Source organism: Glycine soja, chromosome 6 (assembly GCF_004193775.1).
Source record: "Glycine soja cultivar W05 chromosome 6, ASM419377v2, whole genome shotgun sequence".
Classification (NCBI taxonomy): Eukaryota; Viridiplantae; Streptophyta; class Magnoliopsida; order Fabales; family Fabaceae; genus Glycine; species Glycine soja.
In genome coordinates this window covers 41457501-41518907 of record NC_041007.1, presented here as the reverse complement: position 1 = coordinate 41518907, position 61407 = coordinate 41457501, and the positions used below count along the sequence as shown (strand labels likewise).

The window sequence follows — 61407 nt, the reverse complement described above, 5'->3', positions numbered from 1 at the left end:
ATAGTTGTTTATATCTTTAATAACAATCAGAGGAGAAATGAGACAATCACATGTGATCAAAGTTGTACTACTATCTTGACTTTTCTTTGACAAAAATTGTATTATTCTTGACTTTTCTTTGGCAACTTGGTGGTAATAAAATTGAATTTCATCAAATGTCCCATAAACATTTTTCTTGCTTTAATTCACATTGTCTTCATAAAGAGAATTTGAATACAATTATGAAGAGTTAACTCTCGTCGTTGAATTGATGTGCAATCTTACCCTCGTCATTGAAAATTTCATCCGAAATGTGTATCAAATGCCGCATGAGAAGCCCACCTTCTGCAGATGAACCAATTCTGTTTAGTCAATTAGCAGTCCCTCACCCTTGCTCAGTTGCCGGAAGAGAGGGAGAAGGAGTATGAGATTATAGAGAGAGAAAAATGCAGTTTTTGTTAGTTTATTTTAATTTATTAACTAATAATTATTTTTAAAGTGTTTTAATGCACTGGCAACCTTTTATTGGCTGTATCTAACACGTCAGTTTTAGGACAGTGTGTAGGCAAGACTTTCTGCACTCTTATATGAGGAGTGTAAAAAAAATGATTTTAATGAAAAGAATACATGTACAATTAGAGTAAACTTATGGAGAAATTTATGTAATTTGTTCATTACTTTAGTATTAATATTTTTTTATGTTAAATTAGGATGAAAAAAAAGGTTTGAAAAGTAACGAAGAATATAAAAAAAAGGATTTTTATTATTTTTATAAAAAAGATATGTTTATTAATAAAATATAAAAAACTAAAGGTGGTGTACTTGCTAAATTGATAAGTGTAATAACAAATTTACATTCTCTAAAACCTTTTGATGTTGGAAACCAAACTGATTAGTCCATTTTTTTAAAATTTGTTGCGAATTTTTAACTCTAATATTTTTTAAAAAAAATATTTTTCTAGGTCTTTGATGAGTTGGATTGGACATTGAATAGGTTAACATAAAGTACAATCAAAATTTGTCCCGAGCCAAAAATATAACATTTAAATTTTATAAGAACAAAAAATATGTATTTTTAATTGTACGAAAAGATGGTTTATCATGACAATTTTTGTCATTAAAAACTCATCACTAGATATATATAATAACAAAATTTTGATTAGTCATATATCATTATCATTACTAATATGTGAGTCATTATTATTATTATCAAAAAATTTAGTTACAGTTGATTACTATTTTTAATTACTAATAATTTTATCGTTGAATTATTTTTTAATTAACATGATATTACACACATAATATTTTTTAAATATTAAAATGAATCCCACTTAAATAAATACATGTTAATTCAGATAATTAAAATATAAAATAAAAATATAAATAATTCATTACATGTTCAATACCACACTTAAACATAATAATATAATATCCAACTATACTCTAAATCTAAAACATTATACATTAAATCACACTAACAATTTTGTTTATTATTTATTTAATTTAAAATCCTTATTATTCTATATCCTACTAACCTCTCTCTCCTGCCAAAATAAACTACTTATCTATTTTCAATTAAAAAATCTCCTTTGCTTTCTTTATCCGGTTTTCCTTCATATTGACACTCCCTCCATCTACTCCCCCTTCTCGTTTCTCCTTCACACAAACAGAAGAACAATGTGCTGTGTGTGAGTTTCGTTTGGCCTCTGCCAATTTCATCTTCTTCTTCACTGGCATTGACCAAGATAAAGCAGGATCCTGCTGGTATCAATTACTGTAACAACATTTACTTACATTCAATTTATTTTTAGCATCATTTTATTAATTTGTTTAAAGTAAAGTTGTCCACTTCAATGTAATTTTAGGAAAATTTCCGCTATCTATTCAAAACTCAATGTATGGATCAAAGCTTTTCATTAATGCTAATGCTAATTTGGCAGTTTAGTTTCATGTGATACCAATGGTGCTTTATTTCCATCTACTGTTTAATTTAAGCCAATGCTAATCTGACAGTGTCACTTGTGATGTATTAATTACATGCAAACATGCTTGAAGCTTATCTTCAAATTGAAATAATGCAGGCCATGTGAAATTTTTGTTTTCCTTCCTTTTTGGTATGCCATTGGTAGTTCCTTTTCATGTTTGAATTTTCCTAAAATACTCAAATGTTGTATTTTGATATTTGAATTAACTGGCAGGTGTTCTTTTTGTTCCCTTTGCTATTTGAACCTTGGATCTAGACAATTATGTTTTTTTTATTATGGTTAAGGACTTAAGGTCTTAAGGATCATATATTAGCAGGGCCACTCTTTTTATAACTGGTTGGCGAATCCTCTAGCATACTTACCTTGAGATGCTTCTGTTGCATTTAATATGGTGTTGGATTTTATGATATCTGTTTTATAAACTTTTACAAATACTTTTTGCGGGAAGGGGTTGTCCTCTAGCAGAAGAAGTTATTCTCTATTCATTGGCTAAAAATTCAAATTACATACACTGATGTCTATAGGCCATTTGATTGAGAATGAATTATAGGCACACACATATGGAGATCATGCGTAGAGGGGTAGAATCATTTTTCTGATTGTGCCTCGGCCTTTTTACAATGTGATTTTTTTATTCAATTTTTTTTTTGTTTTTTTTACTCTTTGTTTTGGGTATTAATCTATTCTAATACTAAATCTTAGGTCTTCATATGTTAGTGTATTTCTTAAAAGCGGAAAGTAATATTTCTATCATGAAATAAGCAAAGGAGATTCTATTGGCTTATAAAAAAATGTCACTCTTTTTTCTCATTATGGCATAATATTATAAAAAAATATCATATAACAATATCATTACAACTCTATAGTGAAAAATTAATTGAAATAATTATACAAAAGTATTAAGTATTTTTTTGCAACTAATATATTTTTATATGATTAGTTAATATTAATTATCACTTATACATTTTTTATTTTAAGTATATTATGATTAGACTAAAATATATTTTTATTCTTTTGTTTTATTTTATTTTTTGATTTTAATTTTGTTTTTTAAATTTTAAACAAGTCACATTAATTTATTCACATATTTTTATTAGATGAATTTATCATATAACATTAAATTAAAAAATTAAATATGTAAAACAATTTAAAAGAAAGATCGTAAGCGAGCGCGTGACTTGTGGGAAAACACGGATCACCTGCTAGTTAGCTTTTATGAAAGTGTGAAAAAGGTAACCTCAAACTTTTCATCATAAGAAGCAATATCGAGGAATTTGAGAATTCTTAGAAACGAAGCACAAATCCCAATTAGTGACTGTTATTTATATTACATCTTCTTGGTGGAAAGGAGAGTAGTAGAAAAGCTAAGTGGGAGAAGCTGCCAAGAAAACTCCCCTAAATAAAAAGAATTATAAGTCATTGGTGGGGTTGGATAATATTGAATATGATACCTTAAGAATTTTCTGAAAGTCTCCAAAGAGTTAATAGCAATGGACATTAAAGAAAAGGATGCAGACTAACTGTTACTGTTATTGTTTTTTTTTTTTGTCAAGTGTTATTATTATTATTATGTTATTGTTTTTTTTTTGTGTGTGCCAAGTGTTATTATTATTATTTCAATAGTAATTCAACTCTAAATTCAATATTTCAAACTTCAAGTACGGTATGTTGTATTAAGTAATTGCGTTTACGTTTTTACCTTGGCAGAAAGTGGAATACAAAAAAAGGGAACATATAATTTTTGAGCCTAAAGAACAAGACAAAACAAAATTTCTTTTATTCAACTAATTTCAATAATCTTTACACCAAATAACATAAAAATAGAACTCATTACAAAGTATTTCCTTTTTGAAAAATAAAAAAAACTATAACATACAGGAACCTAAAAAAACAGAACTCAACACATTCTAGGATTAAAAAATAATGAAGGATTCTCAAACATCCTTTAATTCTAAATCTCAATTAATCCTTGAATTATCTTCCCGAACAGTCAAATCTCCTCACCTTATCCGAAATTACAACAAATTTTTTTAGGTTAAGTTTTTATCTGATTCATTGAATTTACCGAAAATATTTTGATTGGTAATAAATATCATCTATAAATTAATAACAAAAAACCAAAGAGTGGTAAGTGAAATTGAAAATGAATGTTTTTTTTAAAAATATTCAAAGAAATATGATTTATTCTTATATAAAATACTAAAGTAAGAAACAATAATATTATTTTAATTTTATCAATTTTGTATTATTCCAAATAAAAATAAATTTATGTTTTCTATTTTAATTCTTGGCATTAGAACGAAAGTGTTTTTTAGACAAATTATAATTTGTAATCACTGCACAAACTCCATATCAAGCAAGGTCTCAAATGCTTCTCCACCAAAGAGCATTTTGCATTTAATATGAGTCAAACATGATTTTTATATTAACCAAGATGTTTAGAAGTATGTTTGAAAACACCTTCTAGGAAGCGAAGCTCAGTAGGTCCTGCATGCTGGGAAAGTTTTTTGACCGTTGGATCCATCTGTCCCTAAGAAAAACATGTAGGTTATCTTTCTAGAAATTGCACCGTATCCCACTCTATGCTTGTTGTTTTTCAACATTTACCTTCTTTTCCACATTTATTCCTCTCTCTAGTAGATATTGTTGAGTAATTTGGGCTGCAACTGTGAGTATTCCCATTTCTTATTATTGGCATTTCAGCATCTGGGTTGCTCCACTTTTTGCATTCTCGAATTAAAAAAAAGAAACAAAAAAGACTCCGAGCATGTATGCTTTTGCTTCCCAAAATTCTGTTTTTATTCTTTTAAAATTAAAAAAAAGTAGAAAACTTGGGCTTTTTTTTTTCCTGAGTGGGGTATTTTTTTAAGGTTTTTTTAAATAAGGGTAATTTTTAAATTATTTTTGAAAAGAGATAAATAATAACAGGTGTTACGACTCTTAAATTGGTGTTATGACTCTTAAATTTGAAGTCGTAACACATGTTACAATTTTAGTTATTTTTTTAAACTAAATTTGTATCCAATTTTATCACTTTAACATAACTTTTTTTTACGATTTTGAAATAGTAACTTAACTTTTTTTATCATTTCGAAATAGTAACTTAATTTTCTTTTATAATTTTGAAATAGTAACTAATTTTTTTTTTCTTTTACAACTTTGAAGTGGGAAAAGTTTTTTTAGATTACAACTATAAAGTTGTAATTGTTTTTTCATGCTTTGGTTTTTTTTATTCTATTTTCATTTCTTTAAATAAAATCTTAAAAAATATACAATTTATTACATAAAAATAATAATAAGTAAAACTAAAATTATTTATTTAATAATTTTTTTAATTTTTAAAAAATTGAAAACCAAATAAAATAAAAAAGCGTGAAAAAAATAATGTACGACTTTAAAGTTAAAAAATCTTAAAAGTAAAAATATATAATTAAGTTATGACTTTAAAGTTATAAAAAAAATTATACAGAAATCGTAAAATTATGTGCTAAATTAACGAGCTATAAAAAATCTTCACGTCAATAAGATAATGTCATGATTCGATCAACAATTAAATTTTACTTAGCTATAATCATTTCCTTATAATATAAAATAATTTCTTTTATTTTTTAAAACTTTTATTGAATTAAATATTTTGGTTCCCATGTTTAAAAAAATCATTTTAGTCCCACAAATTTGAAAAAAAAAATCAGTTTTAGTCCTCAAATTTAGTTCCAAGGGACTAAAAGTGATTTTGAAAAAAAATAGTTTTATCCCTCAAATATACATTTTTGTAACAAAATATATTTTTTAAAATTTCAGAAAATAAGATTTAAAAAAAAAATAATTGAAAGATCAAGACAGGATTTAGCCCAGATTTGAGGATTAAACTATCTCTTAGAATCAATATCGAGTTTAAAAGTTATGTAATATTCTAACTTGTATAATGAAGGACATGAAAATTTATGCTGCATGGTAAAGTAGGTTTGCTCTTTTCATATAAAACTAGCTTTGTTTGTTCCATTGAGTGAACTTGCTTTAGGGAACGTTTGAATAGTATATACATAACCAATAATCTATATCACTAGACCTGAAATGATACATATCCCAATTATTAGCATAGTATATTTTCAATTGCTAGGACAAATGAAGTGGCTTCCTGCATACACATAGCATATTGTAGTCTAGTTTAATTTCCTCAAACTATGCAATTTTTGTTATGTCTGAATGTATATGTGCTTGTTTGTTGGCACTAACATTCATGAGGGGATTACATAAAAAGGGAACAAGTGTCTTCTAAGCCTAAAACCAAAAGGAAAAGACAAACAAACTTCTCATTAGCAAGTATCGCTAAACAGTGTATCTATAACACAAAAATAGAACTCATCACATAGAATTTTCTTCTGAAAATAGAAAATTTCAGGCACAGAGAACACAAATCAATATCCTCTATTGTGTAGAGTAAAAATTGGGCGAGCATCTTCCTTGAACTTCTTTATGATGGTGGCGATATGATTCCCTTGGTGGAATGCTTGCTGCAACTCAAGCTCAGTTGGCTGCCTAGAGCCATCACCAGTGTAACTTCCATGTAACTTCCAACCTTTGCCTAAACCGAACATCTCGTTATTACATTAAAACAAGCGTGCACTCTTATTTTAACATAATAAAGAGATCAATTACACTAAAATGTCCAACAAACCTCCCCCATTTTAGTGTAATTACCGATCAAATCACCAAAGTCATAACATACCACAAACTACTGCATAGATGAAATATCGTGACGATTGAATTTCATCTTAGCAAATTACACGTTTCAAATATTCGAATATCAGGGTGTCACTAAGGATTGAACCCTTTCTATTCATAATGAATACATGAAGATAATCTGCACAATAGTTTATAACATTACTCTTGCTCGACACTAGTTTTACTAGCCTGTGTCCCTATCCTTCATAAGCATATCAAAGCCAAGTCCCAGCTTCTTGAAGCGGCTAAACTTCATGCTTATATAGGTAGTCCTTTTCTTTCTTGCACCTGCAAATGCAATTTTTCAAAAGGACCATTGAGAAGTTATACTTCAACCTCTTTAACTTACAGAACCGAACACATTCCTTTTGGGATACTTTCGATGATGTGTTCCAATCTCTACATGTTAAGCTTTCCACATTGAATTCAGCACCTAATGTCATATTAGATGGGAATTGGGTATCTTAACATAAGAGATTTCAGATGGACTTTAATCCTAATCCCACAGCCGACCTTTTCACAAGATCTCTACTTAACCCTTTGGTTAAATGATCGGCCAAATTATGCTGAGTTCTCACAGCCCTACATCCCCAAATTTTGAGATAACTCAAATTTGGTGTCTTTTTGTGCCAAAGTTCATATGGGGTAACCTTATTCCTTTTGTTAGGAATTCGGTTCAACAAGTAACAGGCTGTCAACATAGCCTCACCCCAAAATCCTTCACTTAAACCCGAATAGGATAACATGGAATTCACCATTTCTTTCAAGGTTCTATTCTTCCTTTCGGCTACACCATTCTGTTGTGGTGTATAGGGAGCTGTAGTTTGATGTATTATTCCAGTAGATTGAAAATAAACCGGATCATAATACTTACCTCCCCTATCCGTATGAAGAGTTTTGATTAGCCCATTTTGATGAAGTTCTACCTCTTTCTTATAAATTTTAAATTTATCAAGAGCTTCATCTTTTGTATTTAATAAATATACATAACAATACCTTGATGCATCATCAATAAAAGTAACAAGATATTTTTTTTATGACCTAATGATGGAGTAGCATGCAAATCACACAAATCACTATGAATAAGGTCTAAGACTTTAGTCTCACTTTTAACACCCTTAAAAGGTTTCCTAGTGATCTTGGTCAACATGCAAGTTTTGCATTTTTCAATGTTCATATCAAAAGGAGGAATCATACTTGTTTTTGACATATCTTTTAATCTTTTGTAATGAACATGTCCTAATCTAGCATGCCAAATTTCTGATTTTGTCATATTAGTTATAGAACTACACGAGGCCATACAAACAGATTCATGAACAAAAGGAACATCAATGTTTAATTTAAACATTCCATTACAACGATAACCAAATCCAACAAACGAACCATGTCTTGACAAGATGTACTTGTCACTTTCAAGTACTTGCTTGAAACCACAATTATTTAAAACCATACCAGACAATAAGTTCTTACGAATACCAGGTACAAATAAGACATTATCCAAATACAAACTTTTTCCGGAAGTAAAAACTATATTCACACAACCTAATCCTAGGATTGATTCAGTTGCAACATTGCCCATCTTCACAATAGAGCCATCATCGATTGGTCTAAATTCCTTGAACCAACGACGATCTTTGCACACATGGCTTGTTGCTCCCGAATCAAACCACCAAGCAACGTCATCATCTTGCACATAGAATGCATCAGATATTAGTGATACATAATTTGAATTCGTATTCGAATTAAAATTATTCACTACAATCTGACCTTGTTGCTTTTCAGGATCATTAGACCCACTTGGACCAGCCTTGTTCTTTCCTTTGAACACCCGGCAATCCCTCTTTAAATGACCAGGTTTCCCACACTTCCAACATGACAATTTTGTCTATTTGTTTGGACCTTTGTTCTTATTTCCTTGAAATTTTCGTTTGTTACCTTTAGCATTGTAATTTTGCTTAACTGTTCCACTTTCCTCTACCATATTAACGGAAGAGGAACCTGCTACGGTTTTATTATTGACTTTGTCAATTTCCTGAGCCCTCAGCGACTCCTCAATCATGAAATGACTGCCAAGTTGAACCAGAGTCAACTCTTCCTTCATATGTTTCAAGGTATGCTTGAAGTCTTTCCAAGAAGAAGGCAGTTTATCAATTATAGATGAAACTGCAATGGATTCATCCATTTTCAAATCATGTTGAGTAAACTGACCCAAAATCCGCAGCAGTTCATTATATTGCTCCATAACAGGCCTCGAATCAATCATTTTGTAATTAAAGAAATTACTAACTAAGAATTTGTTACTTGAGGCATCTTCTGCCATATACTTGGATTCAAGAGAGTCCCATAATTCCTTAGCAGACTCAACATTTTGATAAATATCAAAGAGAGAGTCAGACATACCGTTCAGAATGTGTCCACGACAAATGTAATCGTCGTTCTCCCATTTCGAACGCTTCCTTGTTTGATCCAGAGTTTCGCCTTCCATATACACCGGCATCGGTGTACTCAGCACATACACCACATTCAATGTTGTCAAGAGAAAGTGCATCTTCTTCTGCCATCTTCTGAAATCCTGTCCTTCAAACTTGTCCAACTTCGCAAACTTGCTTGTCATCTTCGAACTATCGTTCGTCATCTCGAAAGATTTGATTCAATCTTTTGTTGGTTAATTTTCAAAATCGAGATAATCCTGGATAAATCTGAAGTCGTGTATAAACACTTTCAGATTGAATCAAATTTCGGGGTTCAACCAAAATTGTTCAATCGGATAAAATCAGAAGATTATAATTCAAGAGTTTTGTTTTGGTCTTGTATGTTTTTCACATCTTGTGCTTTCTGAACCAGGATGATTATTTATAATCATAGAACAGGTGGTTTTTGGCGGTTGATGGAAGTTATTTATTTTTAAAAATTGCCGTTGATGGAAGTTTTAGTAACTTCCATGTAACTTCCAACCGTTGATGGAAGTTTTAGTAACTTCCATGTAACTTCCAACCTTTGCCTAAACCGAACATCTCGTTATTACATTAAAACAAGCGTGCACTCTTATTTTAACAGAATAAAGAGATCAATTACACTAAAATGTCCAACATTTCTCCCTCGGGTCCTGGACCGCTGTTGCTTCCTACGACACCCCCAATGGTTGGGCCGGAGAAGTTGAAGATTTCCCCACTCACATCTATGTCTTCCTCACCCGCGACAGAACTCACCGCTTACGTAACCACCGTCTTTGAAGTTATATATTACTACGTCGTTGCATTTAAAGCCCGTCCTAAAAACCGAATGTTTCCACGTCGTTGCTGCCGTCGCAACATCTTCGAAGGCGCTGGTTCAACTACGGCCGTGACGTCAGCCCCATCGCAGGAATCACGTCCTTCTAAAACGGTGAAAAGTGACCATCGTAAATGGTCAGACGTCTACAACGACGTCGCATTTAAAGACGGGCGTTCACCGTCGTTGAACGCCGACGACGACCTTCGTTGAACAGATTTTTTGTAGCAGTGAGTATATCTATAACACAAAAATAGAACTCAGCACATAGAATTTTCTTCTGAAGATAGAAAATTTCAGGCACAGAGAACACAAATCAATATCCTCTATTGTGTAGAGTAAAAATTGGGTGAGCATCTTCCTTGAACTTCTTTATGATGGTGGCGATATGATTCCCTTGGTGGAATGCTTGCTGCAACTCAAGCTCAGTTGGCTGCCTAGAGCCATCACCAATGTAAGTTCCTGCACCATAAGGACTTCCACCTTTCGGCTCCTTCATCTCGAACATGCCAGGACCGAATGTGTATCCTATTGGAACAAATATCATTCCATGATGAACCAGCTGAGTGATAGCAGTAAACCTGTCATAGATTCCAGAATTTTCTAATCTCATTAGTGCATAATGGTAAGATATTGTTGTTCAATATGTGAGTCTACATATGTCATTAATAACATACATTAGAACTTATCCAAAGAATTAACCACTTTGAAGTGTTCTTAAAAGACTGAATTTCTTGGAATTGTTGACATTTCTGAAGTTATAGATACAAAAATCTTGTTTCTGTTTTAATGACTTCAAATAGAAATAAGAAAAGTTCAAAATTCATTCTCTTCATTAAGGTATGTCAACTTATTATAAAATGTTTTGTTCCTCTAGTCATGTATGACATCACATTATTAGAAAAGAAGAGGCTTCCTATGCTCAAGAGGAATTCCCTTAAATTTCTAACAACAATATTTCAGTCATCAATCATATCATAGGAATTGATTAAGAAACTACATTGAGATTAGAGAGGGTCTTACGGCGCAGTCTCTTGTCCAACACCTTGGCAACTGGTGCTATAGAAGATTCCAGCAGGCTTGCACGCAAGCATTTGCGCTTTCCATAGATATTGAGTTGAATCCAGGAAAGCCTTGAACTGAGCAGCCATTATTCCCAATCTTGTTGGAAAACCAAAGACAAAACCATCTGCTACGGGCAGTTTAAAAGGGTTAATGATTGGTACATCACTCTTTGGTGGTGCTCTCAGCCTAACAAGCTCCTCAGGTGGCAGTGTCTCAGGTATCTGCTCATAGGTTGAAATGTTCAATATAGTCAGCATTTAGCAAGAGCAAATGTTTACTTGCCTTCTTGAAAAGGAGAATGTGAAACAGGTTTTTGCATCCCCTTCTAGAATTTAGCAAGAGCAAATTTGGGAAGTCTTTTTCATACTATGATTCATAGAGACTAGATGACTTTGTTTAAAATTTGATAGAGTTGATTTTGAATCATTGAACATGATTGAAATGTGTGTCCAAATTAATTACAGTCACAAGTTTTGTTACATCAAGCGTTAAGGCAGGAAAAATTGATTTTTCCCTAAATGAATTATGTACTAAAACATATAGAAAAACTTAGGACATGAAATTATTGGATCAGTCAAGGGCTTAAGGCCATTGAATTCTCCTGTCAGAAGGCCATTGTAAAATATGGTTATAGTGAAGGAACCAAGCTAACAGAAAGTTTGAATCTAACTTTGTGACATTCAGATCAGATGGCAGCAACTATGATATTAAGTTTAAAACTATTTATCGACCTAAAGTGGAGCCACTGCAACTGGGGCAATACATGCAGATTAATTTCATGAAATTTATCTGCTCCATAGAGGCACAGAGGAATAAGGTTTAGCACTGGACTTTTAGTTGGTTACTATTTGCAATTTTATGCTATAACTAAATAGAATGCATTGAATTAGGAATTGTGTTAAATGTAACAAATATACACACCTGCCACAGTTTGGCCTCAACACCCTCTACAGAATTAGCCCCGCGCAATATTTCCCTAGCTAGTGTTTCCGCATGACCATACATTGAGTAATACCTGCAAAAAAAAAAAAAAATCGTTCAGTAAATGAAGCTGATAGAAACATCGTCAATAATTCAGTACAAGATGAAAATGAAAAGGGAAATTGAGCAATATTATTGGGGACAATACAACAGAAAGAGGAAATGAAAATCACATTATGAAAAGGTAGATACTGCAAACACCAAGGTTATAGTTTATCAGTAAAAGGATAAAAACAAAAGGAAAGTTAAATATCAAATAAGAACTAGTGGATTGTTATATTTGCAAATCATTGTAGATGGATATTATCTGTACACAGCTTACAACTTGTCAAGCTCTGAAAACCTATTTTCTAATTGAGTAACAATTTTGAAATGTGCTTTCATTATAGAAAATGGCAATGATGGAATACCAAAGAAGATGTTCAATGATTCAGAAAGTCAATGAATCAGGAACACAATCAAGTTTTCTTACAAATTGGGAAAATAGAAAAGCACAAGACTTTCAGCATTCAAGGCTCCTATGGAAAATCTCTCAACATCCCCAATGATCAAACAAACCATTGTATCGTTACAGAACAGAGGGAAAAACAGAAGCAGAGCAAGAATGCATCATATCTTTCAAAGTTAGACACCAAGATCTTCAAAGAACATTGAAATCTAAAAGATTTCAAATTTAAGAACCCATTGAAGAAATAAAAGAAACCGAATGAACGAAATTCCATATTGAGAAGCATGCATCATGCATGTCAGATAATGATTAACAAGTTATAATTATAACACACGAGTGCACACATATATAAAGAATCAATTAAAGAAGACAACAAAGGTTAAAATGTGAGCATACTGCATACACAATATAAACTTTGGCAGGCATTGATGATCGTAGAAGGTCTCTTTGCTTCTTCTCTTTGTTCTCTTGGTATGTTGGTATTCTTTCTTTTGGCTAAATGAAACGAACAGTTAGAAGTTGATGATTGAAATGGCGGGAAGCGCAAGCCATATTTATAGGTTGAATTTACAAGTTGGGTCCTCTTCTTCTAAAACAACTCTTTTCTTATATGCCCATAAATTTCTCTATATACAATCTATGAAAAAGAAGAATAAAAATGAATTGAATTTTTTAGTATGCTAAAATTAACTCGTGTACTTTAATTAATTTTATGGAAGTTATTCCATCTAATTACTGAAAAACTGAGAAAATAAATGTTTATGGATAACAAGACCTTAACCTTTGTTTCATTTTTTTATTATTAATGCTTATAGTTGAAAAGGTAAGAAAAATAGTATTTTTTTCCTAACATTTAAAAGAAACAAATCTGTGTATATCTTTATTTATGTAAAAAACTCTACCTTAGGAATATTTAAATAAAAACATAAATTATTAAACGTGTGGATAACAGTTATAAAATTATTTCTGCTTAGCATTTAGACAAATACAAAACATCAAGTCAATCAATATCTTTATTATTTTTTAAATGAATATATATAATTTTGGGTAATCAAATAAGAAATTATGTTTGTCATTAATTAGCTTCCTAATTTTGGTTAATAAATATATATTATGTTTGGGTAATTCACAATTACTAATTTATTATGTTTCTCTCAAGTGCATATCAAAATCTATTTGAGGGTGATTAAAATTAACATTTTCCTTTTTTTTTTAAATATTTGAGGAATTGTTGAATGATTTTACTTATAGAGACTAATATCCCTTAGAGTGTCTAAAATTATATTATTTGTACAATTTTACTGCACTCATGCAGTGTAAGAGTCTATAACTTGTTTGTTTATTATATTACTTATGTGATTTTAACTACTGTTACCTTTTTCTTTTTTGGTAAAATGTGCTAACACTACTATTATATTACTTGATAATGCGTACTACTACTAATTATTTATTAGTATTAGTACTAATAATTACTTTATCCGTGAAATTCCTATCGACTAACTATTTAATCTTTGAATTCTATGTATATTATTTGTTTTCTAAACTTATAAAACTCACCACAAAATGATTCTTCTTTTAACTTTCATCAATTTTATTTTTCACCGCTACTAAACATTTCCTTCTCACATTAACTGTTGTAGTTACACATTACCAAGTTGCCTGTGTGACCAACTATATCCCTTCGCAACTTAGTTGAAGAAAATAAAATGAAGGAAGAACACATCAAAGGAGTTGCCTACATGACATTTTTGTTGTCATCACGAGGGACCAGTCCAGAAATTCAGTGAAGGGGAACTAAATGCGTATGAATGAGCATTGATAAAATTGATCTTAAATATAATTTATTTTGTTAAAATTGATTTTGAAGTTATGTTTTGATTTTTTTTATTAAAAAATTATGTTAGAATAACACTTTCAAGTAAAATTTTGGATCCAACGCAAAAATTATTAAAAATTACTTTAATGTGAAATCAATTCTGAACTTAAAATCAGTTTTAAATTATTCTCTAGTGTTAAATCAACCAATTTGAAAATATATTCAAAACCAATTTTAAACTCATAACCAATGTTACAAATAAAACTAAACACACACTAAATATTTTTCTTATTTTGTAATTATTTAAATATTGAATTTATATTAAATAATTATTTGATAAATAATATCTTTTACAAAAAATACATTAACTAGTTATACACATAAATTAAAATTTTTATTTCAAACAATAAAAAGGAAACAAATCTTAATTCGTTTTAAAATACTGTTGCTAAAAATTCAGCATGTAATAACTCATAATAATGAATAGTTATCAAATCTTGTCACTATCAATGTTATATAAAAATATGTCTGTAATATAATATTATAGACTAATACTATATATAAAGAATTAACTGCAAGCAGCTTTCTTAAAAAAAAAAAATGCAAACAGCTGTTCTTTCTCTATTAAAATCTTCCCACTAATTTTACGATAGTTAACTAAACATGAGGGGAGGGGCATAAAAAACATGAGGGGGTCGGGGCTATGGCCCCTTCCTGTCTAGCTCCCTCTCAATCCGTCCTTGTCTATGATGACAAATACAATATATATCCTATACGATAATATAATTATTCTAAATTAAATATATAAAATACGATACGTGTAAGATATAGATAAGTATTAAAATTCATAAAACATAATAAATATATAATTACAATTCTGAAAATCAAGATTAATAACATACTTGGACATTGCTACAAACAAAGTAAATAAAAACTATACATAATTGTTAACATAAATCACTCCCTATAAAAATAATATTAATCTCGTTCATCTCTTAAATTCTTCAAGGGACAATGCATGCTTCTGTATTTCTATATTATACATGCTCTTATGTCTCATAGTAGTTGTATTGAATTTTCATATTTTTTTTAAAGGCCTGGATACTCCACGAATACGAATCAATGAAGTATCAAAGAATATCGATATCGGATATGGATACGTGAACCAAATTGAAGTTCAGTGCTTCATAGGTTGTCTTCTATTCAAGAGTTATGAAATTATAATGGCAAAAGGAAAATTGATGAAAAGTTTTGGAGAAGCTAGTGAACATAAGATGCTAGTTAGGATATGAGGTAGTCTCTTGAGCTCTCATATCTTTTGCACCTTACTCTCTCTTTGTGGCACTCTTTCCTTTCAATGAGTTCCTTCAAATTGATCTCTTTTAAGTAAACATTTATGATTGTTTGAGGGATAATTCAAATGTTCAAATCTGTGTGAGCTGTTCAAACACAATTGGGAGTTTGCTTTTCTTTTAAAGTCTTGTGCAACATCTCCATGTGTCTTCTCTTATTTTCTCTCCACTGTTGACAACTTCCACAATTCAAATTTATTTGATTGTAACCGTTGGTTCTTTGTTGACTAGTCTTAGTGGATCCTCATGACATCTTCTTGAGAGAGTCATAGGATGTCTTCTGAAGATTATTCTACAAGATGTCTTCTGATTCTGATTTTGACAATTGCAGTGCTCAAGCTTTAATCTTCATGCTTCTAGTTCCTTAGGTTGGATGAGGACTTGATGTCTTGTGCAAATTCTATGCTTATGAATTGCTTGTACGTCTTCCATAGAACTAGCAACTTCTAGTTCAATGCTTGAGAATGCATGACAATGATTATCTTAAGATATAACAAAATATTACAAACTAAATTCAAATCATCAATCGCGCTAGGAACAACTTATTTTAATTGATCGAGTTAAAAAATAGAAATCCAACTTGATTCCACATGAAGTAAAATGGATATTATGAAAAAGTGAATACTCTTGTAATGTAATTTCATCTCAAGATTCTTCATTAATAGAAGTTACCAGAAAACAACACCCAAACAAGAACTTTATACAAAATAATGCTCAAATTGAAATATGGAACACAAATTTAATTTGAGGCACTAAATTATTTTAATGATCAATTTTGGACTCAAATTAATTATTTAATATGTAAAGTAAAATGTTAACTAGTACTTTAATATGATTATGAAAAATTCAATTCAAACTAGACACACATTTAAATTTCCCAGTAGGTCATGTCTTGGATATGCAAAGAATAAAGCACACTTTTTTGATTAAAAAAAACAAGAAGATACATTAGGATTAAAATAGTTAATCGGTGGTAAAAAAGAATAATAATAATATAATAATAATATTTAATTATCAATTTGAGGCTTAATTTTATTTATTTAGAATGTTCAATAAGTTATTTTATTTCTAAACATTCCAATAAGGGTTAACATTTTATAAAATATCTCAATGTAATTCTTTATTTTTTTAAAAATTCCTCAATATGGTCGTCCTTCTTGTTCAAGTGAGGCTGACGAAATTAATTACAAATTTAGAAAAAAAATATCATATTGAGGCATTCTTAAAAAGTAAAGAACTACACTGAGACATTAAAGAATCACATTAAGAAAATTTTAAAAATAAAAAGACCTTATTAAACATTCTAAATAAATAAAGTGATGGAATTGATAATTAAATACTTAGATCTCTTAACCAAAATCTGAGATTTGATTATTGACTTGGCATAAAGTCACAACTCAAAAAATCATTTTGCCCCCAAAATAGTCTGACCGATAGGATATGATTAATTTGATACTAAGTAATAAATCTCAAATACCTTAACTTATAACAAAATGTTACAAACTGAACCCAAATAATCAACCGTGCTAAGAGCAACTTATTTTAATTTTGGGTGAAAAAACAGAGCTATGAAAAAAGTGAAAAAAGAAGCCTAACTTGATTCCGCATGAAGTAAAATTGACATTGTGAAAAAGTGAACACTCTAACAAAATTATTTCATCGCAAGGTTCTTAATTAAGAGAAATTGCTGCAAAACAATACCCAAACTAAAATAAGAAACTTCATATAAAACTAGACAAAATTAAAAATAAATATGTGCGTTGCGCGTATGAATAACTAAATATACCTAAATATTGAGATATTAATAATCTTTCTCTTAAAAAAAAATCTTTGAAAATCCTTTTAACAGCATTCATTTGATAACACATCTCAATATTTCATGCCTTAAGAACAAAAAACATAAATTTAAGTAACAAACTGAATAAGCAGATATTCTGAGAAGGTAACGGTTAGAAAAATAATATTGCATGTTGTTGTACTTAGACAGTCAACAATAAGAATACAAGTAAAAGAAAAAGACATAAAAATATAAAAAAAAAATAGTTTGGTAGGAAGCACCGATGAAATGATGAATCAGCAACACCAACGAAGTCTTCATTCAATTATTAGGGGGAAATTCATAACTCGTTTTCCACGAACCTCCCTTCGTCACATCATCTGAACCCTCCATTCATTAGCTGACACTTTCCTACAATTTTCCCCTAGCAGCTGCCAAGAAATTTCTGAACTCTGCGTATTTATATTTCTTGATACATTATTTCTATCCACAAACACTTGTTCTTCTTCCTTCACAGTTTTGCAATTGTAATGGCTTCTACTTCTAATGCCATCTTCCAATGCACCTCTTCTTCTTCTTCTTCGTTTGAGTATGACGTGTTTGTGAGCTTCCGCGGTGAAGACACACGCAACAGCTTCACCGCTTTTCTTTTTGAAGCTCTGAAAAAACAAGGCATCGAGGCCTTCAAAGATGATAAAGATATCAGGAAAGGCGAATCCATAGCACCAGAGCTAATACGAGCCATTGAAGGGTCTCATGTTTTCCTTGTTGTCTTTTCCAAGGACTATGCTTCCTCAACTTGGTGCCTGCGTGAACTAGCACATATCTGGAATTGCATTCAAACATCTCCCAGACTTCTTCTGCCTATTTTTTATGATGTTGATCCATCACAAGTGCGAAAACAGAGTGGAGACTATGAGAAAGCCTTTGCCCAACACCAACAAAGTTCCAGGTTCCAAGACAAGGAAATTAAAACATGGAGAGAAGTTCTGAACCATGTAGCCAGTCTCTCTGGTTGGGATATCAGAAATAAGTAAGTAATCTGCTGTTGATTTGTTACGTGCATATACAATATATTTTTATCATTTCTTACTAATGCTGTTATCTTGAATGTATTACTTATTACAACCTTTAAACTGGAGATACTTAGAGAGATTGGGTCAACATTCATTATCCATGTTTAATACAAATAATATTTTAAAAATGAAAAAAGTACTATATATGTTATTATCTTCTTCTATGCATGTACGCTCGGTTTTGGTTCCCTTAGGTGATGATTTGTCATTCTTTGTTTTCTTTAAACTTTTAGGCAACAACATGCAGTGATTGAAGAAATTGTTCAGCAGATAAAAAATATCTTGGGTTGCAAATTTTCTATTCTTCCATATGATAATCTAGTTGGGATGGAATCTCATTTTGCTAAATTGTCAAAGCTAATATGTCTGGGGCCGGTTAATGATGTTCGAGTTGTTGGAATTACTGGCATGGGTGGAATAGGAAAGTCCACTCTTGGTCGAGCTTTATATGAAAGAATCTCTTATCGATTTAATTCTTCTTGTTATATTGATGACATAAGCAAACTTTATGGACTTGAAGGTCCATTAGGTGTACAAAAGCAATTACTTTCTCAATCTCTAAAGGAAAGAAATCTAGAGATTTGCAATGTATCTGATGGAACAATTTTGGCATGGAATAGGCTAGCCAATGCAAATGCACTTATAGTTCTTGACAATGTTGATCAAGATAAACAACTTGATATGTTTACAGGGAGTAGAAATGATCTGTTACGTAAACGCCTAGGTAAAGGGAGCATAATTATTATAATTTCTAGGGATCAACAAATATTGAAGGCACATGGAGTAGATGTTATTTACCAAGTGAAGCCATTGAATGACAATGATGCTCTTCGATTGTTTTGCAAAAAAGTATTCAAAAATAATTATATCATGAGTGATTTTGAAAAGTTGACTTATGATGTACTATCACATTGTAAAGGTCATCCTTTAGCAATTGAAGTAGTAGGCTCATCTTTATTTGATAAAGATGTTTTACATTGGAGAAGTGCATTAACTTGGTTAAGGGAAAATAAAAGTAAAAGTATTATGAATGTGTTGCGAATAAGTTTTGATCAATTAGAGGATACACACAAGGAAATATTTCTAGATATTGCATGTTTCTTCAACAATGATATGGTGGAATATGTGAAGGAAGTTCTAGATTTTCGTGGATTTAATCCCGAATCTGGCCTACTAGTTCTCGTTGATAAATCACTCATAACCATGGATTCAAGGGTGATTCGAATGCATGACTTGTTGTGCGATTTGGGCAAGTATATTGTTAGAGAAAAATCGCCTAGGAAGCCATGGAAGTGGAGCAGGTTGTGGGATGTTAAAGATTTCCTTAAAGTTAAGTCAGATAATAAGGTAGAATAATTTATAAATATAAAGTCCTCCTATTATTCTAGAATTTGTAAATACTTCCAAAGATTTAACTTTTTCTTTCCTCTTTGCTATGTTCAAGGCAGCAGAAAATGTTGAGGCCATAGTTCTTTCAAAAAAATCTGTCATTCTTCAAACAATGAGGATCGATGCTCTATCAACAATGAGTAGCCTTAAGCTTCTCAAATTTGGATATAAGAACGTTGGCTTCCAAATTAATTTTTCAGGAACACTTGCTAAGCTTTCCAATGAATTAGGATATCTTAGTTGGATAAAGTATCCTTTTGAGTGTTTGCCACCAAGTTTTGAACCGGACAAACTTGTTGAGTTGAGACTACCTTACAGCAACATCAAACAACTTTGGGAAGGTACAAAGGTAATATCAATTATTATTATTATTATTATTATTATTATTATTATTCTATATTATTTTCATTTAATTAAACAAATAAAAAGACAAACTTTCTTATGATAATTTCTTTTTTCTCTATTTAATTAAAGAAACAAAAGAAATGTTGAATGTCATTATTAATTTTGTTTCCTACTATTGGCGTTGCATTGTAGCCTCTACCCAATTTGAGGCGTTTGGATCTCTTTGGCTCCAAAAATCTAATTAAAATGCCATATATTGAAGATGCCCTATATCTTGAGAGTCTTAATCTCGAAGGATGTATACAACTCGAAGAGATCGGCCTGTCCATTGTTCTTTCACCAAAGCTTACTTCTCTGAATTTAAGAAATTGCAAAAGTCTTATCAAGTTGCCACGGTTTGGAGAGGACCTAATTCTTGGAAAGCTAGTTCTCGAAGGATGTCGAAAACTCAGACACATTGATCCATCCATCGGTCTTCTAAAAAAGCTCAGAGAATTGAATTTGAAAAACTGCAAAAATCTAGTAAGCTTACCCAATAGCATACTAGGCCTCAATTCTCTTCAATATCTGAATCTCTCTGGCTGTTCAAAAGTGTACAACACCGAGTTATTGTATGAACTAAGGGATGCAGAGCAATTGAAGAAGATTGATAAAGATGGAGCTCCTATTCATTTCCAATCAACATCTTCCGACTCCAGACAACATAAAAAATCAGTTAGTTGCTTAATGCCTTCCTCCCCAATATTTCAATGTATGCGTGAACTTGATCTAAGTTTCTGTAATTTAGTTGAAATCCCTGATGCTATTGGAATTATGAGTTGCTTAGAAAGGCTAGATTTAAGTGGTAACAATTTTGCTACACTGCCCAACCTCAAGAAGCTTTCCAAACTGGTCTGTTTAAAGTTACAACATTGCAAGCAGTTGAAATCTTTGCCTGAGCTCCCTTCACGGATTGAAATCCCAACTCCTGCAGGCTATTTTGGAAACAAAGCAGGATTATACATTTTTAACTGCCCAAAATTAGTTGATAGGGAACGCTGCACTAACATGGCTTTTTCATGGATGATGCAATTGTGTTCTCAGGTTTGCATGTTCCTCCTTTGCTCCTGCCATCTCTTTCTCTCTCCTTTTTTGTGTATAGGAATCAGGAAATAACATATAGATGTCTCTGTTGTACCAGGTGAGATTGTTCTCTTTATGGTATTACCATTTTGGAGGTGTTACTCCAGGAAGTGAAATACCAAGGTGGTTCAATAATGAGCATGAGGGAAATTGTGTAAGCTTAGACGCATCTCCTGTTATGCATGACCGTAATTGGATTGGCGTTGCGTTTTGTGCAATATTCGTCGTACCTCATGAAACACTCTTAGCAATGGGTTTTTCAAATTCAAAAGGGCCAAGGCATTTGTTTGGTGATATTCGAGTGGATTTTTATGGAGATGTAGATCTAGAACTTGTTTTAGACAAATCAGATCACATGTGCCTATTCTTTCTTAAACGACATGACATCATTGCAGATTTCCATCTCAAGCACAGATATCTTGGCAGATGGGTTTCGAGATATGATGGAGTGTTGAAAGAGTCATATGCGGAGGTGAAGAAATACGGATATCGCTGGGTATATAAAGGGGATATAGAACAAAGGAAGCGCAAATTTGGGGAAATTGAAGAAAAGTGAGCAGAAGGGAGAAAAGATGATGCAAGCTGCTCCCAGGAAAAGACAAAAAAGTTGAATGTTAGGGTGTAGAATCATCATTTCTTCTCTCATTTTATCCATTTGAGTCGTCCTTCACTCATCCCAACAATTCACAAGTGTCATAAAGGGAACTCATGCAAATTTTTAATAAGCTTGGTGGCGTAAAATCAGGTTTTTGGTTGTTATGGGATGCTTGTGTAGCTGTCTTTGTTGGTTAAGAATATTGCTTTTTTTCCTTTTTTGGTTTGAGTAATGTTTAACAGAGACTGATGCAATTTCTCGTTTTCAGTCCTTTTTACTTGTTAGTGCATGACAGATAAAAAACTAGTACAAATAAAAAATTTAAAAAATTCTCGTGTCAGTCGATCCAGGAATCAGAAAGTCAAACTAAGGACTAACATTTCTGCATGCCTAAGAAGAAAAAGGAGTAAATATATTTTGAAGCAGAGTCACTGTATGGTTGTTTTCTTAATCCACTATATCTAAGAATAAAATTCAATGTCATTATAATTAAAAATTGCATAATTAGATTTTAAAATTTTTTTAGTGTTTAAAATTTTTAATTTTAATTTTTTTGGGTAAGCTTACAAATTAATATATTAAACAATAGCATGACTTCATTTGATATGAATATTATTTTCTTACATTTTTATAGTATTACTATAGTAATATTGTTTGTTCGTTTTTATTTTCAATTAGTATTATTTGTATTCGTTATTATTGTTATTTTTATTCAATTCACATTTGATTAAAGATTATATATAATATTAGTTTATATATATATATATATATATATATATATATATATATATATATATGTGTGTGTGTGTGTGTGTGTGTGTGTGTGTGTGATTTTTTTATATTATATTTAATAATCAACTTATTTTTAATGATATTTTAAATAAATTTTATAATATTATCTTAATTTCTATTATTTGTTACTTGTGGCTTTAATAGTAATACACTTAAAATCATTTATAATTTATTTAAATTTTTAATATCAATTACCACTAATGTAGTGTTATTATTGATGATAGTTATATTTATATTCCCTCCATTCCTTTTCGTGCTATTTTTAAGGTTTTTATGTTTTAATCAAAAAATATAATAAAATTTCTTGAATATGATAAAATAGTTGTGAAGTTTCTTATTTTATCTCTTTTTTTCCAATTCACAAATAAATGCATGGGTAAATTAATTAAAAATTAAAAAATAAGTAAAATATAATTAACAAAAGAGTAATTGATGTGATCTTTAACTTTGTAGATGATGAATGAATAAAAAACATTTTTATTTTAAAAAATTCAACAATTAAAATAAAAAACAGAAGGAGTACCTTTTATAATGGGTTAAATTATAATTTTACTCCTTTTTGTTTGTTAATTATACAAAGTTAAATGTTGACTTTAATGTGACATTTTGATACTTCTGTGAAGCTTATATTGAAATAAATTAAATGAAGTGAAAAATAAAAAAGAAAGTGTTTAAATAGAAATTGAACTAGTAACTTTTTATTCATAAACAAAACAATAAATCACTAAGACATTTGCTTTGTTTATTGAAATATATTAATATTATTTTTCATCTATCAGTAGACAAGATTTTGTTATTTAAAATTATCAAAAAATTTAAATTATTTTTTTTAATATATAAATATTTTTAATTTTTTACTTTATATCTTTTTATTTTGAATAATTTTCATATTTTTATTTTTATGTTACCAATATATAATTAAATTTCATAAATTATTATGAAAATTTACATTCTCTTTTTTAAATTGATTTTAATATATAAATTATTTTTACTCTAATTATTTACGTAAAATTATTCATAAAAAAGTAACAAAACACTTTTTTTTATTTAATTAATTATATTAACATTATTTTCTATTTATCACTAGTCAAGAGTTATTATTTTTTAAATTATCAATTTTTTTAACTAAAAATAAAAAAAATATGTAATATATAAATCTTTTGAGTTATTACTTGTGACTTGAATAGTAATACACATAAAATTTATTTATAATTTATTTAAATTTTTAATATCAATTACCATTAATTTAGTTTTATTATTGATGATAGTTATATTTATATTTCCTCCATTCCTTTTCGTGTTATTTTTAAGGTTTTTAAGTTTTAATAAAAAAATACAATAAAGTTTTTTCAATATGATAAAATAGTTGTGAAGTTTCTTATTTTATCTCTTTTTTTTTCACTTCCCAAATAAATGCATGGGTAAATTAATTATAAAATAAAAAATAATTAAAATATAATTAATAAAAGAGTAATTGATGTGATCATTAACTTTGTAGATGATGAATAAATAAAAATATTTTTATTTTAAAAAATCTTGCAATTAAAATAAAAATAAAATGAGTACCTTTTATAATAGGTTAAATTATAATTTTACTCCTTTTTGTATGTTGATTATCCAAAGTTAAATGTTGACTTTAATGTGACATCTTGATGTTGACCAGGATCTTATTTTGAAATAAATTAAATGAAGTCAAAAATTAAAAAAAATGTCTAAATATAAATTGAACTAGCTACTAACTTTTTATTCATAAACAAAATAATAAATCACTAAGAAATTTGCTTTGTTTATTTAAATATATTAAAATTATTTTTCATCTATCATTAGACAAGATTTTTTTTATTTCAAATTATAAAAAATTTTAAATTAATTTTTTTTAATATATAAATATTTTTAATTTTTATTTTATATCTTTTTATTTTGAATAGTTTATAAATTTTTATTTTTATGTTACCAATATATAATTAAATTTCATAAATTAATATGAAAATTTGTAGATAATTTTTTTTGTAAATTTATTTTAATATATAAATTATTTTTACTCAAATTATTTATGTAAAATTATTCATAGAAAAAGTAATAAAACACTTGTTTGATTTAATTAATTATATTAACATTATTTTCTATGTATAATTAGTCAAGAATTAATAATTTTCATGTTATAAAAAATTGTTAAATAAAAAAATATTTAATATATAAATGTTTTTAGTTTTACATAAATAATTAGAGTAAAAATAATCTGTACATTTAAATCAATTTCAAAAAATATTTAAAATATTTAGATATTAGTTTATGAAATTTAATTATAAATTAGTAAAATGTAAATAAAATTTATAAACTATTTAAAATGAAAACATATAAAGTGATATAAAATAAAATTAAAGAGATTTATATGTTAAATTTTGATAATTTTTAAAAAAATTAATAACTGTTTTCTAATTATAACAGAAAAGTGTTAGAGGTCCTTACTTTGGCAAAAGATTAGAACAAATTGGATCTATTTATAATATATAAAACCTTATCTTCTTAATATCAAGTTGTCACCATGTCAATAAAATTAGTGATTTGGAGCAAGAAAGAATATAAATTGACTTTCTCATTAACTTTTGTCACGTTAATGGGACTATCACTAGTAACACTCATTAATAAGCGTGGGTATATTTTAATAAAATCAATAACTTCTCACATTAATGAAAAATTAAATTATTTACAATATTTAATTTTACATGTTGAATTAATATAAAGGAAAAATTATTAAATAAAATAAATGTAAAAGTTTACACTAATTTAATATTACTATCTATGCATAAATTTATTTATTTTTATAATTAGTCACTTTAAAATATATTTTTAGAAAAAATAACATGCATAATCAATACTCTTCCTTATGCAATGTTTTGAAGACTAAATAAAAATTGAACCGACAAGATCTCAGGATATTGGTTTATCTGTTCAATCAGCTAATTTTATCATTACACTGTGATTAGAATTTGGTAAAATTAGATAATATTTTGCTAGAAGTTGTTTATATCTTTAATAACAAGCACAGGAGAAATGAGACAATCACATGTGGCAAAAATTGTACTACTATCTTGACTTTTCATGGGCAACTTGGAGGTGCTAAAATTCAATCTCACCAAATGTCTAATAAACATTTTCATTTTTCCTGCTTTAATCCACATTGTCTTCAAAAAGAGAATCAGAATACAATTATGAAGAATTATTTGTTTAATGGTATTTGCCTCAGGGGGAATTTCTTATAATCAATAATCGTGTAACTAATCAAGTCCCATCTTATTTTTCGTGACTTTAAAATTTTTAATGTAATCTTTTTGGATAAGTTTACAAATTAATGTATTAAAATATAGCATGACTTTATTTGATACGAATATCATTTTTCTACATTTTACATTAGAGTATTATCTTAATATTATATTAATATTTTTTTATAAGACTACAGTATTACTTTATTAGTATTGTTTATTTATTTTTATGTTAAATTAATATTATTTGTATTCACTATTCCTGTTACTTTTATTCAATTTAAACTTGATTGAAGATTATATATAATATTAGTTTATATGTATGATTTGTGATATTATTTATTAATCAAGATGATATTTTAAATAAATTTTATAATATTATCTTAATTTCTGTTATTCCTTACTCGTGAATGTAATATTAATACACATAAAATTATTTATAATTTTTTTTAAAAATTTAATATCAATTACCACTAATGTAGTGTTATTATTGATGATATAAACAATTTATAAATTAATTTTTTTTTATATAAGTATTTTTAATTTTACATAAATAATTTGAATAAAAATAGTATTTACATTAAAATCAATTTAAAAAAATATTGAAATAATTTATCTATTAATTTCTGAAATTTAATTATAAATTCGTAAAATAGAAACAAAAATATGTAAACTATTCAAAATAAAAACATATAAAATAAAATTAAAAAGATTTATATATTAAATATTTTTTAGTTTATAAATTTTTATAATATGAAAATAATTAATAACTCTTAATTAATAATATGAACAAAATAATACTAATGTAATCAATCAAATAAAACAAGTGTTAATAATTTATTCTGTTATCTATAAATAAAAGGTCATCATTGAATAAGACTTTGGATGATTTTGGACATGCATATGGTCTTCAAAGATTTTTTACTTGTTTAGTGCAGATTAGTATAATGTACCAATTAATCTTGTTTTGATCAAGTCAAATTACTCACTCATTCATGTCCTGTGCACTTAACACAAATTGAATCCATCTCTTTCAGATTTTCATGTCCTCTAACAAGGTGAGGGCTTCAATAGATTAAAGAATTTGTACTCTTTAGGAAAAAACAAAGAAGAAAAAAAGGACATCACCCATCATTCTCCCTGCTGAAATGTTTTGAAAACTGAATCCATAAACCGGTGATTAGTACATCATGGAGCTCATTTCTGGTGATGATTAGTGTCTTGGGTACCTGCTCATATGCTAAGTAAATTTGGGAAATAAACTTAGTCAAAGAGATCACACAGAATAAAGCACAGGGGTTATTGGACTTGAAAGTGACAAAAATGGAATTAATGCATATATATATAAGGATTAGCAACACTGATGCATTGATAATGAAATTAACATGCCTGCCATAGTTGGGACTCAACCCCTTGTACAGAATCGGCTCCTCTCTTTGTTTCTTGAGCTAGTCTTTCCACGTGCCCAAGCATTGAGCGGTACCTGTCAATGCAATGCTAAATTTTCGCTCTTTAAATAAAGCTGAAAGCAATATGTTATTTTCTTGGGGACAATACAGATAAAATAGGAATTGGAGATCACAATTTACCAGTGGATGATCATAGTACTAAGTACGAATAAAATGAAAATGAAGCAAAAGAAATTTAATTTCGAATTGTGCTTTGACTAGGAGATGTAAAAAACTATTCAAGAAGTGAATACATCTAAAACAAGAATAAAAGGAACAGAGTTAAAAAAAATGCATGAAATCCAAGGAGGTGGAAAGAATTTTAAAATTTGAAAGACTTCAAATTTAAGAATCCGTTGAAAGGGTAAAAGAAACCCAGCGAATAAAAAATCATTTTTAATATAGAAGGAAATAACACTAAAGACAAATTGAGGGAAAGAAAATTAGAGAAATATTGGAGAAGGCTAACAGAGTATAGCAATAAAATATTTTCTATAAAAGAAAAAGCAATGAGTGATTAATAAATGCATACACAATGTAAACTTTGACAGCCATTGTTGATCCTCTCTCTCTCTGGTTAGAATTCTTAGCTAAATGAAATAAACTGTTTAATTGGAGATTATGAAATGGAGGGAAACTGAAGCCTTATAAATTACTATGATTGGAAATTGGATCGCTGCCGCTGAAGAGGCTTTGTTTATAAGTATCACTTATTGACATGTAAGCTTTTTTATTTTTTATATTTTTTCTTGACTATAGGCCCAATACAGTTTTGATTTGAGTTTAGAAAGGTACGTGGACTAAAATTTACTAAGTACAACAACCTTTTTTTTTTGGTTTATAAATAAATAAAAATTCTTAAATTGCTGGAGTTGGATAGTATAGTAAAGGATGACAAAGTAACCAAGACAGTCACGAAGAATGTTACTTTTTATATCCTACTCTGTAACTGTACAAATTGTAAATCTGTCAACATGTTAACTAAAAATCAAACATCTACACTAATTTATATAATAGATAAGATGGAAGAGTCACCTTTAAAAAATGAGTTTTTGCACCAATTAAATAATTTAATTCAAAAGGATGAGGAAAGCTGAAAAGAAATAATTCAACCCATAAATATGAAAGAAATATACATTAGGTTTAAAACTCAAAGTGAGCAAATTACTATAAAGGATTTACAAAATGAAATTAAGAATCTTAAACAAGAAATCCAAATATTTAAACAAAACGACATTACATTAGAATATAGACTACTAAAACTAGAAGGAATAAATTTTTTTAAAGGTACAAGATAAGACAAATAATGAAGATAAAAGTTTGGAATCTTTTATTAATTTATTAAATATAATTACAACTCATAAATGACAGTGTGAAATAACCTAGTAATCTAAAATGAACAATTTAATATGGTTGTTTTAAGTGGTAACAATTTTGCTACACTTCCCAGCCTCTAGAAGCTTTCCAAACTGGTCTGTTTAAAGTTACAACATTGCAAGCAGTTGAAATCCTTGCCTGAGCTCCCTTCACGGATTGACTTGCAAACTGGTGCAGTAAGAGCAGGATTATACATGTTTAACTGCCCAGAATTAGTTGATAGGGAACGCTGCATTGACATGGCTTTTTCATGGATGATGCAATTGTTTCAGGTTTGCATGTTCCTCCTTTGCTCCTGTCATATCTTTCTCTGTCCTTTTTTGTGAATAGGAATCAGGAAATGACATATAGATGTCTCTGCTGTACCAGGTGAGATTGTTCCATTCTTATTACAAATCTGGAAGTGTTAGTCCTGGAAGTGAAATACCAAGGTGGTTGAATAATCAGCATGTGGGAAATTGTGTAAGCTTAGACGCACCTCCTGTTATGCATGACCATAATTGGATTGGCGTTGCGTTTTGTGCAATATTCGCTGTACCTCAAGAAACAATCTCAGCGATGGGGGTTTCAGGTCCAGATCGGAGATATCCTGATTCTGGTGATATTCCAGTGGATTTTTATGGAGATGTAGATCTAGAACTTGTTTTAGACAAATCAGATCACATGTGGCTATTCTTTCTTCATCGAGAAACGTTCATTGAAAAATTCCATCTCAAGCACAAATATCTTGGAAGATTTCTTTTGAAATATGATAGTAATTTGTTCATTACTTTAGTATTAATATTTTTTTATGGAGAAATTTATGTAATTTTTTCATTACTTTAGTATTAATATTTTTTTATGTTAAATTAGGATGAAAAAAAAGGTTTCAAAAGTAACGAAGATTATAAAAAAAATAGGAATTTTATTATTTTTATAAAAAAAATATGTTTAATAATAAAATATAAAAAACTGAAGGTGGTGTACTTGCTAAATTGATAAGTGTAATAACAAATTTATATTCTCTAAAACCTTTTGATGTTGGAAACCAAACTGATTAGTCCATTTTTAAAAATTTGTTGTGCATTTTTAATTCTAATGTTTTTCTTTTAAATATTTTTCTAGATTTTTGATGGGTTGGATTGGACATTGAATAGGCTAACATAGGGTACAATTAAAATTTGTCCAGAGCCAAAAATATAACATTTAAATTTTATGAGAACAAAAAATATGTATTTTTAATTGTACAAAAAGATGATTTATCATGACAATTTTTGTCATTAAAAACTCATCACTAGATATATATAATAACAAAATTTTGATTAGTCATATATCATTACTAATATGTGAGTCGTTATTATTATCAAAAAATTTAGTTACAGTTGATTACTATTTTTAATTACTAATAATATTTTTTAATTAACATAATATTACAAAAATATTAACATTACTATTTTTGTCAAAATTTTTGTCATTATTATTATCATTGGATTATTTTTTAATTAACATAATATTACACATAATATTTTTTAAATATTAAAATGAATCCCACTTAAATAAATACATGTTAATTCAGATAATTAAAGTATAAAATAAAAATATAAATAATTCATTACATGTTCAATACCACACTTAAACATAATAATATGATATCCAACTATACTCTAAATCCAAAACATTATACATTAAATCACACTAATAATTTTGTTTATTATTTATTTAATTTAAAATCCTTATTATTCTATATCTTACTAACCTCTCTCTCCTGCCAAAATGAACTACTTATCTATTTTCAATTAAAAAATCTCCTCTGCTTTCTTTATCCGATTCTCCTTCATATTGACACTCCCTCCATCTACTCCCCCTTCCCGTTTCTCCTTCACACAAACAGAAGAACAATGTGTTGTGTGTGAGTTTCGTTTGGTGTTAGCATCGTCCAAGAGGAAGCCCAAGAGGAAGCCCACAAGGAAGATGAACTGCAACTGCAGACGAACTCCATTCCGTCAGGTTCAGCGAGACCGTCATGAGCTAGGGCTAGACCTTCACACTTGCAGGATTACCACGTGGAAGGTTTACCCTATTAGTTCACGTGTAGAGTTTGTTAGCTCACGAGTGTAGTAATCCTTGTGGAAGTTAGGTAATAGCGCACGTGCCTCATTTCTGTTAGACGGTTAAGCTCATTCTGTTGAGCAGCGTAGTTATGATGCCAATGATTGGCTATAAATACTTCTCACCTTGTAATAAGAGGCATATATGAAAAAGCTTATTCCATTAAGTTCAGGAGTTTCTTCCCTTTCTCGAATAAGGGATATTTTCGTTCGCGTCTTGGTTCACGTTTTCACCTTCCTTCTCACTCTCTAACCGCTGCAACCCTAACAATTGGTCCGACCTGCCGGCGTCGCCATTGCCATGGCCGAGCACGGAACTAGGAAGACGACCACCGATCATCTCGAAGATGCCATCGCACGTCTTACGAATAGCCAGGCCTCCATCAATGAACGTTACGCCGACCTATCTAGCAAGGTCGATTCCATCCTGGAGCACCTCCGCCTCCATGACTCCGGCCAAGCCGCCACCACTGCTACAGCTATCCAGCACCATCAGCGTAACGCCGTTAAGCTTGATATACCTCGCTTTGATGGTCGTGATCTGCTCGGGTGGATCTTTAAGATCACTCAACTCTTCCAATATCAAAACACTCCGGAAGAAGATAGAATCACCGTGGCTTCTCTGTATCTCGACGGCGCCGCCTTAAGCTGGTACCAATGGATGTACAGCAATGGCCTCATCACATCATGGAACGCCTTCCTCGAAGCTCTAGAATCCCGATTTGCACCTACGTGTTATGATGATCCAAAAGGTGCACTGTTCAAGTTAATGCAAAGAGGCATTGTAAATGAATATTTGACCGAATTCGAACGGTTAGCGAATCGCGTGATAGGCCTCCCTCCTCCATTCCTCCTGAGCTGTTTCATCTCAGGTTTAAACCCTAGTATTCGACGAGAAGTCCTTGCTCTACAACCTATTTCTCTCTTACAGGCCACGACTCTAGCTAAACTACAAGAAGAGAAGCTCCACCACACCGTAACTATACCCTGCCATTATCATCCACAAATCAAAGCACCGAACTCACCAGCAAGCCAAAACCTCCCTACGTGCGTCGTACGCCGGACGAAATGGTATTTCGCCGGGAGAAGGGCCTATGTTATAATTGTGACGAAAAATGGAACGCAAATCATCGTTGCAAAGGCCGAATAATGCTGCTCATAGTTGATGAACAACCATCGCCGACACCTGTTGAGCTCGGACTCGAGGAAGAACCAGTCACTGTTATTCCTGATCCACCGGAACTCTCGCCGGATCCCAGTTGTTCTCATATTAGTTTACACGCACTCTCCGGGTTACCATCCTCAGAAACCTTTCGTATCTTTGGCGTGATCAAGCACGCACGACTGACCTTTCTCATCGATAGTGGGAGCACCCATAATTTCCTCCAACCCCGAATCGCGCACTTCCTTCGACTTCAAGTTCAGGCCACTCATCCTCTTCACGTCCTAGTCGGAAACGACTCAACCTTGGCATGTGACCAGACCTGTCCTGCCGTTCCGGTAACCATCCAGGGACACTCCTTCACCGTCAACTTCCATCTCCTTCAGATCAGTGGTGCCGACGCCGTTCTGGGCATTGATTGGTTAAAGAAGCTTGGGCCGGTGACTACTAATTACACCACCTTCATTATGAACTTTAACCATTTGGGCCACGATATTTCGCTTAAGGTAGACGTTACTCTTGGGCTAGAACCAACTTCTGCGGCCCAACTCAGACGCCTTATCCTCACGGGTTCAGCTTCAGCGTTTTTTCACTTAAGTCTGGTACCCGATAACATACCCGACCCACCCACGGCCCGATACTCCATCCCTTCCATTGCATCCCTGCTCCTCCGATATAACCATCTCTTCCAACCTCCGTCACAACTACCGCCACCACGTACCGTGGTTCATCGTATTCCTTTAAACCCTTCCTCCGTGCCGGTAAATGTTCGACCCTACCGCTATCCTCATTTCCAGAAGAGTGAGATAGAGAAGCAGGTTTCAGACCTCCTTTCAGCTGGTTTAATTCGCCCCAGTACCAATCCCTATTCTTCTCCAGTACTCCTTGTGAAGAAGAAGGATGGGACATGGCGTCTCTGCGTCGACTTTCGCGCCCTTAACTCAGTCATGATTCGTGACCGTTTTCCCATCCCAACCATTGAAGAGCTGTTAGATGAGCTGGGCCATGCCTCCTGGTTCTCCAAGTTGGATCTTCGGCAGGGGTTCCATCAAATTCTGATGCATGAAGAGGACGTCCAGAAAACTGCGTTTCGGACCCATCATGGTCACTTTGAATATTTGGTGATGCCCTTCGGGCTATGTAATGCGCCCTCCACATTCCAATCCGCTATGAACCAACTCTTGCAACCTTACTTGCGCCGTTTTGCCATCGTGTTCTTTGATGATATACTGGTGTACAGCAACTCACTGCAGGCACACATCGAACACTTGGAGACCATCTTCACTGCACTACTCGAAGGTAAATTCTACCTCAAACATTCTAAATGTCTGTTTGCACAGGAGAGCATAGAATATCTAGGTCATATCGTTTCCGGCAAAGGAGTGGCACCGGAGCCGTCTAAGATCCAGGCTGTCACAGATTGGCCACCCCCTACATCAGTGAAAGCCTTGCGATCCTTCTTAGGCCTCACAGGTTTTTACCGGAAATTCGTTAAGGGTTATGCATCCATTGCAGCCCCTCTAACAAGTTTGCTGTGCAAAGACGCTTTTTCGTGGTCCCCAGAGGCCCATACTGCCTTTGATACACTCAAGTCAGCAATGGTCTCCGCTCCGGTACTCGCTCTCCCGGATTTTTTGGCACCCTTCATTCTCGAGACTGATGCCTCCGGTACGGCTATCGGTGCCGTGCTACAACAGAAGGGCCATCCCTTGGCCTATTTTAGCAAATGCCTTGGCCCTAAACTCATCCATTCCTCCACCTACATCAGAGAGCTCCATGCTATCGTCGCTGCCGTACGCAAGTGGAGGCAGTATCTATTGGGACGACCGTTTATTATCCTCACCGATCACAAAAGCCTCCGGGAACTGATGACACAAATCATTCAGACCCCGGAGCAACACTATTATCTTGCAAAGTTACTGGGGTATGAATACACGTGCCTCATTTCTGTTAGACGGTTAAGCTCATTCTGTTGAGCAGCGTAGTTATGATGCCAATGATTGGCTATAAATACTTCTCACCTTGTAATAAGAGGCATATATGAAAAAGCTTATTCCATTAAGTTCAGGAGTTTCTTCCCTTTCTCGAATAAGGGATATTTTCGTCCGCATCTTGGTTCACGTTTTCACCTTCCTTCTCACTATCTAACCGCTGCAACCCTAACATTTGGCCTCTGCCAATTTCATCTTATTCTTCACTGGCATTTACCAAGATAAAGCAGGATCCAGCTGGTATCAATTACTGTAACAACAGTAAAGTAAAGTTGTCCACTTCAATGTAATTTTAGAAAAATTTCCGCTATCTATTCAAAACTCAATGTATGGATCAAAGCTTTTCATTAATGCTAATGCTAATTTGACAGTTTAGTTTCAAGTGATACCAATGGCGCTTTATTTCCATCTACTGTTTAATGTCAGCCAATGCTAATCTGACAGTGTCACTTGTGATGTATTAATTACATGCAAACATGCTTGAAGCTTATCTTCAAATTGAAATAATGCAGGCCATGTGAAATTTTTGTTTTCGTTCCTTTTTGGTATGCCATTGGTAGTTCCTTTTCATGTTTTAATTTTCCTAAAATACTCAAATGTTGTATTTTGATATTTGAATTAACTGGCAGGTGTTCTTTTTGTTCCCTTTGCTATTTGAACCTTGGATCTAGAGAATTATGTTTTTTTTTTTTATGGTTAAGGACTTAAGGTCTTAAGGATCATATATTAACAAGGCCACTCTTTTTATAACTGGTTGGCGAATCCTCTAGCATACTTACCGTGAGATGCTTCTGTTGCATTTAATACTGGTGTTGAATTTTATGATATCTGTTTTATAAACTTTTACAAATACTTTTTGCTGGAAGGGGTTGTCCTCTAGCAGAAGTTATTCTCTGTTCATTGGCTAAAAATTCAAATTACATACACTGACGTCTATAGGCCATTTGATTGAGAATGAATTATAGGCACACACATATGGAGATCATGCGTAGAGGGGTAGAATCATTTTTCTGATTGTGCCACGGCCTTTTTACAATGTGATTTTTTTTTATTCAATTTTTTTTTTGTTTTTTTTACTCTTTGTTTTGGGTATTAATCTATTCTAATACTAAATCTTAGGTCTCCATATGTTAGTGTATTTCTTAAAAGCGGAAAGTAATATTTCTATCATGAAATAAGCAAAGGAGATTCTATTGGCTTATAAAAAAATGTCACTCTTTTTTCTCATTATGGCATAATATTATAAAAAAATATCATATAACAATATCATTACAACTCTATAGTGACAAATTAATTGAAATAATTATACAAAAGTATTAATCTTTTAAGTATTTTTTTTACAACTAATATATTTTTATATGATTAGTTAATATTAATTATCACTTATACCTTTTTTATTTTAAGTATATTATGATTAGATTAAAATATATTTTTAGTCTTTTGTTTTATTTTATTTTTTTATTTTAATTTTGTTTTTTAAATTTTAAACAAGTCACTTTAATTTATTTACATATTTCTATTAGATGAATTTATCATATAACATTAAATTAAAAAAAATTAAATATGCAAAACAATTTAAAAGTAAGATCTTAAGCGAGCGCGTGACTTGTGGGAAAAGTAAGATAATCCTTGAATTATCTTTCCCAACAGTCAAATCTCCTCACCTTATCCGAAATTACAACAAATATTTTTAGGTTAAATTTTTATCCGATTCATTGGGTTTACTGAAAATATTTTGATTGGTAATAAATATCATCTATATCTTAATAACAAAAAACCAAAGAGTGGTCAGTGAAATTGAAAATGAATGTTTTTTTTTAATATTTAAAGAAATATGATTTATTCTTATGTCAAATACTAAAGTAAGAAACAATAATATTATTTTAATTTTATCAATTTTTTATTATTCCAAATAAAAATAAATTTACATTTCCTATTTTAATTCTTGGCATTAGAACGAAAGTATTTTTTCGACAAATTATAATTTGTAACCACTGCACAAACTCCATATCAAGCAAGGTCTCAAATGCTTCTCCACCAAAGAGCATTTTGCATTTAATATGAGTCAAACATGATTTTTATATTAACCAAGATGTTTAGATGTATGTTTGAAGACACCTTCTAGGATGCGAAGCTCAGTAGGTCCTGCATGCTGGAAAAGTTTTTTGACCGTTGGATCCATCTGTCTCTAAGAAAAACATGTAGGTTATCTTTCTAGAAATTGCACCGTATTCCACTCTACGCTTGTTGTTTTTCAACATTTACCTTCTTTTCCACATTTATTCCTCTCTCTAGTAGATATTGTTGAGTAATTTGGGCTGCAACTGTGAGTATTCCCATTTCTTATTATTGGCATTTCAGCATCTGGGTTGCTCCACTTTTTGCATTCTCGAATTAAAAAAAAGAAACAAAAAAGACTCCGAGCATGTATGCTTTTGCTTCCCAAAATTCTGTTTTTATTCTTTTAAAATTAAAAAAAAGTAGAAAACTTGGGCTTTTTTTTTTCCTGAGTGGGGTATTTTTTTAAGGTTTTTTTAAATAAGGGTAATTTTTAAATTATTTTTGAAAATAGATAATTAATAACAGGTGTTACGACTCTTAAATTTGAAATCGTAACACATGTTACAATTTTAGTTATTTTTTTAAACTAAATTTGTATCCAATTTTATCACTTTAACTTAACTTTTTTTTACGATTTTGAAATAGTAACTTAACTTTTTTTATCATTTCGAAATAGTAACTTAATTTTCTTTTATAATTTTGAAATAGTAACTAAACTTTTTTTTTCTTTTACAACTTTGAAGTGGGAAAAGTTTTTTTAGATTACAACTATAAAGTTGTAATTGTTTTTTCATGCTTTGGTTTTTTTTTATTCTATTTTCATTTCTGTAAATAAAATCTTAAAAAATATACAATTTATTACATAAAAATAATAATAAGTAAAACTAAAATTATTTATTTAATAATTTTTTTTAATTTTTAAAAAATTGAAAACCAAATAAAATAAAAAAGCGTGAAAAAAATAATGTACGACTTTAAAGTTAAAAAATCTTAAAAGTAAAAATATATAATTAAGTTATAACTTTAAAGTTATAAAAAAAATTATACAGAAATCGTAAAATTATGTGCTAAATTAACGAGCTATAAAAAATCTTCACGTCAATAAGATAATGTCATGATTCGATCAACAATTAAATTTTACTTAGCTATAATCATTTCCTTATAATATAAAATAATTTCTTTTATTTTTTAAAACTTTTATTGAATTAAATATTTTGGTTCCCATGTTTAAAAAAATCATTTTAGTCCCACAAATTTGAAAAAAAAAATCAGTTTTAGTCCTCAAATTTAGTTCCAAGGGACTAAAAGTGATTTTGAAAAAAAATAGTTTTATCCCTCAAATATACATTTTTGTAACAAAATATATTTTTTAAAATTTCAGAAAATAAGATTTAAAAAAATAATAATTGAAAGATCAAGACAGGATTTAGCCCAGATTTGAGGATTAAACTATCTCTTAGAATCAATATCGAGTTTAAAAGTTATGTAATATTCTAACTTGTATAATGAAGGACATGAAAATTTATGCTGCATGGTAAAGTAGGTTTGCTCTTTTCATATAAAACTAGCTTTGCTTGTTCCATTGAGTGAACTTGCTTTAGGGAACGTTTGAATAGTATATACATAACCAATAATCTATATCACTAGACCTGAAATGATACATATCCCAATTATTAGCATAGTATATTTTCAATTGCTAGGACAAATGAAGTGGCTTCCTGCATACACATAGCATATTGTAGTCTAGTTTAATTTCCTCAAACTATGCAATTTTTGTTATGTCTGAATGTATATGTGCTTGTTTGTTGGCACTAACATTCATGAGGGGATTACATAAAAAGGGAACAAGTGTCTTCTAAGCCTAAAACCAAAAGGAAAAGACAAACAAACTTCTCATTAGCAAGTATCGCTAAACAGTGTATCTATAACACAAAAATAGAACTCATCACATAGAATTTTCTTCTGAAAATAGAAAATTTCAGGCACAGAGAACACAAATCAATATCCTCTATTGTGTAGAGTAAAAATTGGGTGAGCATCTTCCTTGAACTTCTTTATGATGGTAGCGATATGATTCCCTTGGTGGAATGCTTGCTGCAACTCAAGCTCAGCTGGCTGCCTAGAGCCATCACCAGTGTAAGTTCCTGCACCATAAGGACTTCCACCTTTCGGCTCCTTCATCTCGAACATGCCAGGACCGAATGTGTATCCTATTGGAACAAATATCATTCCATGATGAACCAGCTGAGTGATAGCAGTAAACCTGTGATAGATTCCAGAATTTTCTAATCTCATTAGTGCATAATGGTAAGATATTGTTGTTTAATATGTGAGTCTACATATGTCATTAATAACATACATTAGAACTTATCCAAAGAATTAACCACTTTGAAGTGTTCTTAAAAGACTGAATTTCTTGGAATTGTTGACATTTCTGAAGTTATAGATACAAAAGTCTTGTTTCTGTTTTAATGACTTCAAATAGAAATAAGAAAAGTTCAAAATTCATTCTCTTCATTAAGGTATGTGAACTTATTATAAAATGTTTTGTTCCTCTAGTCATGTATGACATCACATTATTAGAAAAGAAGAGGCTTCCTATGCTCAAGAGGAATTCCCTTAAATTTCTAGCAACAATATTTCAGTCATCAATCATATCATAGGAATTGATTAAGAAACTACATTGAGATTAGAGAGGGTCTTACGGTGCAGTCTCTTGTCCAACACCTTGGCAACTGGTGCTATAGAAGATTCCAGCAGGCTTGCCCGCAAGCATTTGCGCTTTCCATAGATATTGAGTTGAATCCAGGAAAGCCTTGAACTGAGCAGCCATCATTCCCAATCTTGTTGGAAAACCAAAGACAAAACCATCTGCCACGGGCAGTTTAAAAGGGTTAATGATTGGTACATCACTCTTTGGTGGTGCTCTCAGCCTAACAAGCTCCTCAGGTGGCAGTGTCTCAGGTATCTGCTCATAGGTTGAAATGTTCAATATAGTCAGCATTTAGCAAGAGCAAATGTTTACTTGCCTTCTTGAAAAGGAGAATGTGAAACAGGTTTTTGCATCCCCTTCTAGAATTTAGCAAGAGCAAATTTGGGAAGTCTTTTTCATACTATGATTCATAGAGACTAGATGACTTTGTTTAAAATTTGATAGAGTTGATTTTGAATCATTGAACATGATTGAAATGTGTGTCCAAATTAATTACAGTCACAAGTTTTGTTACATCAAGCGTTAAGGCAGGAAAAATTGATTTTTCCCTAAATGAATTATGTACTAAAACATATAGCAAAACTTAGGACATGAAATTATTAGATCAGTCAAGGGCTTACGGCCATTGAATTCTCCTGTCAGAAGGCCATTGTAAAATATGGTTATAGTGAAGGAACCAAGCTAACAGAAAGTTTGAATCTAACTTTGTGACATTCAGATCAGATGGCAGCAACAATGATATTAAGTTTAAAACTATTTATCAACCTAAAGTGGAGCCACTGCAACTGGGGCAATACATGCTGATTAATTTCATGAAATTTATCTGCTCCATAGAGGCACAGAGGAATAAGGTTTAGCACTGGACTTTTAGTTGGTTACTATTTGCAATTTTATGCTACAACTAAATAGAATGCCTTGAATTAGGAATTGTGATAAATGTAACAAATATACAGACCTGCCACAGTTTGGCCTCAACACCCTCTACAGAATTAGCCCCGCGCAATATTTCCCTAGCTAGTGTTTCCACATGACCATACATTGAGTAATACCTGCAAAAAAAAAAAAAAATCGTTCAGTAAATGAAGGTGATAGAAACATCGTCAATAATTCAGTACAAGATGAAAATGAAAAGGGAAATTGAGCAATATTATTGGGGACAATACAACAGAAAGAGGAAATGAAAATCACATTATGAAAAGGTAGATACTGCAAACACCAAGGTTATAGTTTATCAGTAAAAGGATAAAAACAAAAGGAAAGTTAAATATCTAATAAGAACTAGTTGATTGTTATATTTGCAAATCATTGTAGATGGATATTATCTGTACACAGCTTACAACTTGTCAAGCTCTGAAAACCTATTTTCTAATTGAGTAACAATTTTGAAATGTGCTTTCATTATAGAAAATGGCAATGATGGAATACCAAAGAAGATGTTCAATGATTCAGAAAGTCAATGAATCAGGAACACAATCAAGTTTTCTTACAAATTGGGAAAATAGAAAAGCACAAGACTTTCAGCATTCATGGCTCCTATGGAAAATCTCTCAACATCCCCAATGATCAAACAAACCATTGTATCGTTACAGAACAGAGGGAAAAACAGAAGCAGAGCAAGAATGCATCATATCTTTCAAAGTTAGACACCAAGATCTTCAAAGAACATTGAAATCTAAAAGATTTCAAATTTAAGAACCCATTGAAGAAATAAAAGAAACCCAATGAACGAAATTCCATATTGAGAAGCATGCATCATGCATGTCAGATAATGATTAACAAGTTATAATTATAACACAAGAGTGCACACATATATAAAGAATCAATTAAAGAAGACAACAAAGGTTAAAATGTGAGCATACTGCATACACAATATAAACTTTGGCAGGCATTGATGATCGTAGAAGGTCTCTTTGCTTCTTCTCTTTGTTCTCTTGCTATGTTGGTATTCTTTCTTTTGGCTAAATGAAATGAACAGTTAGAAGTTGATTGAAATGGCGGGAAGCGCAAGCCTTATTTATAGGTTGAATTTACAAGTTGGGTCCTCTTCTTCTAAAACAACTCTTTTCTTATATGCCCGTAAATTTCTCTATATACACTTTATGAAAAAGAAGAATAAAAATGAATTGAATTTTTTAGTATGTTAAAATTAACTCGTGTACTTTAATTAATTTTATGGAAGTCATTCCATCTAATTACTCAAAAACTGAGAAAATAAATGTGCTGACACTACTATTATATTACTTGATAATGCATACTACTACTAATTACATTATTAGTACTAATAATTACTTTATCCGTGAAATTCCTATTGACTAGCCATTTAATCTTTGAATTCTTTGTATATTTTTTTTTTAAACTTATAAAACTCACCACAAAATGATTCTTCTGTTAATTTTCACCAATTTTATTTTTCACCCCTACTAAACATTCCCGTCTCACATTAATTGTCATGTGCGTCAAGTTACATATTACTAAGTTGCCTGTGTGACCAACTTTATCCCATTAAAATGAAGGAAGAACACATCAAAGGAGTTTCCTACATGATATTTTTGTTGTTATCTATGATGAGGGACCAATCCAGAAGAAATTCAGTGAAGGGGGACTAAATGTGTATGTTTGAATGATTATGGATAAAATTGATCTTAAATATAATTTATTTTAGTTAAAATTGATTTTGAATTTATGTTTTGATACTTTTATTAAAAAATCAAGTTAGAGTAACACTTGCGGCAAAATTTTGAATCTAACTCAAAAACTACCAAAAATTACTTTAACACAAAATTAATTCTAAACTTAAAATCAATTTTAAATTATTCTCTAATGTTAAACCAACCAATCTAAGAATATATTCAAAATCAATTTTAAACTCATGAATAATGTTTCAACTAAAACTAAACACACACTAAATATTTTTCTTATTTTGTAATTATTTAAATATTGAATTTATATTAAATAATTATTTAATAAATAATATCTTTTACAAAATTACATTAACAGGTTATACACAATTAAAATTTTATTTAATAATAAATAATCTTAATAATCCTCCTCTTAAAAAAAATCTTTGATAATCCTTTTAACAGCATTCCTTTAATAACACATTTCAATATTTCATGCCTTAAGAACAAAAAACCTAAATTTAAGTAACAAACTCAATAACCAGATATTTTGAGAAGGTAACAATTAGAAAAAGTATATAAAAAAAAAATAGTTTGATAGGAAGCATCGACGAAATGATGAAGCAGCAACATCAACGAAGTCTGAATTCAACACTAGCTGACATTCGTTTTCCATTCAATAGCAAGTGGGTACACTAGCTGACATTCGATTATTAGCTGACACTTTCACATGAATGCCCCCAAACACTTGTGACCTGCCAAGAAATTTCTGAACTCTGCGTATTTATATTTCTTGATACATTATTTCTATCCACAAACACTTGTTCTTCTTCCTTCACAGTTTTGCAATTGAAATGGCTTCTACTTCTAATGCCATCATCCAATGCACCTCTTCTTCTTCTTCTTCGTTTCAGTATGACGTGTTTGTGAGCTTCCGCGGTGAAGACACACGCAACAGCTTCACCGCTTTTCTTTTTGAAGCTCTGAAAAAACAAGGCATCGAGGCCTTCAAAGATGATAAAGATATCAGGAAAGGCGAATCCATAGCACCAGAGCTAATACGAGCCATTGAAGGGTCTCACGTTTTCGTTGTTGTCTTTTCCAAGGACTATGCTTCCTCAACTTGGTGCCTGCGTGAACTAGCACATATCTGGAATTGCATTCAAACATCACGCAGACCTCTTCTGCCCATTTTTTATGATGTTGATCCATCACAAGTGCGAAAACAGAGTGGAGACTATCAGAAAGCCTTTTCCCAACACCAACAAAGTTCCAGGTTCCAAGAGAAGGAAATTACAACATGGAGAAAAGTTCTGGAACAAGTAGCCGGTCTCTGTGGTTGGGATATCAGAAATAAGTAAGTAATCTTCTGTTAGTTTGTTACGTGCATATACAATATATTTTTATCATTTCTTACTAATGCTGTTATCTTGAATGTATTACTTACTAACTGCATGTTTAATACAAATAATATTTTAAAAATGAAAAAAGTACTATATATGTTATTATCTTCTTCTATGCATGTACGCTCGGTTTTGGTTTCCTTAGGTGATGATTTTCCATTCTTTGTTTTCTCTAAACTTTTAGGCAACAACATGCAGTGATTGAAGAAATTGTTCAGCAGATAAAAAATATCGTGGGTTGCAAATTTTCTATTCTTCCATATGATAATCTAGTTGGGATGGAATCTCATTTTGCTAAATTATCAAAGCTAATATGTCTGGGGCCGGTTAATGATGTTCGAGTTGTTGGAATTACTGGCATGGGTGGAATAGGAAAATCTACTCTTGGTCGAGCTTTATATGAAAGAATCTCTCATCAATTTAATTCTCGTTGTTATATTCATGATGTAAGCAAACTTTATCAACGTGATGGTATATTAGGTGTACAAAAGCAATTACTTTCTCAATCTTTAAATGAAAGAAATCTAGAGATTTGGAATGTATCTGATGGAACACTTCTGGCATGGAAGAGGCTATCCAATGCAAAGGCACTTATAGTTCTTGACAATGTTGATCAAGATAAACAACTAGATATGTTTACTGGGGGTAGAGTTGATCTGTTGTGCAAATGCCTTGGTAGAGGAAGCATGGTCATTATAATTTCTAGAGATAAACAAATATTGAAGGCACATGGAGTAGATCTTATTTACCAAGTGAAGCCATTGAATAACAATGATGCTCTTCAATTGTTTTGCAAAAAAGCATTCAAAAATAATTATATTATGAGTGATTTTGAAAAGTTGACTTCTGATGTACTATCACATTGTAAAGGTCATCCCTTAGCAATTGAAGTACTGGGCTCATCTTTGTTTGATAAACATGTCTCTCATTGGAGGAGTGCATTGATTTCGTTAAGAGAAAATAAAAGTAAAAGTATTATGGATGTGTTGCGAATAAGTTTTGATCAATTAGAGGATACCCACAAGGAAATATTTCTAGATATTGCATGTTTCTTAAGCAAAAATATGCTATGGGGGGAATATTTGAAGGAAGTTCTAGATTTTCGTGAATTTAATCCCGAGTATGGCCTACAAGTTCTCGTTGATAAATCACTTATAACCATGAATTTTATTTTTGGGGAGATTCAAATGCATGACTTGTTGTGCGATTTGGGCAAGTGTATTGTTAGAGAAAAATCACCTAGAAAGCCATGGAAGTGGAGCAGATTGTGGGATGCTAAAGATTTCCACAAAGTTATGTCAAATAATAAGGTAGAATAATTTATAAATATAAAGTCCTCCTATTATTCTAGAATTTGTAAATACTTTCAAAGATCTAACTTTTTCTTTCCTTTTTGCAATGTTCAAGGCAGCAGAAAATGTTGAGGCCATAGTTCTTACAGAAAAATCTGACATTCTTGGAACAATTCGAACAATGAGGGTCGATGCTCTATCAACAATGAGTTGCCTTAAGCTTCTCAAACTTGAATATTTGAACTCTGAAATCAATTTTTCAGGAACACTTACTAAGCTTTCCAATGAATTAGGATATCTTAGTTGGAAAAAGTATCCTTTTGAGTGTTTGCCACCAAGTTTTGAGCCGGACAAACTTGTTGAGTTGATACTAAGTGACAGCAACATCAAACAACTTTGGGAATGCACAAAGGTAGTATCAATTATCATTTTTCTTCTATATTGTATTTATTTAAATAAACAAATTAAAAGGCAAACTTTCTTATGATAATTCCTTTTTCTCAATTTAATTAAAGAAACAAAAGAAAGGCTGAATGTCATTATTAATTTTGTTTCCTACTATTGGCCTTGCATTGTAGCCTCTACCCAATTTGAGGCGTTTGGATCTCTCTGGCTCCAAAAATCTAATAAAAATGCCATATATTGGAGATGCCCTATATCTTGAGAGTTTTAATCTCGAAGGATGTATACAACTCGAAGAGATCGGTCTGTCCGTTGTTCTTTCACGAAAGCTTTTTTATCTGAATTTGAGAAATTGCAAAAGTCTTATCAAGTTGCCACAGTTTGGAGATGACCTAATTCTTGAAAATTTAGATCTCGAAGGATGTCAAAAACTCAGACGCATTGATCCATCCATCGGTCTTCTAAAAAAGCTCATAAGATTGAATTTGAACAACTGCAAAAATCTAGTAAGCTTACCCAATAGCATACTAGGCCTCAATTCTCTTGTATGGCTGTATCTCTCTGGCTGTTCAAAACTGTACAACACCGAGTTATTATATGAACTAAGGGATGCAGAGCAATTGAAGAAGATTGATATAGATGGAGCTCCTATTCATTTCCAATCAACATCTTCCTACTCCATACAACATCAAAAATCAGTTAGTTGCTCAATGCCTTCCTCCCCAATATTTCCATGGATGCGTGAACTTGATCTAAGTTTCTGTAATTTAGTTGAAATCCCTGATGCTATTGGAATTATGAGTTGCTTAGAAAGGCTAGATTTAAGTGGTAACAATTTTGCTACACTGCCCAACCTCAAGAAGCTTTCCAAACTGGTCTGTTTAAAGTTACAACATTGCAAGCAGTTGAAATCTTTGCCCGAGCTCCCTTCACCAATTCTTCGGCGCCAACGAACAGGATTATACATTTTTAACTGCCCAGAATTAGTTGATAGGGAACACTGCACTGACATGGCTTTTTCATGGATGATGCAATTTTGTTCGCCTAAGGTTTGCATGTTCCTCCTTTGCTCCTCCCATCTCTTTCTCTCTCCTATTTTGTGTATAGGAATCAGGAAATAACATATAGATGTCTCTGCTGTATCAGGAAATAACTTCATACATTGATGAAAGTGTTACTCCAGGAAGTGAAATACCAAGGTGGTTCAATAATGAGCATGGGGGAAATTGTGTAAGCTTAGACGCATCTCCTGTTATGCATGACCATAATTGGATTGGGGTTGCGTTTTGTGCAATATTCGTCGTACCTCATGAAACACTCTCTGCAATGAGTTTTTCAGAGACAGAATGGAACTACCCTGTTTTTGGTGATATTCCAGTGGATTTTTATGAAGATGTAGATCTAGAACTTGTTTTAGACAAATCAGATCACATGTGGCTATTCTATGTTGATCGACATGACTTCATTGCAGATTTCCATCTCGATGACAAATATCTTGGCAGATTGCTTTTGAAATGTGATGAAGGGATAGGGTTCAAAGAGTCATATGCTGAGGTGAAGAAATACGGATATCGCTGGGTATATAAAGGGGATATAGAACAAAGGAAGCGCAAATTTGGGGAAATTGAAGAAAATGTGAGCAGAAGGGAGAAAAGATGATGCAAGCTGCTCCCAGGAAAAGACAAAAAAGTTGAATCTGAGGCTGTAGAATCATCATTTCTTCTCTCATTTTATTCATTTCAGTCGTCCTTCACTCATCCCAACAATTCACAAGTGCCATCAAGGGAACTCATGCAAATTTTTAATAAGCTTGGTGCCGTAAAATTTTGTATTCACTATTACTATTACTTTTATTAAATTCACATTTTATTGAAGATTATATATAATATTAGTTTATATATATGAGTTTTTATATTGTATTTATTAATCAACTAATTTATAATGATATCTTGAATAAATTTTATAATATTATCTTAATTTCTATTATTTGTTACTTGTGACTTTAATAGTAATATATATATAAATTATTTATAATTTATTTAAATTTTTAATATCAATTACTACTAATGTAGTGTTATTATTCATGATGGTTATCTTTATATTCTCTTCATTCCTTTTCATATGTTTTTTTTAAGGTTTTTATATTTTAATAAAGAAATATAACAAAGTTTCTTAAATCTAAGATAGTTGTGAAATTTCTTATTTTATCCTTTTTTGTTACACTTCACAAATAAATGTATGAGTAAATTAATTAAAAATTAAAAGATAAAAGATAAGTAAAAATATAATAGATAAAAAATAATTAATGTAATACTTAACTTTGTGGATGATAAATAAATAAAAGTATTTTTTCAAAATTCAAACAATTAAAAGAAAAAAATCAGGAGTACCTTTTCTTATAAGATAAAATATAAATGAAAACATGCAAACTACTCTAAATAAAAACATATAAAATGATATAAAATAAAATTTTAAAAAATTATATATTAAATATTTTTTAGTTTATAAATTTTAATAATATGAAAAAATTGATAACTTTTGACTAATAATGCAAACAAAATAATATTAATGTAATTAAGCAAATAAAACAAATAAAACAACTGACTTAGATATTCATTCTCTTATCTACAAATTAAAGGTCATTATTGAATAAGACTTTGGATGGTCGGACGGACGTAATCACCCATACTTGTAATATTGCAAGCTCTTCAAATATTTGGCCGAGTTCCTCCATTCAGAATTTGAAAGAAAGATGTGCAGGATTATGCATTTTTGGAAGTGAATTACCATCTCCCGTTGTGCATCACAATGATTGGATTGGCATTGCAAGTTGTGTAATATTTGTGTACATATATGGACGTGCAATATTGTAGTACTTCTTGTTTTTATCAAGTCAAATTACTCATTCAGGAAATGAAACTAAGGAACAAGATTTCTTCCTAAGCAGAAAGGAAGTGAGAAAAAATATTTTGATGCATATGGTCTTCAAAATTTTTTACTTGTTTAGTGCAGATTAGTATAATGTACCAATTAATCTTGTTTTGATCAAGTCAAATTACTCATTCATGTCCTGCGCACTTAACACAAATTGAATCGATCTCTTTCAAATTTCCATGTCCTCTAACAAGGTGAGAGCTTTAATAGATTAAAAAATTTGTACTCTAAGAAAAAACAAGAAAAAAAAAATGACATCACCCATCATTCTCCCTGCTGAAATGTTTTGAAAACTGAATCGATAAACCTGAGGATGATGGTTTGATTGTTTCAATCAATTAAATAATTTATGATTAACCTGTGATTAGTACATCATGGAGCTCATTTCTGGTGATGATTAGTACATCACTCTTGGGCAGTGCTCTCAGTGTACCAAGCTGCTCAGTTGATAGTGTCTTGGTACCTGCTCATATGCTAAGTAAATTTGGGAAATAAAATCTTAGTCACAGAGATCAAACAGGGGTTATTGGACTTGAAAGTGACAAAAATGGAATTAATGCATATATAAGGATTGGCAACACTGATGCATTAATGATGAAATTAACATGCCTGCCATAGTTGGGACTCAACCCCTTGTACAGATGAAATAGGAATTGAATATCACAATTTACCGGTGGATGATCATAGTGCTAAGTACGAATAAAATGAAAATGAAGCAAAAGAAATTTAAATTTGAATTGTGCCTTGACTAGGAGATGTAAAAAAACCATTCAAGAAGTGAATACATCTAAAACAAGAATGAAAGGAACAGAGTTAAAAAAACAATGCATGAAATCCGAGGTGGAAAGATTTTTTAAATTTGAAAGACTTCAAATTTAAGAACCCTTTGAAAAAGTAAGAGAAACCCAGCGAATAAAAAATCATTTTTAATTAGAACCATCATAGCAGGAATACCACTAACGACTAATTGAGGGAAAGAAAATTAGAGAAATATTGGAGAAGGCAAACAGAGTATAGCAATAAAATATTTTTCTAAAAAAGAAAGAGTAATGAGTGATTAATAAATGCATACACAATGTAAACTTTGACAGCCATTGTTGATCCTCTTTCTCTCTCTCTCGTTAGAATTCTTAGCTAAATGAAATAAACTGTTTAATTGGAGATTATGAATGTAGGGAAATTGAAGCCTTATAAATTACAATGATTGGAAATTGGCTCGCTACCGCTGAAGAGGCTTTGTTTATAAGTAACACTTATTTACATGTAAGCTTTTTTATTTTTTATACTTTTCCTTGACTAGGCCCAGTACAGTTTTTATTTGAGTTTAGGAAGGTATGTGGACTAAAATTTACTAAGTACAACAACCTTTCTTTTTTGGTTTATAAATAAATAAAAATTCTTAAGTCATTGCTGGAGTTGGATAGTATAGCAATTGACTTTAAAGAAAAGGATGACAGAGTAACCCGGACAGTGACGAAAAAGGTCACTGTTTATGTCCTACTCTGTGTAACTGTACAAATTGTAAATCTGACAACATGTTAATTAGAAATCAAACATCACTAATTTATATAATAGATAAGATGGAAGAGTCACCATTAAAAAAAAAAAAAGAGAGATTTTGCACCAATTAAATTATTTAATTCAAAAGGATGAGGAAAACTGAAAAGAAATAATTCAACCAGTAGATATGAAAGAAATATACATTAGGTTTAAAACTCAAAGTGAACAAATTATTACAAAGGATTTACAGAATGAAATTAAGAATCTTACGCAAGAAATTCAAATACTTAAACAAAACGACATTACATTAGGGTATAGACTAGTAGAACTAGAAGGAAGAAATTTTTTATAAAGGTATAAGATACGACAAATAATCAAGACAAAAGCTCGGGATATTTTAGGGTGTGTTTGGTTTGTATTTTTATTTTTTGTTTTTATTTTCTAAAATTGTTTTCATTTTCAAAAGATTAGAATTCTGAAAATATGTTTGATTTGACTTCTTGTTTTCTGTTTTCAGGAAATAAAAATACTGAAATTTTATGATATATTAACTTCTTGTCCTTTTTGTATTTTTACATTTGCTTAAAACTATATTTCTTGCTATCACATTTCCATTTTACCCAAAATGAGGTTTCTGTTTTCAATTGAAAACATTGAAAATGAGATTTTATTGTTTTCATTTTCTAGTTGTTTCTTGTTTTCATTTTCAATGAAATTAAATGTTTTCAAAAATTCAACCAAACACATTTTTATCACCATTTTCTGTTTTAAGTGAAAATGAAAATAGAAAACAGTCAAACCAAACACCCCCTTATTAATTTATTAAATATAATTACAACTCACAAATGGCATTGTGAAATAACCCTAGTAATCCAAAATGAAACATTTAATATGATTGTTTTAATTGATTCTGGAGCTGACATCAATTGTATCCAATAAGGATTAGTTCCTACAAAATATTATGAAAAAACAGGAGAAGGGGTTAGCACTGCAAATGGATCTCAAATGAATATCCAATATAAATTGCCTATTGCAAAAATTTGTTACACCACCTCATTTATATTAGTTAAAAACAAAAACATAACCATACAATTAATATTAAGAACACCATTTTTAATTCTATTATATCCTTTTAAGGTGACTAAAGGGAAATAATATCGAAAGCCCTAGAAAAGAAATATGTTTTGATTTTATTCAACCTCCTCGACTAAAAGAATTAAATGCTACAAGAAGTTTCTATAACTAAAGTAAATTTAATCCAAAGGAAAGAAAAACACATAAATATGCTTAATAAAGAAATACAATATAAGAGAATAGAAGAACAACTAAAAACTCCTAATATTAAAAAAAATAGTAAAAGAATTTGAAGAGAAAATAGAAAAAGAAATTTGTGAAGCAAATCCCATAGCCTTTTGGAGTAAAAAAAAAAAAAGAAGTTTCATTAACTTACGAAGAAGAATTTAATGAGAAGGATATCCCAACAAAAGCAAAACCAATACAAATGAATTAGCAATACTTGAAATATTGTAAAAAAGAAATTCAAGATTATTTAGATAAAATATTAATTAGATTGTCTAAGTCTCTTTGAAATTGTTTCGGATTATATGTAATGAATGCTTTAGAACAAGAAAGAAAGAGGGACTCCAAGGTTAGTAATAAATTATAAGCCTCTAAACAAAGTCTAAAATGGATAAGATACCTAGTACCTAACAAATCTTATCTAATAAAAAGGTTACATGATGAAATTATATTCTCTAAATTTGGCATTGGCATGAAGTCAGGCTATTATCAAATTTCAGTGGTAGAGGAGGGTTGTTTCACAATGGATAAGATACCCAAAACCTAACATAACTTTTGTAGTCCCTTTTGGACATTAAGAATGGAATGTAATGCCCAAAGGCTTAAAGAAAGAACACACCAAATGAATTTTAAACTATTATGAATGATATTTTCTACCAATATATGGAATTTTCGGTAGTATATTTAGACGATGTACTAATTTTTTCAAAAGGAATAAAATAACATATCTCACATTTAAATAAATTTATAGAAATAATAAAAGAAAATGGGTTGGTAGGCTCAGCAAAAAAGATAAAAATATTCCAAACAAAGACTAGGTTTCTAGGATATGAAATATAACAAGGAACGATTACCCCAATCCAAAGATCACTAGGGTTTGCAGAAAATTTTTCAAATGAAATTAAAGATAAAAAGCAGTCACAAAGATTTTTAGGATGTTTAAATTATGTTGTAGATTTTATTTTAAATATTAGAACCATTTGTGCCCGATTATACAAAGGAACCATTTACCCCTATGGAATGTTGACATGGTGATTATTGAAATTAAGCAAATTATAAAACATCCACCTTGTTTTGGAATTCCGGATCCAAAAGTCTCCTTGATTGTAGAAATCGATGCCTCAGACATGGGTATGGAGGAATACTAAAGCAAGTTTCAAAAAATTCTTCTAACAAATAGTTAGATATTATTCGGGTATTTGACATCCAGCTCAACAAAAGTACTCTACAGTTAAAAAAGAAATTTTATCCATTGTTGTATGCATTACCATGTTTGAAGATGATCTATTTAGCAAGCATTTTCTAGTAAGGACTTATTGTAAAGCAACACCAATTTAGTTAAGCCTTTTGACCTCACTAGAAACCAACCTTCTTCTTATTTGGATCCAAAATACCAAGAAAAGCCAAAGCTTATGTCAATAATAATAATTGAAAAAGAATGTCACCCTAGAGAAGTAGCTAAAGGACACTTTTCCCTTAATACCATTACATTCCTCATGAACGAGCAGAAACAAAAAACAAAATTATGAGCTTATACTAATTGATACAGATTTAATAGAAATACATCATCATGACTACCCAATGAGTCAAGGTATCATATTTTCAAAAGCAAAAACCTTCAAGTACTCTCAGTTCAAGATCAGAATCAAGAACTTTATAAATCCAAGACCTTTTCAAGATAATGTTCTCTGCAATCATATAATTATTATGATTATATGGATGTTTGGTACAATACTGTTTACCTTTAGCCTTTCCAACATTCATGGTTCTACTGGTTCAAAAAGGAAATTTCACTAAAGTTTCCAAAATGATTCCTTAAGTGGTTTAGCAATATTGGACTCACGGTTAATTTATTTGCCCAACAAGTTAAAGGCAATTATGAATATCTTATTGAAAGAATAACCTTTGTTCAAGAATATAGATTTATATCATTTGTAGTTGGTCAAGGCATAAAATTGATTATGTCCAACGATTATGATATGATACAAGACTCAATAAAATTCTTTGATGAGACAGACATCCAATATCTAACTAGATCAATACGAGTTAAATGATGGAACATATTTTATATTTGGTTGATAAGAGAATAAAAAATGGATGAATAGATAAAAATGTCCAAACAAAGGTTAGAGATAAAAGTCCAAACCAATAAAAAAATTTATCATTTTTAAACCAAAATCTTATTCACAACAATCAATAGTGAATATCAGAACAAAAGAATTTTATGACAGATCAAGAGAAAATCAGCAAAACTCAATTTTTTTTCCTTACGCAGCAGCTTGAACTTTGTAAGGCAAACCACACAATCGAGCCCTTCATTTTGTTCCCGTAGTGCCCTAAATCTGAAAGAGGGCAACAATTCCACCATGAAGCGATCAATGTGGGAGCTCTCCCTTCCGGCGAAAGGCACCAGCTGTTAGAATTAATGTCTCATGTGAGAGGCATATGACTTAGTAGGGACTAATAAATAAATAATTAACAATTAAGGGCTAAATTGTAATTGGGCTTAATAGGAGAAGTTTCTAGGTTAACTACTACTTGATGGGAGTAGTGGTTATAAAAGGGGCTTAATACCCACTAATGTGAAATAAGGTCCCCTTCCTGACCAGAAAGTGCTCTTTTCTCACCCATAGCCATCACGAACGGAGAGAGACAGAAAAGAAAAGCCAAAGGAAGTGAAATCCTATTTCTCTCATTTTCAAGGAAATCAAAGTGCACCAGAGAGAAGTTCCTATGGAGAAAGGTACACATCATTATCTATTATTCTTTATTGATTGTTTGTGAGAACCATAAATTTCAAGATCCTGTTGGTTTTCTATAATTGATAGTCTAGGAAACCCTCAAGAATTTTTACATGTGGTATCAGAGCATGTGTTATGAAATTTATGATTCTCCAAGAATGATTTAATTTCTCCCAATTATGCATAAATCCTAATTATGAAATTTAGGGATTTTTAATTTATGTTACATGTATTTTCAATTACATGTTTTGATAACGTGCCTTTCGTGTTAATTATATTTTCCGCTGCAAAGTATGAAATTCTAGATATATAAAATTTCATGAGAAGGAAAGCCATGAAAGCGGTAAAATTTTTGGAAATTACATTTTGGGAAAGAAAGCCAAAAGTGACGCTTTAGTCGAACTGCAAATTCGTGCATTTTATTTAAGATCAAAGATGACAATCATATATTATAATAATAATAAAATTGGGCAATTACGTACCACTTTATGCAAAGTTTTTATTCCAATTACGTTTTGGAAAATGCAAATATTATCCTTTTTTCAAAAGCTACACGTAGGTACGCTAATTTCAGTTTTGTGAAAAGCGCTGCCATGTACGTTGGTTGCAGGGAAGGATTCCTTTTCGAATTTCTATTTGCAAACCCCTTTCTGCTATTTCCAATCCCACTTGCCTATTTTTTTTTTTCGAAAATGATCATTAAACATGATTAAAGGATTGGAAGTTTATGTTCTATAATTAAATTAATGTGAATGTTTTGCAATTATTGGTAACAGTAAATATATGTATATACTACATATTTGCTTGAACGTGTTGAAATGTAAAAACACAAATAAATGCAAATATTATTTTATGGCCTAGAATGGAATTAATGGAATGGCTATGAATTGTTAATAGCAATAAGTATGTGCAAGCCATATATATTTGGTTGGAATTAAATGTATGTTAAATTTGTTAGTCACCAAAGTGGCCAAATTTGTAAGGTTATTTAATTCCAAATTAATAATTATTTCAATTACTCATAGAATAATGGATGCTAAATTATATGATTGTTGGCTTATGGGTAATTGAAATTCATTCTTATAAGGCATTTATGGATCGTCCAAAGGTTGATTAGTTGTTCTTATAATTAATGAATATTATTGTAGGCGATTTGTGTGTATCATTAGTTTTATTTATATACCCAAAGGAAATAGATACTACTAATTGGTGCATATTTAATTGTCAAATAATGTTAAAATTTTATCAGCATCATCATGTTTGTATGTTGTGTGTTGGTGTGTCACCCAAAGGAGAACATCAATATACATTGATTTTTATCTGAGTAAATTATATGTATGACTTGTGTTTCATGTACCAAAATGCTTATGTGAAGTTTTATTATGCAGTACCTGTTCCCAACTCATTGAATTCTCATGTATCATCTATACCAATTTTTAATGGGCTTAACTTCTCTGATTGGAATGAGCAAGTCCAATTTTATCTCGGTGTTTTGGATCTTGACCTTGCTATATTGGAAGAGAAGCCTACTACTATTACTGATGCTAGTAGCAATGAACAGAAAGCTCATTATAAAGCTTGGGAAAGATCTAACAGATTCAGCCTAATGTTCATGAGAATGACTGTTGCAGACAATATTAAGACAGCTCTCCCTAAAACCGATAGTGCTAAAGAGTTTATGGGGTTAGTGGGAGAGCGCTCTCAAATAGCTGATAAGTCTCTTGCTGGGACATTAATGAGTACACTAACCACCATGAAGTTTGATGGTTCACGTACTATGCATGAACATGTCATTGAGATGACAAACATTGTAGCAAGACTTAAGACCTTGGAAATGGCTGTGAATGAGAACTTCCTTGTTCAGTTTATTCTAAACTCATTACCGTCTGAGTATGACCCGTTTCAAATGAGCTATAATACCATGAAAGATAAATGGAATGTGCATGAATTGCACAGTATGTTAGTTCAGGAAGAAACGAGGCTTAAGAATCAAGGAAGTCACTCAATCCATTATGTAAGCCACCGAGGGAATCAAGGAGTTGGAAAAAAATTTGTAAAGAAACATGATAAAGGCAAAGGACCATTAAAGATCAAGGACGGTCCTGTGCAAATCCAAAAGAAAGCATCAAAGAACAATAATTGTCATTTTTGTGGAAAATCTGGACATTTCCAGAAAGATTGCCCAAAGCGTAAGTCTTGGTTCGAAAAGAAAGGTGAGCTCAATGCTCTTGTATGTTTTGAATCAAACTTAACTGAAGTTCCCCATAATACATGGTGGATTGATTCTGGATGTACAACTCATGTTTCTAATACTATGCAGGGATTCCTTACAATCCAGACCATAAGCCCAAATGAGAAGTTTGTTTTCATGGGGAATAGAGTGAAAGCTCTAGTGGAAGCGGTCGGGACTTATCGTTTAAAACTCGACACTGAACATCATTTAGATTTACTGGAAACTCTTTATGTACCTAGTTTATCTAGGAATTTGGTTTCATTATCTAAACTTGATATTACTAGATACTCTTTTAATTTTGGTAATGGATGTTTCAGTTTATTTAAGTATAATCATCTCATTGGTACTAGTGTTCTTTGTGATGGTTTATATAAATTAAAATTGGATGGTTTGTATGTTGAAACCGTTTTAACTCTGCATCATAATGTTGGCACTAAACGTAGTTTAGTGAATGAACGATCTGCTTTCTTGTGGCATAAACGTTTAGGTCACATTTTTAGAGAGAGGATAGAAAGATTAATAAAGAATGAAATTCTTCCTTATCTAGATTTTACGGATCTAAATATTTGTGTAGATTGTATCAAGGGAAAAAAAACAAAACACACAAAGAAAGGAGCCACAAGAAGCACTCAGCTTCTTGAAATTGTGCATACAAATATTTGTGGACCTTTTGATGTTAGTTCTTTCAGAAGGGAAAGATACTTTATCACCTTTATTGATGATTATTCACGTTATGGTTATGTCTACTTACTGCATGAGAAATCTCAGGCAGTGAATGCTTTGGAAATTTACTTGAATGAAGTAGAAAGACAATTAGACAGAAAGGTGAAAATTATTAGATCTGATAGAGGTGGTGAATATTACGGAAGATATGATGAAACTGGGCAACACCCAGGTTCATTTGCTAAGCTCCTTCAGAAACGAGGCATTTGTGCGCAATACACAATGCCTGGTACGCCACAACAAAATGGTGTATCAGAAAGGCGTAACAAAACTTTAATGGATATGGTTAGGAGTATGTTAATCAATTCAACCTTGCCCGTATCTTTGTGGATGTATGCTTTGAAAACTGCCATGTATTTGTTAAATAGGGTTCCTAGTAAGGCAGTTCCAAAGACACCTTTTGAACTGTGGACAAATAGGACACCTAGTATGAGGCACCTGCATGTTTGGGGTTGTCAGGCAGAAATAAGAATTTACAATCCGCAAGAAAGAAAATTGGATGCAAGAACAATCAGTGGATATTTCATTGGTTATCCAGAAAAGTCAAAGGGGTATATGTTTTATTGTCCTAATCATAGTATGAAAATTGTCGAAACTGGAAATGCAAGGTTCATTGAAAACGGTGAAATCAGTGGGAGTACAGTTCCACGAGAAGTGGAAATTAAAGAAGTTAGAGTGCAAGTCCCTTTAGCTTTTGCCTCTAGCAGTAAGGTGATTACTACTTCAGTTATTGCTACAAACAGTAATGAAGAAGTACAACACAATGATGAGCCCATGATACATAATGAACCCATTGTGGAAGAACCACAGGAAGTAGCATTAAGGAAGTCTCAAAGAGAAAGAAGACCAGCTATTTCGAATGACTATGTGGTATACTTACATGAAACATAAACAAAATTAAGCATTAATGATAATGATCCAGTTTCATTTTCACAAGCTGTAAGTTGTGATAATTCTGAGAAGTGGTTAAATGCCATGAAAGAAGAGATAGATTCCATGGAACATAATGGTGTTTGGGACCTTGTAGAATTACCAAAGGGTTGTAAGAGAGTTGGTTGTAAGTGGGTCTTCAAGACTTAACGTGACTCTCATGGCAACCTTGAACGTTACAAGGCTAGACTTGTTGCTAAGGGATTTACTCAGAAAGATGGCATTGATTATAAAGAGACGTTTTCACCAGTCTCACGAAAGGATTCTTTCAGGATTATCATGGCATTAGTAGCCCATTATGACTTGGAGCTACATCAGATGGATGTGAAAACTGCCTTTTTGAATGGAGATTTAGAGGAGGATGTTTATATGGACCAACCAATGGGATTGTTAGTTGAAGGGAAGGAACACATGGTGTGCAAATTAAAGAAATCAATATACGGTCTTAAGCAAGCTTCCCGCCAATGGTATTTGAAATTTAATGATACCATTGTTTCCTTTGGATTTAAGGAAAACACTGTTGATCGGTGTGTATATCTGAAGGTCAGTGGGAGTAAGGTTATGTTTCTAGTCCTGTATGTTGATGATATATTGCTTGCAACTAATGATCTTGGTCTTCTTCATGAGACTAAGAAGTTTCTTTCTAGTAACTTTGAAATGAAGGATATGGGTGAGGCAAGCTATGTGATAGGGATAGAAATATTCCGAAATAGATCACAAGGATTGTTAGGCTTGTCTCAAAAAGCATATATCAATAAAGTACTAGAGAGATTTAGGATGGAAAAGTGCTCAGCATCTCCCGTTCCAATTCAGAAAGGAGACAAATTTAGTTTCGCACAATGTCCTAAAAATGATCGGGAACGGAAGCAAATGGAAGCAATTCCGTATGCATCAATTGTTGGGAGTATTATGTATGCTCAGACCTGCACTCGACCAGATATAAGCTTTGCAACCGGAATGTTGGGAAGATATCAAAGTAATCTAGGAATGGAACATTGGAAAGCTGCAAAGAAAGTTCTGAGATACTTACAGGGAACAAAAGACCACATGCTTACATATAAGAGGTCTGATCACCTAGAGGTGATTGGATATTCAGACTCAGACTTTGCTGGATGTGTGGATACAAGAAAATCCACTCTTGGCTTTGTATTTCTCTTAGCCGGAGGAGCAATATCATGGAAGAGTGCAAAACAATCAGTTGTTGCTGCATCCACCATGGAAGCTGAATTTGTAGCATGTTTTGAGGCTACAATTCAGGCTAATTGGCTGCGAAACTTTATTTCAGGGCTTGGAATTGTCGACAGTATTGCTAGGCCGCTGAAAATGTATTGTGATAACTCCGCAGCAGTATTCTTTTCTAAGAACGACAAGTACTCTACGGGTGCTAAGCATATGGAATTGAAGTACTTTGCCGTGAAAGAAGAAGTTCAGAAACAAAGAGTGTCAATAGAACATATTAGCACAAAGCTTATGATAGCTGACCCTTTGACAAAGGGATTACCGCCCAAGACATTTATAGAACATGTTGAAAGTATGGGCATTATTGTTATTGATGATCATTAAGTGTAATTTACCTTATGTAATTTTGCTGACACTCTAAGCTCAATTATGATATGTTTCTGATTACCTGTTCTCTATGTTTGCATGCATGTTTGTGTTAAAGTAATGTTAACAGGTTTTGTCTTGAATGAAGACATTATGTTGGACTAATTATGTACTCCTAACTAATGGTCATATTAAGGAGAAGACTAATTTGTAGTACATGGAAGGGACTATGTCGATTAGATGATGTACAACCGCCATGACTCGAATTGGTTCCTATTCTTAATCATGAAATTATGATGTACCCAATGTATAAAACAATTTAGTCAATTTTTAATGCGCATTATGTTAGTTAATCTATTTATTTATTTAGTCCATAATGTTTATTAATGTCACATGAGCCAAGTGGGAGAATGTTAGAATTAATGTCTCATGTGAGAGGCATATGACTTAGTAGGGACTAATAAATAAATAATTAACGATTAAGGGCTAAATTGTAATTGGGCTTAATAGGAGAAGTTTCTAGGTTAACTGCTACTTGATGGGAGTAGTGATTATAAAAGGGGCTTAATACCCACTAACGTGAAATAAGGTCCCCTTCCTGACCAGAAAGTGCTCTTTTCTCACCCATAGCCATCACGAACGGAGAGAGACAGAAAAGAAAGGCCAAAGGAAGTGAAATCCTATTTCTCTCATTTTCAAGGAAATCAAAGTGCACCAGAGAGAAGTTCCTATGGAGAAAGGTACACATCATTATCTATTATTCTTTATTGATTGTTTGTGAGAACCATAAATTTCAAGATCCTGTTGGTTTTATATAATTGATAGTCTAGGAAACCCTCAAGAATTTTTACACCAGCATCCATGGAGTTGAGATACTGTCGTTGTTGAATTGATGTGCAATCTTACCTTCGTTGAAAATTTCATCCGAAATGTGTAGCATATGCTGCATGGGAAGCCCACCTTCTGCAGATGAACCAATTTATGTTTGGTCAATTTGCAGTCCCTCACCCTTGCTCAGTTGCCAGAAGAGCAGGACAAAATTTGAAGTTAAAAGTAGCAGTGGAGAATATAAGCCATCACACCACCAATACAAGCTAATTTTTGCCAACGGAACCATAGTCAAGAATGCCTTTCGTTTCACAGAGATTGAGGCAATTACTAATGGAAGTGCTTCTACTGGTATATTAATAGGTTAGCTTTTGTTAATGTTTTTACATTTATGTGTACATAGTTATTAATTATTAATGTCTTTTAATCAACCTATGTTGTCAACATTTTACTCAGCTACCTTTTTTAATTGTTAAAAATATTATTGGTGAGTTTGTTGATGTATTCCAATGGTAACTTGACAATATTTTGTTAATTGGTCATCTCTGAAAAAACATAACATGACTATCCCACTGTTATCATTGTGTTTTTCATTGCAGGGGTGATACAATTCAATATACATTGTGGGAAATGCTTGCAATTAAGTTGAAAAGTTTTTTGGAAAAGCATGAATTTGGTCCGGTGGTTCTTTTTACTGACATTGGCCAAGATAAAGAAGGATCCTGCTGGTATCAATTACTGTTACAACATTTACTTACATTCATTTTTTTAGCATCATTTTCTTAATTTGTTTAAAGTAATTTGTTTAAATTAAAGTTTTCCGCTACAATGTAGTTTTAGGGAAATTTCCGTTATCTATTCAAAACTCAATGTAAGGTTCAAAGCTTTTCATTAATGCCAATGCTAATTTGGCAGTTTAGTTTCAAGTGATACCAATGGTGCTTTATTTCCATGTACTGTTTAATTGCAGCCAATGCTAATTTGACAGTGGCACTTGCTGATAAAAAAGGCTGGTACTGTAGTGAAAAAAAAAAATCTTCTTTACAAGGTATGTTATGTATTAATTACATGCAAACATGCTTGAAGCTTATCTTCAAATTGAAATATTGCAGGTCATGTGAAATTTTTGTTTTCGTTCCTTTTTAGTATGCCACTGGTAGGTCCTTTTCATGTTTGAATTTTCCTAAAATACTCAAATGTTGTGTTTTGATGTTTGAATTAACTGGCAGGTGTTCTTTTTGTTCCCTTTGCTATTTGAGCTTGGATCTAGACAAATATGTTTTTTTATGGTTAAGGACTTAAGGTCTTAAGGATCATATATTAACAAGGCCACTCTTTTTATAACTGGCTGGCGAATCCTCTAGCATACTTACCGTGAGATGCTCCTGTTGCATTTAATACTGGTGTTGGATTTTATCATATCTGTTTTATAAACTTTTACAAATACTTTTTGCGGGCCGGGGATGGAATTTTATGTAAGTTATAGTTGTTGGGAAGGGGATGTCTTCTAGCACAAGTTATTGTCTGTTCATTGGCTGAAAATTCAAAGAAAGAGCAATGAGTGATTAATAAAGTGCATACAAAATGTAAACTTTGACAGCCATTGTTGATCCTGCAAGGTCTTTGTGCTTAATTCGTCTCTTTCTTTCTCGCTAGAATTCTTAGCTAAATGAAATTAACTGTTTAATTGGAGATTATGAAATGGAGGGAAATGCAAGCCTTATCTTAATACATTTATGACTTATCAATTTCTTCCAGGCATCAACACTCCAGTTGTAACTCTCCAGTAATGATGCATATAATTGCAAACGACACATCCAAGGAAGACTCAACCTTTCATCAACCAAATTGTTTGTTCCAGCGTTAGAGTATTTTAATGCATGCATACATCTTTGATCATTATGCCTTTTTCTTTTTCTCTTTGCCAAGGAGATGGAAGGGACTCTAATGCCCCTCATCTCTATGAAAAGCAACACTCAATCTAATAGCAGAGGCCATAAGAAGGAACCCACTTTTTGTCATCATGCTTGGGGACATAGAAGAAGCCAACAATACATATATATCCTTTTTCATCGGAGCATTCAAAGAGCCAAGGAACAATGCCAGTTACGAGATCCTCATGTATGGTCTCGAAATTGAG

At 31.3% G+C, this 61407-nt stretch overlaps 4 protein-coding genes across 4 annotated transcripts; 2 read left to right on the top strand and 2 right to left on the bottom strand.

The window, feature by feature from the left end:
* Positions 1–10275: 10275 nt before the first annotated feature.
* Positions 10276–12032, bottom strand: LOC114416270 (NAD(P)H dehydrogenase (quinone) FQR1-like). The gene is made up of 3 exons (XM_028381144.1): positions 11946–12032; positions 10983–11245; positions 10276–10540 (listed from the first exon to the last, which is right to left on the bottom strand). Exons 1-3 carry the CDS (start codon positions 12027–12029, stop codon positions 10276–10278), a joined length of 612 nt encoding a protein of 203 aa, XP_028236945.1. The 5' UTR covers positions 12030–12032.
* A 5850-nt stretch (positions 12033–17882) lies between these two features.
* LOC114416980 (TMV resistance protein N-like) lies at positions 17883–22196 on the top strand. Its single transcript, XM_028382035.1, has 5 exons — positions 17883–18431; positions 18708–19821; positions 19919–20212; positions 20401–21291; positions 21389–22196. Exons 1-5 carry the CDS (start codon positions 17929–17931, stop codon positions 21884–21886), a joined length of 3300 nt encoding a protein of 1099 aa, XP_028237836.1. The 5' UTR covers positions 17883–17928; the 3' UTR covers positions 21887–22196.
* A 15868-nt stretch (positions 22197–38064) lies between these two features.
* LOC114416983 (NAD(P)H dehydrogenase (quinone) FQR1-like) lies at positions 38065–40791 on the bottom strand. The gene is made up of 4 exons (XM_028382037.1): positions 40686–40791; positions 39775–39868; positions 38812–39074; positions 38065–38369 (listed from the first exon to the last, which is right to left on the bottom strand). Exons 1-4 carry the CDS (start codon positions 40706–40708, stop codon positions 38105–38107), a joined length of 645 nt encoding a protein of 214 aa, XP_028237838.1. The 5' UTR covers positions 40709–40791; the 3' UTR covers positions 38065–38104.
* Positions 40792–42233: 1442 nt separating this feature from the next.
* On the top strand, positions 42234–46358 carry LOC114416979 (TMV resistance protein N-like). Its single transcript, XM_028382034.1, has 5 exons — positions 42234–42794; positions 43025–44150; positions 44248–44544; positions 44711–45583; positions 45681–46358. Exons 1-5 carry the CDS (start codon positions 42292–42294, stop codon positions 46191–46193), a joined length of 3312 nt encoding a protein of 1103 aa, XP_028237835.1. The 5' UTR covers positions 42234–42291; the 3' UTR covers positions 46194–46358.
* Positions 46359–61407: the final 15049 nt, after the last annotated feature.

Bases quoted from the DNA above. Each gene is read 5' to 3' on its own strand.
- LOC114416983 (XM_028382037.1), bottom strand. From the start codon at position 40,708: ATGCCTGCCAAAGTTTATATTGT. The intron at 39,075-39,774 runs GTCTGTATATTT...ACCTATGAGCAG, and splicing joins TTGAGGCCAAACTGTGGCAG to ATACCTGAGACACTGCCACC. The intron at 38,370-38,811 runs GTAAGACCCTCT...AATCTATCACAG, and splicing joins GTTGGACAAGAGACTGCACC to GTTTACTGCTATCACTCAGC.
- LOC114416270 (XM_028381144.1), bottom strand. From the start codon at position 12,029: ATGTATGGTCATGCGGAAACACTAGCTAGGGAAATATTGCGCGGGGCT. The intron at 11,246-11,945 runs GTGTGTATATTT...ACCTATGAGCAG, and splicing joins TTGAGGCCAAACTGTGGCAG to ATACCTGAGACACTGCCACC. The intron at 10,541-10,982 runs GTAAGACCCTCT...AATCTATGACAG, and splicing joins GTTGGACAAGAGACTGCGCC to GTTTACTGCTATCACTCAGC.
- LOC114416979 (XM_028382034.1), top strand. From the start codon at position 42,292: ATGGCTTCTACTTCTAATGCCATCATCCAATGCACCTCTTCTTCTTCT. The intron at 42,795-43,024 runs GTAAGTAATCTT...CTAAACTTTTAG, and splicing joins GGTTGGGATATCAGAAATAA to GCAACAACATGCAGTGATTG. The intron at 44,151-44,247 runs GTAGAATAATTT...GCAATGTTCAAG, and splicing joins AAGTTATGTCAAATAATAAG to GCAGCAGAAAATGTTGAGGC.
- LOC114416980 (XM_028382035.1), top strand. From the start codon at position 17,929: ATGGCTTCTACTTCTAATGCCATCTTCCAATGCACCTCTTCTTCTTCT. The intron at 18,432-18,707 runs GTAAGTAATCTG...TTAAACTTTTAG, and splicing joins GGTTGGGATATCAGAAATAA to GCAACAACATGCAGTGATTG. The intron at 21,292-21,388 runs GTTTGCATGTTC...CTGTTGTACCAG, and splicing joins TGATGCAATTGTGTTCTCAG to GTGAGATTGTTCTCTTTATG.